The sequence below is a fragment of the Artemia sp. Qi Xiang Cuo genome, chromosome 18, assembly GCF_049724085.1.
Source record: "Artemia sp. Qi Xiang Cuo chromosome 18, ASM4972408v1, whole genome shotgun sequence".
Taxonomy (NCBI): Eukaryota; Metazoa; Arthropoda; class Branchiopoda; order Anostraca; family Artemiidae; genus Artemia; species Artemia sp. Qi Xiang Cuo.
The window spans coordinates 37,653,252-37,725,340 of record NC_142811.1 but is presented as its reverse complement, the minus strand read 5'-3'; the positions used below and the strand labels follow the sequence as shown (position 1 = coordinate 37,725,340).

Sequence of the window (72,089 nt, the reverse complement as noted above, 5' to 3'; positions counted from 1 at the left end):
TGCTCACTTTTTGCGATGTGTAGGAACCAGTGGGGAAATTCCCTCTCGTTTGGAAAGGTGCCAAGGAAAGGCATGCAAATAGCATGTAGTTTCAAAACGTGTTTAATCACGTTTCTTGAATGAAGTATCTGTACTGTATACCCAAGAAGTGAAATCAATAAAGAGTTTGTTACTTACTTACAAATATTTTCATAATTTCTTGAATGAAATTTCCGTATTGTGTATCCAAGAGTTGACTTCAAGAAAGAAATTGTTACTTACTTAGAATTTTGTCATAATTTCTTGAACGAAATGTCTTTTTGTTTATTCAACAGGTGAATTCAAGAAAGAATTTGCTACATAGTTACAATTTTTTCATAATTTCTTGAATGAAATTTCCGTATTGTGTATCCAAGAGTTGACTTCAAGAAAGAAATTGTTGCTTACTGAGAATTTTTTAATAATTTCTTGAATTAAATTTCTACATCATGTAGCTAAGTGAAAATTGTTTGTGATAAAGAGAAAAAAAAGCTACTTACTTGCGATTTTTTCATAATTTCTTGAATGAAGTATCTGTACTGTATATTCAAGAGGTGAAATCAATAAAGAGCTTGTTACTTACTTACAAATATTTTTATAATTTCTTGAATGAAATTTTCGTAGTGTGTATCCAGGAGTTGACTTCAAAAAGAAATTGTTACTTACTGAGAATTTTTTCATAATTTCTTGAATTAAATTTCTACATCGGGTAGCTATGTGAAAATTGTTTGTGATAAAGAGAAAAAAAAGTTACTTACTTGCGATTTTTTCATAATTTCTTGAATGAAGTATCTGTACTGTATATCCAAGAGGTGAAATCAATAAAGAGTTTGTTACTTACTTACAAATATTTTCATAATTTCTTGAATGAAATTTCCGTATTTTGTATCCAAGAGTTGACTTCAAGAAAGAAATGGTTACTTGCTGAGAATTTTTTCATAATTTCTTGAATTTAATTTCTACATCGTATATCCAACTCGTGAAAACAATAAAGAGTTTGTTACTTACTTAGAATTTCGTCATAATTTCTTGAACTAAATGTCTTTTCGTTTATCCAACAGGCTAGATAAATAAGGAATCTGAAATTTACTAAACATTTTTCCATAATTTCTTGAATGTAATTTCCGCATTGTGAATCAATGAGTTGATCTCAAGAAAGAAAGAAATTTTTACATAATGATAATTTCTAAATAATTGCTTGAATTAAAGTTCTACATCATGTAGCTTAGTGAAAATTGTTTGTGATAAAGATAAAAAAAAGTTACTTACTTGAAATTTTCTCACAATTTCTTGAATGAAGTATCTGTACTGTATATTCAAGAGCTGAAATCAATAAAGAGCTTGTTACTTACTTACAAATATTTTCATAATTTCTTGAATGATATTTCAGTATTGTGTATCCAAGAGTTGACTTCAAGAAAGAAATTGTTACTTGCTGAGAATTTTTTCATAATTTCTTGAATTAAATTTCTAAATCGTGTTGCTATGTGAAAATTGTTTGTGATAAAGAGAAAAAAAGTTACTTACTTGCGATTTTTTCATAATTTCTTGAATGAAGTATCTGTACTGTATATCCAAGAGGTGAAATCAATAAAGAGTTTGTTACTTACTTACAAATATTTTCATAATTTCTTGAATGAAATTTCCGTATTGTGTATCCAAGAGTTGACTTCAAGAAAGAAATGGTTACTTGCTGAGAATTTTTTCATAATTTCTTGAATTTAATTTCTACATTGTATATCTAACTCATGAAAACAATAAATAGATTGTTACTTACTTAGAATTTTTTCATAATTTCTTGAACGAAATGTCTTTGCTTTTATTAAACAGGTTAAATCAAGAAAGTATTTGCTATGTAGATAAAATTTTTTCTTAGTTTATTGAATGAAACTTCCGCATTGTGTATTAAAGAGTTGACTTCAAGAAAGAAATTTTTATTTAATGAGAATTTTTAAATAATTTCTCGAATTAAATTTCTACATCATGTAGCTAAGTGAAAAATGTTTGTGATAAAGAGAAAAAAAAGTTACTTACTGGCGATTTTTTCATAATTTCTTGAATGAAGTATCTGTACTGTATATACAAGAGGTGAAATCAATAAAGAGTTTGTTACTTAATTACAAATATTTTCATAATTTATTGAATGAAATTTCCGTATTGTGTATACAAGAGTTGACTTCAAGATAGAAATTGTTACTTACTCATAATTTTTTCATAATTTCTTGAATCTAATTTCAACATCTTGTATCTAATTCGTGAAAACAATAAAGAGTTTGTTACTTACTTAGAATTTTGTCATAATTTCATGAACGAAATATGTTTGTTTATCCAGCAGGTGAATTCACGAAAGAAAATTCTACTTATTTACAATTTTTTCATAATTTATTTAATTAAATTTCTGTATTGTGTATCCAAGAGGTGACTTCAAGAAAGAATTTGTTACTTACTTACTTACAATTTTTTCATAGTTTCTTAAATTAAGTTTCTGCATTGTGTATCCAAGAGGTGACTTCAGGACAGAGTTTTTTACTAGATTAAAAAAGAACTATTATTAATAATAATGACGGTTTAATCTTAAATATATTTAATGATTAAATTTATGAACATATTTTTTTTTAGAAAAAGAAACACAACAACCAATTTTTACATAAAAAATAGTACTTAGAGTTCAATCTTAAACTTCAACATAGTATCGTCCCATGATATAGAATAGTTTTTACCATGTCTTATTGATTTATCACGATCAGGTATGTTCTTAGGTATCCACTGTGCGAAGAACCTAACCTCGTCTTCAGGATGGTGATAGCCCCCTTCAAATTTAGGACACTTAAACTCTTCTAGATTGAAAAGTGGAATCCTAGGGTCACACTTTTGAATTAAAACTTTATCTGTAGGTACATCGCCCTTTACGTAGAGCGCTTCAGCCCCGAAAAAGCTGCAAATTTCACTGACTTCCTCCTGAACATTTCTCAGTTCCCGACCAGCATTATTAAGTGGTGTAATCACTCTATCGTAGAATCCCAGACTGTTCATATGGCGTAATTTAGTACTCCACAAGCTTTTATCATACTCAAATATATTATAGTTCACTTTCCAATGATAACGGTCTATTTCTTCGATTTTCATAGACAATAACAAAAATGCACATTCAAATATAACACCACAAGATGATTTTTTAAAACTGATAAATTCTTTGTCATACAGTCCTATCATCTTGGAAGTTATTAATGTAGTTTTTAAGTAGAAAAATACTTCATCAATCTTTTATATCTTCGCTCAAGGTTGAATGGAGTTATGGCTAGGGGGATGAGTCCTAAAACCATCTGAATTCATTGTGGGGAGGAGTCATAAAACCCCTGGAAGTCATTGTGGGGAGGAGTCATTGAACTCTCGGTAACTGATAAATTCTGTGTCATACAGTCCTATCATCTTGGAAGTTATTAATGTAGTTGTTAAGTAGAAAAATACTTCATCAAACTTTTATATCTTCGCTCAAGGTTGAATGGAGTTCATTTGATTGGAAATTCAAAGGGTTAGTGCCCTTTTTAATAGTCGTAAGTAATTGGAGGGTATCTAACCCCCCTCTCACGCCTACCTTTTCCCCAAACACATCCAATCAAAATTTTTAGATAACCATTTTGTTCAACGTAGTTGAAAGCTCTGGGAATTAAGTGATTGATGATGACAACCTTTCCCCCCTCACAGCTCACAGGGTAATGGTCGTAAGTTATACCCTGGAGGCATATAATTTTTTTTTTTTTTTATAGAAAGCATTGTCGTAGAAACTTCAATAAGGGCTCATTTGATTGGTAATTAAAATGGTTAGTGTCCTTTATAATAGTCAAAAGTGATTGGAAGGCAACTAACACTCCTTCCACGCCCAACATTTATCCAAAAACATACAAACAAAGCTTTGAGATAGCTATTTTTTTCTAAGTAATTGAAGGGCCTGGAAATTATATCTAAGAGGATGAAACTCCCTCCTTATCCCTCACGGAAATTGCTGTAAATTATGCCCTTAGAGCATATAAGTTTTTATTGAAAGCTTTGTCGTAAGAACTTGAAAAAGGGCTCATTTGATTGGAAATTCAAACGGCTAGTGCCCTTTTTAGTAGTCAAAAGTGATTTGAGGGCAACTAACCCCCTCCTCACGCCCACCTTTTCCCCAAACATATCCAATCAAAATTTTTAGATAGCCATTTTTTCATCGTAGTTAAAACTTTTAGAAATTAGGTCTTTGAGGATGATAACCCCCTCAGAGCCCTCGGGACAAGGGTTGTAAGTCATACTCTGGGTTATATAAGGTTTTTATAGTTAGTGATGTTGTAGAAACTTCAAAAAGGGCTCATTTGATTTGAAATTCAGAAGGCTTGTGCCCTTTTTAATTGTCGAAAGTGATTGGAGGATAACTAAAACCCCTCTCAAACCCACCATTTCCTCAAACATCCAATCCAAATTTAGAGATAGCCATTTTGTTTAAATAATTTCTGAGGCCACACTGGCTCATCATTATAAAACAGAAAATCGCGAAGAAAGGAAGAAAACGAGGACAATTAAGAGCCAGTGAAAAAATTGAAAAATTATGTAAATATTTCAGTCAAACCCTCCGCTTGACCATCCTCAGTGCAGAATAAAACTGATAAAAATATAAAAAATAAACCTTAAAATAAAAACACCCAACTAAAATTGGACGACCCTTTCTTAGTAACGGTGAAAGGGTAACTGAATAAAAACCAAAAGATTAAATGGAATTTCAGAATTTCATTTTGCGTAAAGCACTCTTAAAGGCTAATCGCCTTCCAGGGTGACTATTATCGGAGACTCTATTCGATTGCACAATATAACTTTGTGGATGTATGTAAAAACGATCAGAATTAATAATTCTATCATAAATGGGACTTAGAAAAATTTCTCCAGTGTCCCTATTGAGAGCAACCTTTTGGTGAATGTGCTTTTTTATTTCAACTGCCTCCCTGAAAACCTGCGTGAGACCTTTAACGGGGGCAGCAATGGAGGCTTCTTCAAACAAAATGAAATGGTGCGGACTCTCGTACACATCTTGCGCCAAGGCGGAATAAAAAACCTCAGGCCATTAATGTAAATTAATGTACCGGGAGTAAAACACGATATATTTGAAATACCAAAATAAAGTTCCTTTCTAAAGATAATTCTAATTTCTTATAATTAAGCTAAATCTAGTCGCAAAAAATGAAAAGTCCTTAATCAGCAAAAAGAGAAATTGCATTTCTAGCTTCAGTCAGACAACTGCGCTAGTCGTTCGAACTTCACTAAGATAATTGTAGCAAAAAAAATGCAATGCATAACATTTATAAGGAAGTTTAAAAGGCAAAAAACTGTGTGAACTCCTGAATCATCTGAAATATCTTTAAGAGATTATTGGACGAGGATTCCCGTCCTTGGGGCACGTGAGCCAATGGCAGGCAGTCCCTAGAGCGCAGGACGAAAGAACTGCGTTTGGGAGTGGTGTAAATGTGTTTTTTAATTAGAGTATGTATTCAGACTTAAGACGATTAGTACCGCAAATAATCTCGGTCACCATTATTGTCATTGAAGTGACCCGTTGCTGTACAACTAAGCATGTAAGTTAAATAAATCTATTGTCTTTCTTATCTCTGTTTATTCCATTTTATATGTCTGTATTTAGCCTATATAGCTAATTAGTTCGCCATATCGTGTGCCAAGAAAAACTTCTATTGCTACAAATGACGCGAGTCGGAAATTGGAAGAAAATTGCAAACTAATTAGGCTATTAAAACTTTGTGCTTTAAATTTAATTATTGGAGAGATACAGACATATAAATAAAGTGATTAGGCCTATAGCCGCTAGGCTACGATAGGAAACCCATTATATCTCATAGGATATAATAGCCCCCCCAAAATAGGTTAATTAAAATAATAAATTTTTTTTAAGTTTATATAAACTCAAAAAAAAAAAAAAATATTGAAATATTGTATATTTTAACAGAAATGGCTTTGTCAAAGGAGGACGGTAAATGGACTTCGCTTTTAGCTGCTCTCGAATTAGAAAAAATTCGAGCAGGTTTGCTTTAACTTTGTATATTATAAATAAATTTTTATCCCCACAAATAGTTGGGTAAAATAGAAAAAATGGATAAAATGCAAAATGAAGAATTGTAAAATTAGAAAAAAAAAAAAAAAAAAAATAGTATTCATTTTTTAACAATTTTAATAAATTTTATAAATAGTAGTTTTTTTTTTTTTATAAAAAAATTAAATTAATTCTTGCCGTAAATTAAAAAATAATAAATTATTTTTACCGTGAATTGAAAGAATTAAATAAAAGATAATACGGAAAGAAAAACAAAATCTAGCTGGACCGATGAAACGTTGGTAGAAACAGAAGAATTTTAGGCATAATAGTGGGTCTGCCAATGGGGTCTGTTATATTCCACCCCTGTTTCTTTTCCTTTCAGATAAATGACCTATTTTCGTTTCTTTAATTACATTTGTGACCCTTTTGGAAGAATACAAGTAAGGTATTTTCTACAAACTGTGTAGTATTTTCCGTAACCCAGGCAGGGTAGGAATAGAGCTACAAGGCGCCGTCATTATTATATTGAGAGGGAGGGTTATTACCTCCAAGGAGAGAGTAGAAATTTTCTAGCCGTAACCCAAGGCGGGTACATTTGGCTTTAGAAAGTGGCTATTTGACCACTCGATCGCGTTACCATACCATGAGACAGGGTATACTGTAAATAGGGTAGTACCAAACCCGATATTTGCAGAACCGTTGGGGTAAGAGCGGGAATCTCACTAACATTAGGGCCGACAAGGGGTTCTCTCCTTCGAGTAAGTGGCATAGCAATCTTTTTGCGTCATTCGAGTAAGTGGCATAGCAATCTTTTTGCGTCATTCGAGTAAGTGGCATAGCAATCTTTTGCGTCATTTTTTGCCTTTAAAATTAGTGACACTGCACATACACCCCAATAAGTGGTGCCAGCGGTAGCTAGCACTACGAACATTGGCGGCAGCGGCATAAGCACACATGCTAGAAAGCTTAGCAAAAGTCGCCGAAGGAAGCAAAAAAAGAAGAGTTGTTACCCAGCTGTGACTGGAACTCTGCATAAGGCGAGAAATTCGGCGAAAGAAACCATTAATCACAGAAAATTGAGGCATAGGGATAGGTCTTAAAAGGGTCTCCTTTACCTACACAGATGACCTTCACGTGAATAATGGTGTTAGAAAAAATTAAAATTCTGAAGTAGCTCCTCAAAATGAGTGAACAAGAAAATTTGAATTTTGAACCATGGCTGCTTTAGAGCCATGTAGATGTAAAACAAGCCAGTGTACATGCTTGTTTACAAAGAATAATTAAAAATGCATGAATATATTTTTTTTGGGTCGAGTGTCATTTGTATTGCTGGGGTCGACTCCCCTAGCACACGTTAGGTCCCCTAGTGGATAAATATCCGCGTTATTTGCGCTTATTAATTTTATGGGTTATTTGTAATGATGGCAAATATCAGACTTAACTTATTGCTTTTTTTATAAACAGATACCATTCAACACAATTAAGAAAGGTCGTCAAAAGTCTGCCCATTGTTCTTAAAAAACTACTTATGTGAAAATGTCAATTTTTCTTTTCATGTTGTTCCACTTACTTAAGAGCTAGAGAGAATGAGCATTGTTAGGTTTCATTTCTGTAGCTACACATAAGACATACCTTATTATTTCAGTTTAATTTAATCTACGTTCAATTTTTTGTGACAACAAGCATCCTTGATTGCTATACTTTGCGCACCTTAGACTAAATTAGTATATGTTACTAAGGATTTGATTAAGTTTTAGATGTCTTATTTTTGTTAGTGTTATTTCTATGCCCTTTCAAAGGATAATAGAAAGGTTGGAACAGAAAATAACCAAAGGTAGGAAGCTCGTGGTCGACTGAGAACGACAAACGGTGTTGGACCATGTCTTGTGGGAAGCCTGGGTAGGAACTCAAGGCCCACGATTGTTTTTTGTAATTTTTTTTAAACGATCGTAGGAAGGGATATTTTTCAGTCCTTCAAGTACAAGAAATTAGTATTTTTATGCCAATCAGGGCCAGTCAAAACAATACTTAAAGGTTTAATAGAAACTTCAGTGAGCTAAGTTTTCGTTTTTTGTATCAGAATGCTTTTAAAGAGAAACTGAGATTTTAATTTATTATAGCTCCGAGGCTAAAGAAAAAAAAAAAGAAGAGAAAAGTGATTTAATTTAACTATTTTATATATATTACATATACAAAAACAGAGAGATCACTGTTCTATAGTTCTGTGACAAAAATGTCCTTTAATTTCATTGGTTTAACCATGACATATATTGTGCTCTAATTTTTGTGACATATTTTCGCAAGTCAGTCACGTTATATCTTACCTATACTGACTCAGGTCCCCTCGAATTTTCTATGAAAATTCGACTCAGGTCCAAACAAAAATTGATGTCATCAAAAAAAAAAAAAAAATTTTTTTACTTATCGTTTAATTTCTACCAATCAGAAGACTGCAAGGTGATGACGGTGATATCTTTACTCATGGTCTTATACATGGATTAAGACAAGGAAAAATCTCCACTCTAAACCGGGCATAAGAGTTTTATAATATGTATAATACCTGCTGAAATTGCCTTCCACTTTAATTTTTAAAAAAAAAAAATTTTAATCAAAAATAAATCAAATACGCCTAACTTGACTTAAAAATTCGATAATATGACACTATTCATAGCTAGAGCTTAATCTGAATCGTGTTTTGCTATATTTTTAGGTTTTTAGTGTTTAATCTTCCTTTTTACTTGCCGTTTTGTTCATTTTTCTTGCTTAAAATATCAGTCAAATTCTTATTTAACTATTCTAATAATCAATCCGTACTCAATTTTTACTTTAATTATTTATTAAAATATAATTTCTCAATAAGTTATTAATTAAAATTTAATTATCTCAATAAATTATTTAGAACCTGATAATTTATTTAAGTTAGACTAAGGTTTATGTTTAACTTGAAAAGACTGTGCTTCATTTATCGAAAAACGTTTATTTTTGTAAAAAAATTTTTTCATGTTTCACCTTTTTTTTAGTTTATGCGAAATTTATTTGAGCAACATGTATATTAAATTATCCAATTCTGATATAGTAAATACTAAAGAAATTTCCTCTTGAAACCTATATTTCTTCACCACCATTATACCCGTACAAATTTAAGCCAGTTTTCAGTATATTTTGATAGAGCGAATTTGTTTTTATTAGCTGAAGTAAACACGACTAATTCGGAGCGTCGGGTATTTTGAAAAGAAGTTTAGTTTTTAAACTATGAAATTCAGTAGGATACACCCCTATATCTGACAGCTTTATAAAATCAAAAAAAAACTACCACTACAGAAGCGTCTAATTAAATGAAATATCTTATATTTGTGCCATTTATAATTAGTTTAGGCCTACACATTGCTCATTCGTTTGCTTCTTACTCGTGTAATATATATACTAATATCAAACTATTGGTAACTATAACCAAACAACCTATTTGTACGTTTATATGTAGAATTTCACGGCGGATGTGAAATTATATCTCAAAAATAATATGTAAAATTTTAAAACCATTTGAACAGTTAAGATACATGGATTGAAACCCTGTGAATGTCCAATGGCGACTAAGTAAAACCCACAAGGAATTCCCTATCAATGTGAAGATGTTTCTCGCTTAACGGATTCTAATAAGACTTTAATATAATATTTATTTATTTAGTGCTGAAGGATTTGCTCAAACAATAGCCTTCTAAAAAGATATTGATGTCAGTTCTTCATTATGCTTATATTCTTTGCCAAGCATTAACTGGAATCTACGGAGGCAAGCTTGGAAATCCTGCATCTAATGACCGAAAAAGCGAATATTCAAATTCGAAAAGCGAATATGAGGCACCAATGTTGACTTGTAATTACGGAAAAATCCTGAGACTAAGAACCTCTGCATTTCAGCCGTTAAACCCGGAGCCACATGAGAACGTCTAAGCCAAGAAATAGGGAAGACATCAGAAAACTAGTGGGTATAGAGGTCTCCACTAGTCCTTGTTATGTCTTGTTCCCTCATTGTAGTATCGTTTGCGTAAAACCGTGCGGTTATGACGCTGCACATTCGTTTCTTATACAGCACGGGCTTGCGTGAACAATGCAGGCATGAAAAATATTGTAAAAGTAGACCTCAAACTTAATAATGTAGGGTAAATTATGTTTATTTAATATCGATATTTTCGTTATCAAAACAAATTTGAAGAAATTTCTGTTTTAGATTTTCATTGTGAGTACTAATATTAATGTTTTTATTTAATCCTGTCTCATAGCTTAGAAATTAATATACCCAATTAATACGTGACTTATTTGTACTATGAGTGTTTACTTTAAAGAACGTGTGATCCTGCCTCGCTATTTCTATTACAGGAAGGAAACGGCAAATTGGCTATTGAGCATCACAATGAGCTGCCAAGTATAGATACGACCCAGTAACATCTATTTTATCATATCTCAACCAACGAAGAGTACTCACCATAACTCCAGGCAACTTTCATCCCAGCTTCGTCCACGAAAACAACAGTTACCTTCGACCGTCGTTTCTTCGACCATGAAGCATATTACATATCAGGTAACACGATATTTGAAACTCAGTATCAAGTGCTTTAACGAAATATGTAATCACATAAACGCTGAGAACCCTATCGATAAGCACAAGATAAAAGATATTCAAAGATATTTGAAGTTGAGAAATACTCAAAGACATTTGAAGATATTTGAAAACGAAATTAGAGGCAATTTGAAGTTCAATTCTGAGAACCCCATCAATCAGCACAAGATAAACGATATTTGAAGTTAAAAGATACTTAAAGACATTTGAAGATATTTGAAGACGAAATTAAAGACAATTTGAAGTTTAATTCTGATAACTCCATCGATCAGCACATGATAAACGATATTTGAAGTTAAAAGATACTTAAAGACATTGGAAGATATTTGAAGAATAAATTAAAGACTATTTGAAGTTTAATCCTGAGAACCCTATCGATCATAACAAGACAGACAATATTCTAAGTTAAATGACACTAAAAGACATTCGAAGATAGTTGAAGAATAAATTAAAGACAAATTTAAATTTAGCTATGAGAACACCATCGCTCAGTAAAATATAAACTATATTTAACGATATTCGAAGTTAGATAAGCTTTGAAGATGTTCTAAGTTTAATCTAAAGACACTATATTAAGAGAGTCCCTCTAATATGACGACAACCTGTTTCAAAAGGCACAAATGAACAATTTTACGAGAGAATACATTCTCGAGGTGCCTAAAAATCCTAAAAATGATATGCTGAGAAGAAAAACACCAACACCTATAGTGGGAAGAATCATTTCCCAGTTGACCATTTGAACGATATTTAACGGTCATTTCCCAGTTGACTATTAGGGAAAACCTACCGTGTAAAGACAACTAGACTCGAACTGTTCCATGAAGAAACCATAACGTAAGTGCTTCGAAATTTTTGCCACGACAAAAGGAGTGAAGGACCATAATTTACAACAGAAGGGTGTAGTACACTAAGGACACGAAAGGTGATGAATAGATGTGAAGCTACAGGTGTTACTTCCTAATAGCTTTGACAATGCAAAAATCTCAATAGTGAAAGTGTTTTAATGTCATCAGTGAATATGTTGAACCAAATATTGTATGTTATAAATCATTTACGTATGTACCACAAGTATAATTAGGTTTAAGATTACTATGTTATTCATTTAACGTCTTTTAGATAGTATGTAGTAGGTCATATAGAAAGAAAAATAAAAAAAAAAAAACTAATTTAAGAGTAGAATATTACCAACCTTATTGGAAAAGTAAAAGTAATCAGTGTTAGATATAGAAAAAAAAAAATCTTTAGTATATTAGCTAACCTAGAACCAAAAACAATCTGAGTCCTGTAGATTAATTTTATATAGGGATGTATAATAAAACAAGAAAAATAATTGAAAAATTTTAGAAATCCTAATGGGCAGTAACTAATGACGGGGCGTCATTATTTCATGGGAAGGGTGATATGTACCGGGAGTAAAACACGATATATTTGAAATACCAAAATAAAGTTCCTTTCTAAAGATAATTCCGATTTCTTATAATTAAGCTAAATCTAGTCGCAAAAATGAAAATTCCTTAATCAGAAAAAGGAGAAATTGCATTTCTAGCTTCAGTCAGACAACGGCTCTAGTCGTTAGAATTTAACTAAGAAAATTGTAGCAAAAAAAATGCAATGCATAACATTTAAAAGGAAGTTTAAAAGGCAAAAGACTGTGTGAACTCCTGAATCATCTGAAATATCTTTAAGAGATTATTGGACGAGGATTCGCGTCCTGGGGCCACGTGAGCCAATGGCAGGCAGTCCCTGAAGCGCAGGACGAAAGAACTGCGTTTGGGAGTGGGGTAAAATGTGCTTTTTGATTAGGATATGTATTTAGACTTAAAACGAGTAGTACCGCAAATAATCTCGGTCACCATTTATTTGTCATTGAAGTGACCCGTTGCTGTACAACTAAACATGTAAGTTCAATAAATCTATTGTCTTTTTATAAGTGTTCGTTTCTCTTGTATGTCTGAGTCTAGACCGATAATGGGTAACTAGTTCGCCAGTCTCCAAGGTAAATGCTCCCAAAGGAATCTGATCTCCAGATGGCTCAAGAAAGAAGAAGACACAATTGTGTGTCTACATGTTCAATTTTCTCTCATTAATTGAGAGCGGCGCTAGCCTAGTTGACACAATCTCCAGTGCTATAAGTGGCGCTATAGGAGAAATCTCTATCGCCACGAGCAAACCTTTTCTATTACTACAAACAATTCTTTAATGGTACATTTGGCGTAACCTTATGGCCTTGTCGATTGATGACTTATGTGCAGATAACCTCTCCCCCAATTTCTGTTGGGTTTTACCGACATAAAAACAGCCACATGAACAAGGAATTCTATGAACACCACTACCCAGAATGGGGCTGGTGTTATCTTTGCCATTGTTGAAAAAGTTCTGTATAGTATTTGAATTCTTAAAGGCAACATTAAGTTTATGTTTTTTAAGTATTCTTTTCAATTTGTCAGTCAATTTTAGAATGTAGGGTAGAACAGTGAAAAGTGTCTTATCATCTACCGATGGGACGGTATCTGTTGGGGTTTGTGGATTTGATGCATTCTTTTCTGCCTATTTTCGTCTTTTGCCTATAATGGTCTCAAGTATTTTTATAGGGTATCCATTGCAAAATAAAATGTCCTTAATATAGTTCAATTCTGAGTCTATGTGAGGCTCTGAGACTATTCTTATTACTCGGTCAACCAAAGAAATACCAACTCCTCTTTTTATGCAGGGAGAGTGGTTGGAGGAAAAATGCAAATACCTATCGTTATGCGTAGGCTTTCAATAAATATAAAATTAAAGACCAGGAGACTTATTGAAAATTAAAACATCTAGAAAAGGAAGTTTGTGGTTATGTTCTAGTTCTAAAGTTAACTGAAGGTTAGAGTTCAAAGTGTTTAGGTGAGTTAAGAAGGAGTTAAGTGACTCCTCTCCATGCTCCCATACAGAAATAACATCATCCACAAACCGACCCCAGAACCGGTGTTTCATAGGAAAATTTTCCAGACCAGAGATTTCCATGAATTCCATATAAAAAGCTGCCAAAAATGGTGAAAGACTTGTACCCATGGGTAAACCCCTAATTTGGATGAAAAATTGATTATTATATCGGAAATATGAGGAGGAACTATTGCAAAGACGGACGATACACATAATAGTTTCTATATGAAGTGTTTTGTAGTCTATTTGATCAACATTATCTTCTAATTTCCTTTGAAGAGCTAGTTCACATTTTTTAATGTCGCAAGACGTATGCATAGAAATAGCATCGAAACTGGCCAAAATTGCATCTTTTTTTATTTCAATGTCTTTTAATTTTTCAACAAGGTGAACTGAATTTCTTTTGTATGAAGTTTGCATAAGGGGGGCAAAAAAGTGTTGACAACCATTTCCCCAGTCTGGCAGTCGGAAAGCTATAAGAAGCCACAATTGGGCGTAGAGGAACTCCATCTTTGTGGATTTTTGGGACCCCGTGAAATTTAGGAGCTGAACAACCTTTAGGGTAAAATGATTTATACATATGGAGTAATAAGTCTTTCAGTTTACTAAGTTCCTAGCTCCTTTCGTACTAAACGGGTGAACTTATCGGTGGGGTCTGAATCTATGGGCTTGTAAGTTTGGGTGTCGGATAAAATATCTGTAACTTTTGTATTATATGAAGTTTTATCAAGGATAACAATTTTACCGTAACTAGGAAAGGATCGTCCAATTTTTTTTTGGTGTTTTCGTTTTAAGGTTTGGTTTTTATACTTTATCAGTTTTATTCTGCACTAAGGACGGTCAAGCGGAGGTCTTGACCGAAATATTTGCATAATTTTTCATTTTTTTCACTGGCTGTCAAATGTCCTCGTTTTTTTCCTTTCTTCGCGATTTTTTGTTTGACAATTTCGCTAGTGGATTATCAGCGATAATGTCCGATACGCAAAATGGTTTTTGGTCTTTTGCTCAGGAACGGTAGCCGGTAGAGCAAAACAAAAAGCATAGTCAGATTCTACAAAAACTTTTACACTAGCTGGCATTCAGAACTCAATTTTGGCCGGAGATGCCTAATACGACAATCATCCCCCCCCCCCCCCCAGCCGGCGAGAAATGTGTCTTTAGGCTTTAGGAGGTAGTTGACCTGTCCCTGTGTAGAAAATCCACTCAGTGCTTAGAAATGAATCAAAATTTCAAAAAAAAATCATCTCTCGTGTAGGTACAATAAATGGTATTATAAACTGGGTTTATTGAAATGTACCACAAAAGACCACACTTTTCTTGTTACTGAAGCAACAGTTACTTCGAACGAATAGCCGCTTTTATATGAATATGATGAAAATGAAAAACAATGAGGTTCTAGCTTAGGCATATTCGTTTTTCATATTCATATTCATTTCATATTCATATTCGTGAAAACCACGCTTTGCATTGGATTACTCTATAGCGGTTTCTTGAATTAACCTGTCTAGCGGGTTTTTGGTGACTGATGTCCTTGTAAAGGCCCATACAACGCACCAGTACCCAAAAAACTGTATTAAAGGATTTTTTTGAAATTTCAAATTTTTTTGGAAGAAAAATTGGGATTTTATTACTGAGCTGGAAGCAGCCCTGCTTATACCATCATTTTCATTCATAGTTTCCTGAAGCCATTCTTTAAAATCAGGAGCAGAGCCATAGAGGCAAGAGGCAACAGCTAGCCCTTTGGCTGGCTGAAAACAAGACATTTTATTAGAAAGAATAGTAAGCACTTAGTTCTTTGTATCTTCAGTAAATGTATAGTTGTTGGCCTCTTCTGACAGAATTTAGGCTGATAAGTAAATAAAAGCTGCAGGCCTATGCTGTTTCTAAGGTTAACCTATATATTAATGGAGTAGATACCCCCACCCCATTAATGTGCAAATATATACCCAGAATTGTATCCTGAATCCAAAATCTATTGTTCTCCCTGGTTTAACTGAAGGCTTTTGGGTAAATATGGGGCAGTCAATATTTTGGATAAAATTCCACCTTTGGCTATCTTGGAAAGGGTTTAGGTTAGGAAAATGAAACTATTAGGGATGGGTCTACAGGCTAAAGTATCTCAGGGAGGTGTTTTGAAGTACCTAGCTTCACTCCTCCCTTTAGAGGATCCCAAAATTTGCCTACATAACAGATCCTATACCAATTGAAATTTTGACAAAACAACATTTTACCTTTTTTTCAGTTATCAGTTTCATTTTCTATGGTTTTAGTTCTGAAAATGCAATTCCTGATATTTGAGTAGATTTTTAAGCCATCCCCTATACATCAAAATAGGATAGGGTAAGAAACCAGTATCCAATTGAGCAAAATTATGTAAAACTAAAACCCTCACATCTTGTTACCAAAGAGGAATTGAGAGGGATTGGGTATATTAATGAATAGCAAAAAGTCTAAGCTATGCATCAATATGGTTATTATTCAGATTATTTAAGATCAGAGACATGAAATTATTAGTTTATTGACTTACCTGCAGGGACCTCTTTTTGGAAATACTAATTATCATATTTTGATGTATATATCCTTTTAATGTTTCAGTTTTATTCATATATTAACAGAAAGCTGATTTTCTTCTGATTCTAGAAATGTAACTTTTATTGCTTGATATTTATTCTATAAATCACAAATATTTAAATAGCCTATAATTTTTCTTTTCAATTGCTTTTTAAAACAGAGACCATATTTTCAATTTATGCTGACAAATCATTGGTGAAAATTTGACCAAGAAGGCGGGGTTCTTGTTACTGCCCTCACATTGCTTCATATTGTAGTAAAAAGGGGTGGTCCAAAAACCCATTGCTATTTTTCCGAAATGCCAAAGAAAAGTGGTCTTTCCCAAAAAGAGGTCTTTTACCCTATGCTTGTTGGTATTTCCAAAAAGAGGTCCTTGTAGGTAAGTTAATAAATTAATTAGGTAGTGTTTGATTTTCAAAGAGGGCAACCTCTGCAATAGTACCAAAATTATATTTTAAGTAATTTAAAAATGTGGATAAGCTATTATAACATAGCAAAAAATAGGAAATCAAACAGTACAACTCTTTTTATTTCTAAGCATTTTCTTCAGAAAAGCCCCGTTGGTAAATATTTTGGGGTTGGTCTCTTCTGAAGAGAACATGCTAATAAAATAAAGGGGGTACCAACTGGTTCCTCATTTTATGCTCTCTCTAAATAGTCTAGTTTGGTCACTTCTGACAATGCACTCCCCCCTTCCCTGATGTCCCCATATAATGCCATAAGAGTGTATAAAAAGCTATTCTGAAATATAACACTGAAATTCTAACTATAGGAAATACAGCATGTTTCTATTGGGCCTAGTCAGATCATTATGTTGTCTTCCATTGTTATCCACACTAAGAATCATTTAAAATACAAAAACATTTATATTCATAGTTCTGTTGTTCTCACTCAGGCAACACTCAGTTTCATCTAGTTTAGAGCAAATTAAAACCCATTTCAATGAAAAAGAGTGATTTTGTCATGAGATTCAACACAACAATACAAACTATTATTAAGGTTATATAGGCCTATAGGACCATCAGGAAGAGGGTACATGGTCAGAAAGCAACTTATGATATTTTGAAAGAACATAAAATAAGGGATCTAGTTGTGGTACTTTTATTTTATTAGCATTTTCCCTTCAGAAGAGGCTAAACACTATATATTTACTGCTGTTCTCATCTGGTTACACCAAAAAATGAAATAGCCTATAACACAGGCTAGACTATCATTTAACCTTGTACAGACACAGTGGATAACACTTGTGTGGAATTAGGGCTCCTCTAATGGAAATATTAAATATAACATAAGTAGTACCATTAGAAATATTATTTTATGTTGTTTCCAAATATGTTTGAAAACGTGTTTATTTTCAATCATATTTGTTTAGGAGATAGCAATGAATGAGTTAACGTTTTGACTGATATTTGACAAAGGTAGTAGGAATAGAGGTTTCTAATGCTACAAAATATAGTTAGATATAAAAAGGGTAAAATCAGTATTTCACTGTTAGGTTTTGTTGAAGTAGGATAGGCTGTTCCCAAATGGTAAATCTAATTTTTTTTTATTTTATTACATTAATTCATTTAGTAAAATATGAGTAGGTCTATACTAGGGATGTTTTAGAACTATTTTTTGAACTAGTTTTCAGAGTATTATGGTGTTTCCTTCTGAAGAGGGCAACCAATGCAATAGTACAACAATGGAAAAAGAATGTTTTAGAATTTTTAAACTAGCTTTCAGAATTTATATTTTTCCTTCTAAAGAGGGCAACCACTGCAATAGTACCAAAATTATATTTGAAATGATTTAGCAAAAAATAGGAAATCAAACAGTACAACTCTTTATATTTCAAAGGATTTCCTTCAGAAAAGCCCCTTTGGTAAATATTTTGTGGTTGGTCTCTTCTGAAGAAAACATGCTAATAAACTAAAGGGGGTACCACTTGGTTCCTCATTTTTATCCACACTAAGAATCATTTAAAATACAACATTTGTATTCATAGTTCTGTTGTTCTCAGTCAGGCAACACTCAGTTTCATCTAGTTTAGAGCAAATTAAAACCCATTTCAATAAAAGACTGATTTTGTCACAAGATTCAACACAACAATAAAAACTATTATTAAGGCTATATATGGGACCATCAGGAAGAGGGTACATGGTCAGAAAGCAACCACAATGTTTTGAAAGAACATAAAATAAGGGATCTCGTGGTGGTACTTTTTTTTTATCAGCATTTTCCCTTCAGAAGAGGCTAAACACTATATATATACTGCTGTTCTCCAAAAAAGGAAATAGACCAATACTTAGGCTAGGCTGTCATTTAACCTTGTGTAGACACAGTGAAGGACAGGACAATACTGTGGAGTTAGGGCTCCTCCAATGGAAATATTAAATATAACATAAGTAGTACCATTAGAAGTCTTATTTAATGTTGTTTCCAAATATGTTTGAAAACATATTTTTTTTCAATCATATTTGTTTAGGAGATAGCAGTGAATGAGTTAACATTTTGACTGATATTTGACAGTTTGTATAATACTCATTTTGCTAGTTAAAAATTAGATAAGATAGTAGCTGAGTGGGACATTAGAGTACAGTGAAAAAAAAGTACATGGGGCTGCCCACAGAAAGTTAAGTACCTTTCTTTGTTAAAATAATTTTGTAGTAGGAAATGAATAATGACAGAGTCAAGCCCAGACCTATCACATATACTAGCAAAAATTATTGAAATGAGATTACAAGTAAAAAAAAGATTAACCCAATAGCTCAACAGTTATCATCAATCAGCATAGATATGGGAATATTGTCTCAGCAAATGGACACATCAGTGAATGAATTTAAGCAGCAAAGCAATATAATTCAGTCAAAAGTGGCTAGCATATATAGAGAATTTGAGATAATCAAATCAATGTTACAGCAGCTTGAACCTGATGGTAAGCACTGTAATGTGATTTTATATAACTTTGATCCAATTAGAAGAGGTTGGTCAATTTTGATGATTTGATTTCTGCTTTTAACAGCATTATCCCAAACACACAAATGCACCAACGTGGTTTTAGAGATCCATATTGTATAAAGTCAACCTGTGGTATTCCCCATTTCTTAATAAAATTTGGTGCTGTATCTCCCACAGACTTTGTATTGAAATCAAACATTTATCTGCATCAGCACAAATTATCAATTAGCCCACAAAATAAGAAGTTTTGGCACAAAGCCAACTGAAAATTAAGATGGATAAAATGAAAATCAATGGTCAATCAGATGTGAAGCTATGCAGTTTGAAACTGATTGCTAGAAATTAGTGCTATTGTTGTTATAGCTTTAAAACAGGCAGAACTGAAGAGTTAGAGAAATATGAGAGTGGGAGAAAAGGAAGTAATGGGCAACAGCAAGGAGGTAATTTAGAAAGTGTAATGGCAAATAATGTAGCTAGAGAGAGAAGTGCTTCCTAAGTGTATGGAGAGCACTAATTCCCAGATGTCATTTAGTAGTGTGCATAGCATTTTTGACAGTAGAAATGATCCAGCCCCATCTGCCACAGGGCACAAAAACTCTATGCTGCCTGCTTCCAGTCAGGCCTGTAAAAGGTCAAATGCAGAAGTTATCATCCCTAATGACCCAACATATTGTAGTGGAAGGAACACTAGACCCTTTTTCCTCAACCATATAAACTCATTTAGTAATGAAAGGCAAGATATTATGCCAAGAAATCTGGGATTTAATCAATGAGAAAACAGTGGAAAGGGAAACTGGAACTAGGAATTAGCAGGCCACAGCAAAAAAAGATATAAATATTGTGCATTGGAACATTCAAGAGTTTGCAGACGATCAAATCCATGTATTATTGAGTTCAAGTAGTTGCAAGTGGGACTTGATATCAATGGTTGAGACTGGGTTGGAAAGTCCTATATCTGCAGAAGAATATATACAGGAAAAAAAATCAAGAAATGGAAGAACATATGGAGGTATGCAGATTATAAAATCTGTGGTTTATTCAGTTAAAGTAGTTGCAAGTGGGACTTGATGTCACTGGTGGAGACTTGGTTGGAAAGTCCTATATTTATAGAAGAATATGTATATTTTGGTGCCCACAGGAAAAAATCCAGAAATGGGAGAATGTATGGAGGTGTTGCTCTTCTATGACCAAAGAAATTTTTTCAGAAAGTACGGTTTCAAACCTGAAAAGTGTGTCATGTAATCTAGTGTGGATTAGAGTTTGTTTTCAAAAGTAAATATTATTTTCTGTGCTGTATATTCCACTGGAGTCCAGTTCATTTTTGGAAGAGGATACTGGAATATTCTTGAGAGGGAGAAATATGTCTTTTCAAAACTGTATCCTGCCAATTGTTTTTCCCTCATAGGAGATTTCAGTGCTTATGTTGAATTGACACAGGAGATGCTCTGGTCTGTTTGTGATTGCATAGATGAACCAGTGGGAAGAAATTGGGATGGTATTGATATGGTTGTTCTGCAAAGGGAAAATAGGGATCACCTCCACAGAAATAATAATTGATGAAGAGAGTTTCTGGAATTTCATCATAATGATAAGTTAGTAATTTTGAATGGGAGAATAAGAATGGATAAGGGTAAAGGGAAAATTTAATTGTTATAGTGGGAAGTGTGATTGATTTTATTACGGTGGATCTGTCTCTTTGGCCTTCATTGCATTGATTTTGAGGTTCTGGCACTGGTGGGGTCTGATCATATGCCAATTAGGGCCAAGATAGAATTAAATTTAGAGAAATAATAGGGGGAGAAAAGAAAAAGAGAGTAGGATTATGAGTAAGAGTAGGGAGAAGAAAATAGGAAAAAAGAAGGGTATATAGAAATGAAGAATTGGCTCTATGTGTCTCCTAATGTGGAAAAGTCATTTCAGGAGAAAATAATGGAAGAAAATGAGCAAGAAAGTTTGGAGAGAAGCCTGAGATTAGCAAAAGATGGGGAAGTTGAAGGTTCTATAGGCCTATTGAGTCAAGTAGTATATTCAGTAGGGGAAAGGGTTGCAACTAGGAGAGAGAGGTCTGAGGAGTTTTTTTGCAGCAAGTGTCAAGCTAGGAGAAAAATATGTTGAATAGTTTAATTATATTATTAAAAAAAGTAGGCCTATAGAAAGAAGGAAGAGTTTGATAAGTATTATGTTAAATATAAGATGGAGAGGAGAGAGTATAAAAGGTTTATAAAGGGGAGGAAGAGGTCATTTGAATATGAGAGGAGTAGAAAAAATACAGAAGCATTTAGAGGTAGTTATAGTAGAGAATTTTGGAAGTTAATGAACAGTTTGTTAGGGTGTAGGAATAATGAAAGGAGGATTCCACCAGCTGAAAGTTGGCCAGATTATTTAGAGGAAACAGAGAGGCAAGTAAATAGTGGATAAGATGAAAAAGTAGATCTTAGGAACATAGTAGGATTAGAAATCCAATGGTTGAGTAGACCTTTTACTGAAGAAGATCAAGAGCTTTTTCAGCATATAACCCAAGATGAAGAAAAATTAGAAGAAGAAGAAGAAGATGAGGTATGGAAATCTCTAAAAAGGATGAGAGGTCAATAATTACCTGGAACCAATGGAATACCAGTAATAATTTGGAATTGGATACAGGTTTGGGCCATACCAATGATAGTAATTATCTTTTCAAAGTTGATAGAGGTTCCCCATTGGCTGGAACAATGGGTTACATCATTAGTGTACTCATCTAAAAAAAAAAAAAAACAGAATAACATGAGAATTATAGGCTTATAACATTAGAGAACAGGGGCAGATCTAGAGCAAAATCTTGGGGAGGGGGGAGGATGTGACAAGGACGCCAGTGAGCAAAATCTTGGGGGAGGGCATTCTGAAAAAGGTGCCAATAATTGATGAAATGGACAATTTTATTCTAAAGAAAGAGTGAAAAAAAGGGAAAGAGGGCACCAGAAAATATCTTGGGGGAGGGGGCCTTCCCCCTGGATCTGCCAGTTTTAGGGAACACATTAATTAAGGTATTATTTAAGATTTTGTGTTGAAGGCTAGATAAATTGTTGGAAAGAGGAAAAAGACTGGTGGAATATCAGGCAAGCTTTAGAGAAAATTATAGTACAATAGACCAGGTATTTATTTTACATAGTTTAATTAGAAAATATACTAAAAAAAAAAGGGAGATGAGCTTTTTTTTTTGCATTTCTAGACCTTAGATGGGGTTTTAATGGAGTTGATAGGGTAATACTGAAAAAAAAAATTATTAGAAACAGGGCTGCTGAGAACATTTGTAATGATTATAGTTAAGATGTATTTGGCAATTACCTTACCTTAAATCGCACTAGCCAGCGATAAGGACGAATCCTGTAGACGCCGGTCAATGATGATGGTGGCTCAGCTCATCGGGCGCATCCCAAACTGTGCGCCATGGCTTGCTGCACCAATCTCTGTCAACAGCTGACTTGAAGGCTTCAGTATTAGGGGACATGACTGCATTCTGGCTAAGGGAATTCCATAATCCAACCACACGGTTGGAGAAAAATTTGTTTCACAGCCTGGTATTAGCGCATTTCCGGTAGAGCTTTAGGGGGTGCCCTCTTGTTCTTCACGAACTATCTAACTGGAATAAGTCAGGGATGATATCGTGGTTGCAGATCAATTTGAATGTCATCAATACATCTCCTCGCTTACGTCGGTATGTGAGAGATGGTATTTTGAGCCTCTGGAGTCTGGTAGAACATGGCAAATTTTTAAAACCCCTTATGCATTTCGTTGCTCTCCGCTGCACCAATTCCAGAATCGATTGGTCAAGCTTGTTAACTGGCGTGGCAATGGACATCCCAAATTCTAATTTTGGTCGGATCAGGCCCTTTAGGAGCTTAGTAATCACTGCTGGAGATCTACTGCAGAATGTTCTCTTTATTATACTGAGAGTTTGGTTGGCTTTGGCTCCTGCAGACTGCATGTGTAAGTTGAATTTGAGCTTGTTATCAACCAAGACTCCCAGATCTTTTTTGCAGTGACTGGTTGTAAGTGGCTGTTTAAAACCACAATTGGATTCCATAAAATACTGGCTGAGAGGGTTGTCTGCTCCAAAGTGTATGACCTTGCATTTCTGGATATTAAATTCTAGTTACCAGGTTTTTGCCCACGTTGAGAGTGCGTCAAGATCTGCTTGGATGTCTTTGGTACTTTGGGGGTCATAAATCGGACAGATTATTTTGGAATCATCAGCATATAAGCATATCTTATTTTTTATGATTGAAGATGCATCATTAATATAGATGTTGAATAGAGTTGGGCCCAAAACCATGCCTTGGGGTACTCCGCTTTCTACATCTGCTGATTCTGAGAAGAAAATTGATCCACCATCCCCAAATACTCTTACCACCTGCTTCCTGTTGGTAAGAAATTGCATCGTCCAATTTATGACTTCATCGTGGAGGCCTATTGCGTGAAGTTTAGAATTTAGCCTCCTATGACATACTTTATCAAATGCTTTCGCTAAGTCTAATAATATCATATCAACTGGGGATCCCGTGTCCATAAGTTCTGTGACATGCTCGTAAGCATCAATGAGGTTAGTATCAACTGATTGACTGGGGCGGAAGCCATGCTGGCTAGGAGATAGTAGCTTGTTCGCATTTAGGTGTTCAATAATGGCTGAATTAACTATGCCTTCAAGAAGTTTTCCCACTCCCGAGGTGAGACTAATTGGTCGATAGTTACTGGCTTCATCTCTGCTGCTTCCTTTATGAACAGGTGTAATGTAAGCTTCCTTCCAGGCTTGTGGAATAGATTTAGTATTTAGGGACTTTTGGAATAGTAGGGTGAGAGGATGTGATAGTACTGCATACGTCTCCTTTAAGAGCCGAGGGGGCACTCCGTCAGGTCCTGTTGATTTATTTGGGTTAATCTTCTTTAGTCGAGTCTCTACACCTACTTTAGTAATATTACTGGGCGGCATACTTTTTTGAATTTCGTACTGCGGGGGGTCTGGAAGTGGGGCATTATCTGCAACTGTGAATACTGAAATAAACTGCTTATTTAATGCATTAGCTATCTTCCTTGGGTCACAGATTTTAGATCCATCTTGTACAAGTTGAGTGACAGAATGCCTTCCAGGCTTACCCGATGACACATACCTCCAAAATTTCTTAGGGTTAGTTTTTGTTGCAGCTGCCACTGATTCCTCATACTTCTCGGTGATATTTCTGGAGAGACTTCTAAGCTTGTTTCGCGCCTGCTTATATTTTGTGTAATAGTCAGCCTGGTTTTTGATTCTTTGTGTACAGCTTCCAGTATTTCTTTTTTCTGTTCCTAGCCATTTTTATTTCTTTTGTAATATACGGGAGGGTTATTGGTTTCCTTTTCCATTTTGTAGAAGAGTGATTTTCAATAGCCTTCAGTAATATTCTTTTCGTAGTTGTCCATGACTCTTCCACATCTGTATTCTCAATGAAAGACCAATCACATTGAGTCAGTTCCTGACAAATTAGACTGTAATCAGCGTACACATGTTTTGTAAATTCTAGTCTTTGGAGATACAGTCTAAAACTGCAACTTATGACAATGTGGTCACTAGCTCCAAATGGTGGTAGGGGCTTGATGCTTATTATAGACTCTTGGTCTTTTGCTAGTAGTAGATCAAGTAGTGAAGGGTTCTGGCTATTTCTATATCTTGTCGGGAAGTTAACTGCCTGGTACAAAGAATGATTAAATAGGCACTCCAGGAATGGTCTTATTAAACTATTTTCAGAAAAACCAAACCCATTGACCCATTGAATATTTGGGAGATTGAAATCACCAACAATAATTATGTTTCCTCGTAGCTTCATTTTAATATCAATTGAAGTACTCATAGCAAGTAAAGAGAATTCAAGGCTAGGGGAACTGGGGCTTCTATACATGCAACCAATGTAAAATGGCCCACAAGGCAGGAGGACAGATATCCACACTTGTTCAATATATGGTTCATAATCTGAATTAATATCTATGCTTCCTACCTTCAGAGAGCTTCGGATGTACACGGCTATTCCTCTTCCTCCTTCTCTAGATAAGTTGGTGACCAAGGAATAGTCGGGTATCTGGATCTGGGTATCTCCAAGAGGAGTGTTAGTCCATTTAGGTTTAATCTCGCAGAAAGCGTAAACGTCTGCTTTTTCTGTCGAAACAGCATATTTTATCTCATGGAGCTTTGACGTTAAACAATCTACGTTACTCAAAGCAACTTTCAGACCATTGTTCATCCAATGCGTGCAACTTTTATTTAGGCTATTATCCAGATCATTACATTCCCCAGACTCTATTCTGCTGTGGTTTGAAACGTCACTCATGAAAACAGTCTGCTCGGAAAGAATACAGCTTACTGATCTCGCACTGTAAAAAGATTCACTTGATTCATCAATAGTACTTATTTCAACATTAGAAGACACAGGGCTATTTACGCTACTATCTATATTTCTTTGAGAATCATCTAGATCGTGTCCATTGCAGCTGGTGCTGTGGAGGTGGGCACGTTTTTTGGAACAATTCTGTTGCCTCGAATGACTAGGTTTTCTTCACCATTAGCTTGTCGCGCATGAAGTACTTCATACAGCTTTGTCCTCTTTATACGGTCGGCTTTTGAAACATCATTTCTAAACTGAATTTGGCTTGTTCCTTTTCTCTCATATGACTTTTGCAGGATCACTTTCTTAATTTTTAATTCATCAACCGAAAAAATAATGTGGCTCGCCTTACGCGAATCATTTTCATTCCTAGGGTTATTGGGACTGACGAGGCGCCGAACATTTTTTACAGCTATCCGCTGTAGTCCGTATTCGTTACATAAGAAGTCACGAATGAATGTCTCATCATTGGGTTGCGGCAATACTCCGAATGCTAGGATATTTAATTTGCGTCTTTGTTTATCTCTATCTTCAGCGATCAATTTTTTCACGTGGCTCTCGAGTTGCTGGTTCATTTCATCTTTAAGAGATTCTACTTGAGATTGGATTAGCTTTTGTAACAGATCAGGATTACTAGCAGCCCCCGGGGCTTCTTCAAGTGAAGTAATACGAGTCTCCACATCCTTGAACTTGGCATCAATGTCTTTCTTGAACTCTTGTTTTAATTCATTAAATGACTGTTTAACTGCATTCTTGATTTTAATATCTAGGTCCTGTACAGCAGTTATTGCAGGTTCAAGTGGTTCAAGCGTTTTGTTAACTATGGCTTGTATTTCAGCTGTACTAGCGCCACTATGGGTGTTACCTTTACAAACAGGACACTTCCATTCGCAGCCTAATATCCTTGTCATTTTTGTCAGAAGATTATACTCGGGTTTGCTAATTTCAAGGCAATCGATGCAAAGCCATTGTTTACAAATGTCGCAGTTCATTGCACTGGATTCTTCATCCAGACTCTCATCACAAGCAGCGCAAATGTTTTTCCCTTTTCTTGGCCTTTCTCGATGCCTTTTTGATGGCAATCTGCAACTTTCAGGCACTGATATCATGGCGACACCAAGTAAAACGCAACTCAGGTAACAGGTCCTATAACATAACTTGGAAAACAGAGTGCAACCAGTAACACGAGAATGCAGCACCGCCGGGTAGTGTTTCTGTAAAGTCCAAACTTTAGGATAAATTATTGACAAAAATCGAAATAAACGACACAATTTGCTGCAAATGATTTGCTCTTGGACAAATAACTCTCGGCAGATACCACTAGAGCACTTGCCACAGTTACTTTCAACTCTTCTGCTAGCTTTTCCTCTCCTGGCGCTCAAATGAAAGTATTATATCTCGTCGATGCTCAGAACGCTAAATTTATTGCCTTGACAATTTTCAAGGTAGACGGAATATGAGAAGTGTAAAACTCAAATCAACTATTCCCAGCAGTTTAAGGATTAAAATCCCGCTGGTACTAACTCGGCCTCTTGTTTGTTTGATATTGCTCCCTTCTGCACAAATTATCCACTAAAAACGCGAAAACGGACGAGCCAACGTAATCAAGGGTGGTTTTAGTATTTAGCGTTTGGCAACTGCGCCTTATTGCTGGCTGCAAATTCAGAAGAAGGAGAAGAACACTGAATTCAGCCTGGACTTATTTACAAACAAACAAACAGCTGTTTATTAGCAGACAAAGGACAAGTCCCTTGGGAATAGAAAATTAAAATTTTCTAACATCAAAAATCAGGTAAATAAAGTGAAACACCAGGGAAAACCTCTTAAAAATGAAACTTAATATCAAATATAAGCAGGTATGGTAATATATGGGTAGAAATAAATGTTCTTTCTCACAGATTTGGTCAATAATCCTTTATTCACTTTCACACCTCCCAGTTGCTGTTGTATATTCTGGGTTGTTGTATGGTTGTTGTATTCTGGCTCATGCAATGAGGGTAGTTGTGAGGGTTGGTAGACATATATTGAGGGTAGTACAAAGGAGGATAGGAGTAAAACAAGGATGCACTCTCCAAGGCTATTCTCTCTATATGTTGATGATATAGAGTAATATCTAAATCAGAAAAAGACCCCAAGTGTCAAGTTGCTGACAGCTAATATGATTTTATTACTTTTTGCAGATGAGATAGCATTACTGGCAGATAGTAAGGAAAATCTTCAAAACTCCTAAACTTAGCTTCAGAGTATTTTAAGGAAAAGTGGTTAGCTTTGAACATAGATAAGTCAGTAGTTATGATGTTTAGGACTAGCTGGGAAGTAGAGGGGCTAAGGTTTAGCTATAGAGGGTAGGAAATAAAAATAATTGAATAACTTAATTATTTAGGAATTAAGTTAATGGCTAATGGAAAATGGGTAGAGGCATATAGAGGAAGTAGTAATTAAAGGGAAAAGGCTAATGGGAATATTCCTCAGAAGTAAGGGCTAAAAGGCTAATGGGAATGTTCCTCAGAAGTAGTATTAAAGAATTAGGATTAAATGATATTAAACTGCAGAAGAGAATTTTTTAGGGAAGGTTGATTTCAGTAGTACATTATCAGTCAGAATTGTGGGGTTGTGAGAAAGGAATAGGGCTAGAAAGGATTCAGCTTAGGTACTTTAAAAGACTGTTAGGTCTAAATGCTAGGTTTAATAGTCTAGTATTAAGAAGAGATTTAGGCCTTATGAATGAGAGACTAGTAAAAAGGCTAAGTTTTGGGAAAGGATAACATCATTGCCAGAGGATAGATTAGTTTAGGTAGCATGCAGAGAAATGATAATAGGAAAGATTCAAGGCCAAATCAAGTAAGGAAAATACTGAATAGTTGTGGGATGTCAGGAATATGGCATCAGGGGGTAGGCATAAGAGGAGAAGTAGGATCCGTGGTAAGAGAGGTAAAGATTGCACTGCAAGAGCAGCAGATCCAGTTATGGCAGGCTGATGGACCATGACAGTGTCTCTAGTTGTGTATGTGGAGGTCAAGGAGGCATGGAGGGAAGAATATTATTTTAAAGTGGGACTTCAGGGGGAGAATATAAGGTGGAATATTTCAATAAGGGGTAATTTTATGCATTTTGGGGAAAGAAGAAAGTATTTGGGGCGGTTTAGGTTGTAGAAGGGTCCATATTTTTGCCCAATGTGCATAGAAAATGATGACTTACAGCACTTTATGTGCAATTGTGAGGAGTTGAAGGATTTGAGGGTAAAAACTTTTGGGATTGGGGTAAATTGGAAAGATTTTACAGTCAGGATTTTAAAAAGTAAGTGTAAAGTGGATATCAAGAATGTGGGGAGGTATGCGCATGTAGCCATGCAGCACAGAGATTTTTGGAGGGGGAGGCACGAAAAGAATGTTGAAAGTTGGTTTATATGGTGTGCTTGAAACTTTCTTTTTTGTAGCCATGTTCCATGTAGCTTTAAAGTATTTAAAATATACTGATCATGTCTGCAACATTTTGTGTAATTGTGTTAGTTTTATGGTATTATGCTCCTTGTTATGTTTGTTTTCTTGTTGCAATTGTTATGCTTTTTCATTGTTATTATTATATACCCTGTTATGTGCATTAGTATCATTTGGTATTACTTGTGTTATTTGTAATTTTTTGCCATGGCCCAAAGTGGCTTTTGTTGCAATAAATATCTATCTATCTATCATTACCTCAAATTGCACTTGCCAGCAATAAGGACAAGTCCTGTGAATGCCAGTCACTGACAAAAGATAACTAAACTCATTAGGTGCATCCCATATTGTGAGCCAAGGTTTCTTGCTCCAGTCTTTGTCAACTGCAGACTTGAAGGCTTCATCACTGGGTAACATAATAGGATTTTGACTAAGGGAGTTTCATAGGCTGACTATATGGCTGGAGAAGAATTTGTTTTGCAGCCTTGTGTTAGCATGTTTTCAATAAAGCTTCAAGGGGTGGCCTCTAGTACTTGGTGAACTGCCTGTCTGAAACATGTTGGGGGTCAGGACTCTGGTCATGTACTAACTTGTATGTCATTATTGCATCTCCTTGCCTATGTCTATATGTGAGAGATGGTAGTTTGAGCTTATGTAATTGGGTAGGATATGTAAGATGTGGAAATCTCTTTATGCATTTAGTTGCATATCACTGTACTGATTGTAGAATTGATACACCACCCTTATTAACTGGAGTAGCAGCACCTCCCAAATTTCAATTTGGTCTGAACAGGCCCTTTAAGAGCTTGATGATAACGGCTATAGATCTGCTGTGGAATGTTATTTTTATTAAACCAAAGTTTGGTTGGCACTGGCTACTACAGACTGTGCTGGAAAGTTAAACTTGAGCTTATCCTCAACCAAGACTCCCAGATCTTTTTCACAATGACTACATATAACTAAATATGAGTGGCTGTTTTGAACCATTGCTGGATTCAGTAAAATACTGGCACAGAGGGTTATTTGCTCCAAACTGAATGACTGCATTTCTGGTATTCATGTATTCATGTAGAAATACATTTCTGCATTGTGGTTGCTTTTCTGATCATGCTCAAAACCTCTTCCCTCACCCTCATTAATGGTTCCTCACATATATAAACACACATCCTGTATACATGTATATTTGTGTAGGGAGCCAGTATTTCCCCCTGCAGATAAATCCACCCTCCCATAGAAATTTTCCCTCATGCAAAATTGAGCATCCCCAAAGAAAGTACAGAACAGGTACCTCAAGAAGTTGATCAGATGTCCTAAGGAGTAACAAAAGGCCCAGATATAAAAAATTAGTTTTAGGACAGGACCTGATTGATCTCCCATCACTTTTTAGTTATAAAAAAGGATCAGAACTCCCTATTTCCAATTAAATGAGGATATTCCAAAATTTCTATAACTACAAGGGGGGGGCTGGGGATGAGACCTACTGCCCCTATATATCGAGGAGATGTTGATCTAAGGAATCCCAGTAGCAGTTCAACATTCCTACCACCATGAAACATGTCTCCTCTTAAATTCACCAAATTATTGCACCTAAAAAGAAAATGTCCCAATACATCTGTTAAAATTCCTTGGTAGTGGGCAAATTTGTAGTCTATTCAGAAAATTAATATCCCTCCAATTTGTTACAAGTGGTGGACAATTAGCTTGCACCTGAATCCAAATTATAATACATTTAATTGGTAGATTTAACTTGAAACAATATTCTTCACCAAAACTTTCTTTAACACTTCTATAGAAAAATAATTTAGTCAAAGCACTTGTGCCAGCACCCTAATGTTAAATCTTTTGGTCTTCTAGCCTGGTCTTTAAATTCATTTAGCCCTAATGATATATTTATTTGCTGTTTTTCATCTGGTGATGAAATCCAGCAAACCTAGTTCATCAAATCCAGTTTTGTCTGAGTGACTATAATCGAATTATGGATAAAAATACTATGTGAAAGATTCGAAAATATGGATAGCAACTGAAGGAAACATTTTAATTTGATTAATAGAAACGTGCTGCATATTATAAAGTAAGATGTTTTTGTTTTCATGCTTCCCTTTTTTGTTTTTACATATTCCTAGAGCTATATCTGGGACCATCATATGAGATGGTCCCAGATGGTGATTTGTCAGAAATCTGTCTATGGTATTTGGACAGAACATAAGATAAGTAATCTAATGTTACTACTTATATTTTATTGGTAAAAAGAATTGGTAAATATTTACTAAATCATATTATTGAGTTACGACTAAAGTGAATATACCACTTGATGCCTTTTTTTTATGCTCTTTACGAATATAATAATCATTTTTGTTGGAAATGAATTTTAGCCCCCACCCCAATATATACCAATTCAGGTTATATATTTGCACATTAGGAGGGTGGGGAGGGGGGAAACTTTAAACTAAACTCTCATTTACATCAGAAACAAAATTACTTAATTTAAAATTTTCTTAAAATGTTAATTAAAATTAAAATTTTCCTAAAATTTTAATTGAAATTAAAATTTTTGTAAAAATCAAACTGCATCTGAAAAGAAAAAGATGTCGTCAATGTAATACACAATACCCTAATCATTTTGTCTATCATATGAATTCTCAGACCGTCTTTACGAACAAGAACACATACCTTTGGTTCCCACTGGTGTAATTTTTTTTTTTTTTTTTTTTTTTTTTTTTAATGCAAAACGGCTCAAGGATAGCACAAATGCAGGAAAATCGTAAAAATATTCCCACAGATACAGTCCACTACAGCCGTTGAAGCGCAAAAATACTTGATATGCTTAAAAGCATGTGCATAGGAATAGGCTAAATCAAATTCTTAGAAGCCAAGAAAAATATTCAAAGGGTTAACACATAATAGCTTAGGCTAACTATGCCTTATGAAAAATATAAATCTTTTCTCCTTGGCTCATTTCCTTGTCAAAATCCCCCTAGGACTCGCCTATTAAAATTTTCTATTGAAAGAATAGCATCTTTACGTTGTTTGTCAAATATTGACGGAGAACGGTGGATAAAGAGATTTAGTTTATCAGTTACTTGCAATTCAGGGGTCTACAATGATTTCAAATTAAAATAACGGATGCGATTTTCAACGGCTCAGTAGAAATATTTTAATTCAGCCAATGAACCGTTGTGATGCAAAAAATTGCAGAAAAAAAAACAGAACAAAATTGGACTGATCACGCAAAAACGGCCGTTTTTGAGTGAAATCGCATAAGTGGGAACCCAAGGATAATCTAAAGCTGGGGCTTCACCTATCGGAATTTCTAGATTTGGGGCTTTCTGGATAGTGAAGCCGGTCCAAAAAACGTGCCCAAGATGTTTTTTAAACTTCCACTTCCCAGCACTTCAGAGCTTCTACAATCGTTTTGTTTTCATGTTTATTAAAGTCAATTTTTAATTTCTTATTCGGTTTCTTCAACCATTAAAATTTTTTTTTTGGGCACAAAAGCTCCCAGAATCCAGAAATCTGGAACTCAAATTCCCCTTTTTCTAGATTAATTAAAAAAAAACTTTTCCCACAAAATAGGTTTTTCCAAAAAAGTAAATAACTCAATTAAACCAATACTGAACAAAAATAGAATCAAATAATCTACCAATCATACAACTACCACAAATCAGTATCAATAAATAAATGAAACCCAAAACTAACAGAAATTAAACTAAACAACAGTGTCAAACTAAAAAAAGCAGAAATTAATATGAGTAGGGTTCTAACTCCCTATACTGTCTAAAAGCCAGAATAAAATTTGTACTTTTTTCTTCTTCTATTACAGCAGGTGGACTTTACAGTGGATACTATTTAGCCCTTTTCCTTTTGCTTCACTCTGTGGGCTGGACAGAGCTACGGGCTTGGTTGCCTCTTATTTATTAGATATTCTCAGATATCTTTCAGCAGATCTTTTGACTCAAGGAGTTCAAATATAAGATGATAGATATTGATTTCTGTGCTCTGTGTGTAGGTATAGTCAGCTAGGCTCTTGGCTGATAGTGAGATTTTGTGGTGTTTGAAGTACTTTAACAGTTTACAATGCAAGGTATGCTGTGCAGACGTCAGCGTATTACATTCAAATAGGCAATGGCCAACTGTTTCATTATTCATATTACAATACCTGCAAAGAGGGGACAAGGGAACTGAACCACTTGAGTTGGGAAACTGATAAGAGAATGCAAGAAAATTTAGTCCATTTGTTCCAAAACGAATTCTATGATAAATTTTAGAGAAATCCTTATTGGGAAAGGGGGAAAGATTAGGATTATTCTTATTGCACATAATATCTGATAGTCTCCATCGGTAAATATCTCTAATGAGGATCGGTATCCCACTTGGCTGGTCAATATTTATAGCATTTTTTGCTATTTCATCAACCTGATGATTACCACTTATACCAGAGTGGCTAGGAATATACTGAAGATAAGTTCTTATACCACTTGAAGCAAGATTATCTATAATAGTAAGACAATGATACGTGTCAATGTCCAACTTATACTGAGGAGCTGAAGACAGCAACTTAAGGCTTGACGAAGAGTCGGAATAAACTATAATTTTATTTGAACTAGGAATCAAATGTTGGTTTTTCATAAGGTGTTCTAATGCCATGATTATGGCATTTAACTCTGCGGACATAATATATACATTATTATACAATCTCTCACCCATTACAATATTCAGGCGAGGAAGGAAGGCACCACTTGCTACCTTCTCATTTAGTTTGGACCCATCAACAAAAATTTGGAAATGGTTTTTATATGTAATTGTATTAAGTTCAGCAAATTTTTTCTGGAGAAAAGCAATGGGCTTTAAATTTTTAGTCCACTTTGAGAAATCTGTATTTATTATGGAAATTGACCAATTCCATGGAGGTGATTGGGGAAAAGTGGGTGCAGTAGACTTTGTGGGTACAGGGAACTACTTCTGAATATTGGCATGATTTCTTAACCAATTATGTAGGGTGTATGAGCTATTTGATTCAATTTTTGTGAGATTTTTTATCAAGAGAAAGCTATGTCTCTCCCTTATTGTTGTTAATCCACCCTCCATAAGCAGAAACTTGGTGCTTGTGGGTTTCCTAAGACCAAATATGAGACGTATTAAATCATTTTGTATTTTTTCAATTTTTTGCATCTGGGTCTTTGCACATGCACCATAAACGATGAGCCTATAGTCAATTATTTGAAAAAAAACTACGTTTTCTAAAGAGTTAAAGAGGCTGAGTTACAAGGTCGAACCTTAAAACGTACAGGGATTAGGAGGCACAGTTGGGGCTGCCGCCCCCCAAACCCCTGCTTTCGCAGCCTTTAAATAAAAAAAAAAGTTTTTTAAACTGAAAGTAAGGAGCGACATTAAAACTTAAAACGAACAGAAATTATTCCGTATATGAAAGGGGTGAGCCCTCCTCAACGCCTCGCTCTTTACGCTAAAGTTTGACTTTCTTACAACTCTTTTTTTTTAAACAATAAAAAATTTTAGCGTAAAAAGCGAGGCACTGAGGAGGGGACAGCCCCTTTCATATACGGAATAATTTCTGTTCGTTTTAAGTTTTAATGGCGCTCCTTACTTTCAGTTAAAAAAAAACTTTTTTTCAGTTAATCAATTAACGTAAGAAGAGGAATGCATCCCTTTACAATTCCCACTATAACTATTACAGCGATATTTCCCCTTTATTGAAAAACACACAAATTTATACAAAATTACTAGATTTAAGCCCCAAACTCTAAAAAAAAACTTTGTATTGTATTCAAAACAACTTGAGTTTTAACAAGTCATGTACACTGTAGAATTGCATAGCAAGTCAATGAGAGCAGTCCCCATTTGGCATGGAATTTTGAAATGTTTATTTGGCTCAGCTACAAGTAGGCAATAAACTTCTACATATATTGAACCACTCTTTGAAAAGGTTACATGGAGAGACAGGGGGTAGCTTCCCGCGTTGGAAGACCAGGAGCAGAAAAACTAAAATTTTGAAAGAAAAATTGACACTTTTTTGCAAAAAAAAAAAAAGTTGTGTAGAGTATTTTCTCATTTTCTTAGATTCTTTTTTTGCAGACACCCTTGAATATTTCACTTACTTAATTAACCTACTTTTGGCTTTTATTAACTTTGTGTCAATTTTTATATTGTATAAAGGTGAATTTTTATATTGTGTTAAGAAAACTTATATTGTGTTCCTTTTATTTGAATTAAGGGAATTGAAATTTTATTATATGGCTTTAAAGCCCTTTTAAATCGTTCTAAAGTCCTCTTTTGAAGAAGAGCACTGATGATTCACAGGTTCAAAAAATTTGCAGGCAAACTACCTCACACTTTGACCAAAAATCTTGCTTATATAGGCCTGTTCCTACGGCCGATAGCACCCAGAATAAAATTAACCCTGGTTTCCGTATGAAGCGTCAACTGAGTAATGAAAACGCTTTCTAAAAGTTAAGTCTTTGCAGCAACCCCTTCCCTCCACCTGGTTTTGGCATTTGGTGTAGCCTACCCTGGATGATGGTTGTTTTCGAGTCACCAGAGTGTCTGAGATTTACCGCTGTTTTGCTCGTCGTGATGCAACTAAAATTTAAAAATACTGCAAGTTTCCTTGTTAAACATTGAACCAATGGCTCGACTTACAATCTCTCCAAGAGTTTTAACTATCATCACAATCTCATTACAGGTAATAAAGTGCGAACAAAAATTCATTTTTAATAGCAATTTAAAAAGTTTTTGTTTTGTTTTGAAGGGTTTGTGTTAAGAAAACTATTGTGTTAAGAACTTATCTTCAGTATATTCCTAGCCACTCTGGTATAAGTGGTAATCATCAGGTTGATGAAATAGCAAAAAATGCTATAAATATTGACCAGCCAAGTGGGATACCGATCCTCATTAGAGATATTTACCGATGGAGACTATCAGATATTATGTGCAATAAGAATAATCCTAATCTTTCCCCCTTTCCCAATAAGGATTTCTCTAAAATTTATCATAGAATTCATTCTGGAACAAATGGACTACATTTTCTTGCATTCTACTATCAATTTCCCAACTCAAGTTGTTCAGTTCCATTTTCTCCTCTTTACAGGTATTGTAATATGAATAATGAAACAGTTGGCCATTGCCTATTTGAATGTAATACGCTGACGTCTGCACAGCATACCTTGCATTGTAAACTGTTAAAGTACTTCAAACACCACAAAATCTCACTATCAGCCAAGAGCCTAGCTGACTATACCTACACACAGAGCACAGAAATCAATATCTATCATCTTATATTTGAACTCCTTGAGTCAAAAGATCTGCTGAAAGATATCTGAGGATATCTAATAAATAAGAGGCAACCAAGCCCGTAGCTCTGTCCAGCCCACAGAGTGAAGCAAAATGAAAAGGGCTAAATAGTATCCACTGTAAAGTCCACCTGCTGTAATAGAAGAAGAAAAAAGTACAAATTTTATTCTGGCTTTTAGACAGTATAGGGAGTTAGAACCCTACTCATATTAATTTCTGCTTTTTTTAGTTTGACACTGTTGTTTAGTTTAATTTCTGTTAGTTTTGGGTTTCATTTATTTATTGATACTGATTTGTGGTAGTTGTATGATTGGTAGATTATTTGATTCTATTTTTGTTCAGTATTGGTTTAATTGAGTTATTTACTTTTTTGGAAAAACCTATTTTGTGGGAAAAGTTTTTTTTTAATTAATCTAGAAAAAGGGGCATTTGAGCTTGCAGAATTCTGGATTCTGGGAGCTTTTGTGCAAGAAAAAATTATTTTATTGGTGGAAGAAACAGAATAAGAAATAAAAAATTGACTTTAATAAACATGAAAACAAAACGATTGTAGAAGCTCTGAAGTGCTGGGAAGTGGAAGTTTAAAAAACATCTTGGGCACGTTTTTTGGACCGGCTTCACTATCCAGAAAGCCCCAAATCTAGAAATTCCGATAGGTGAAGCCCCAGCTTTAGATTATCCTTGGGTTCCCACTTATGCGATTTCACTCAAAAACGGCCGTTTTTGCGTGATCAGTCCAATTTTGTTCTGTTTTTTTTTATGCAAGTTTCTGCATCACAACGGTTCAATGGCTGAATTTAAATATTTATACTGAGCCGTTGAAAATTGCATCCGTTATTTTAATTTGAAAGCACTGTAGACCCCTAAATTGTAAGTAACTGATAAACTAAACATGTTTTTCAACAGTTCTCCGTTAATATTTGACAAACAACATGAAGATGCTGTCATTTCAATACAATATTTTAATAGGTGAGTCATGGGGGGATTTTGACAAGGAAATGAGCCAAGGGAAACAGACTTATATTTTTCATTAGGCATAGTTATCCTAAGCTATTATGTGTTAACCCTTTGAATATTTTTCTTGGCTTCTAAGAATTTGATTTAGCCTATTCCTATGCACATGCTTTTTAAATATATCAAGTATTTTTGCGCTTCAACGGCTGTAGCGGACTGTATCTGTGGGAATATTTTTACGATTTTCCCGCATCTGCTATCCTTCAGCCGTTTTGCATTTAAAAAAAAAAAAAAAAAAAAAAAAAAAAAAAAAAAAAAAAAAATTACACCAGTGGGAACCAAAGGTATGTGTTCTTGTTCGTAAAGACGGTCTGAGAATTCATATGATGGACAAAATGATTAGGGTATTGTGTATTACATTGACGACATCTTTTTCTTTTCAGATGCAGTTTGATTTTTACAAAAATTTTAATTTCAATTAAAATTTTAGGAAAATTTTAATTTTAATTAACATTTTAAGAAAATTTTAAATTAAGTAATTTTGTTTCTGATGTAAATGAGAGTTTAGTTTAAAGTTTCCCCCCCCCCCCCCACCCTCCTAATGTGCAAATATATAACCTGAATTGGTATATATTGGGGTGGGGGCTAAAATTCATTTCCAACAAAAATGATTATTATATTCGTAAAGAGCATAAAAAAAAGGCATCAAGTAGTATATTCACTTTAGTCGTAACTCAATAATATGATTTGGAAAATATTTACCAATGATTTTAATGCAACTAATCATTTGAACAAAACCTATTAAAGGTGTATATTAGGAACCCCAACAGCATAAGGTGCAGAGGTACTGCTCAATTAAACCAGGACGTGCAGTAAGAAATTGATTGTTTATATCCTGATGCTTCTGAACAACCCTCTGTGCCTTTAAAGCCTAATAGACTTAACATTATATAGTAAGAAATAAGATGTTTATATTAGGAGTCTCTTTCCCTGCCTTTTTCTGCAACTTTACTGAGAACTTAGCTAGTTTTCCAAATAAGTACAGTTTTTGTATTATTTTCATTTAATTTCTCAGCCTCCTACTGTTTACATGGCCTCCCAGCCTCACTTTCTGATTCTTCAAAATGTAATTTCAATTGATAGCTACCTTCTACTGATACCAAAAGCTATGAAAAAATAGTGTGCCAGGTGATCTGTTACCTTATATTGGACATTTCAAAAATTTAGGTACCTCCATAAGATCATGCCTTTCTTGTCAATAAGGAATATTTCCATTTGCAAGATGATTTGTTAAATGTGATCGATAGTTAGTGGATACTCATAAGCAGCCACCTGCCTATTGGACTATACCGTATACATTGAAATTTCAGTCTCTTTTGTCCTTAGATGTTTTTTTTTTCATAGATTTGTCTTCAACACCAAAGAGATAAAGGCCTGTTTTGTCGTATATACCTAATTTTATAATGAGACAGCCTTGCTTGTTCCGCCTGGCTGCTTGATTTTGACAGTCTGAGATATACAATATTGGCATAGCATAGTTTAATTGTCATTGGAAATAAATTCACCTTAATTTAAATGGGTGGCAAATAATCATAAGTCACCAAAAGTGGAGAAAACTTATATTTGTATCAGCAATAATTTATTTACATATCATGATCTGTATGATTACCATTATGCTGGAAATAAATTTCGAAATGTTTGTTCCATGCTTGATGAACATAAATGAGCAAACCAATGATCTGCTCAATAAAAAAATTTAATGGAATTGCTACTTCTCTGTTATAATTGATGAGTCCACTGATGTATCTTCTAAAAAGCTTCTAGCAATTAGAGTAATATTTTGCAATGATGACCTTTCAGTTGAAGCTGATATACCCAATGTTGTTGACTGTCAATTTGTCAGCCAAGGCATTATTTGACAAGCTGAAGTAGTCCATAATAGAAAGTTACAAGCTTTCCCAGCAAATTTTATTGGGGTTCTCTCTGATACTTCAAACTCTATCATGGGAGCTAACAAAAGTGTTTTGTTCATGATAAAACTTTGATTGAATTGCTGCTTCTTGGTTATAGTTGTTGAGTCCACTGATATATCTTCTAAATAGCTTCTAGCAGTTGAGTAATATTTTGCAATGATGACCTCTCAGTTGAAGCTGATATACTTTATGTTGTTGAGTGTTCCAACTCTTCAGCCAGGGCAATATTGAAATCCTTCTGCCAAGTGACCCATCTTGTTTCTTCATAAGTATGCAAGAAATTGCCAAACTCCATGGAAGACATCTGTTGCCCCATATATTTTCTCTTCGCATATAGTTAAAAAAAGACAACTTGCTTCTCTTGGGATTGAATATGTTCTACCAAGTTCACATGAATAGGATTCTGCAGGCTAGGTAGACTTGATGGCTTTCAGTCAAAATTGGTGTAGACAGAATTTTTGAACAATGGGATGCTCTAAGTGCCTACTACAGGCTTCTACTAATTGAGGATCCAACAAATCTCACTGAGCTTGTATGCACAAATCTGAACCAAGTCATGAAGTATAGGTTTGAATTTGTTGCCTTTGCATTGGGATTGCTTACTTAATTCAATATAGCTTCTGTTGACAGGTATCTTTTACTCTTTTTCAAACATTTTTATTCATATAAACAATTTAATATAAAAGTCAAAATAAACATAATGCTTGAAAAAGACAGGTTGGATATCATTCATGTTAATTCATTGTACAAATTCAAATAAAATTGAAGGTGCTAGAAAATTGGTAATAGTAAAGGAAAAAATGATGGCTAAGAAAAGTAAATAAAATATCTTCCTACAGTCCAGAATCTGAAATCTATAAATCAAAATCGGTTTTAACTAGTCAATAAATAAATACAAAGCATTATTTCAAATGTCAAAAGAAGATATTTTGGTACAAGTAAAATGTCTTGTGTTGCAAAATGAGTTATCTTGAACAAATTCTATTAAAGTCACCATAACAACGCTTTACTAGTGGTTTAGAAAAAAGTCAGAAAATGGGGAAAGCCTTAGGGATTTTGGCATTCACAATGAGGATTTCTTGGGATTTTCTACCATTTCTTAATAGTTTAAAAAAATAGATGTGGAAACGCTGAATAGAGCTGAAGTAACAATATTTAAAAAAAATAACCCAAATTTCTCAGGCTATTATTCTCAAACCAAATACTCTTTCTTGATCTTAGGTTATTCTACTAAATAAATGCTATTTATAAATGTGTAGTTGACAAAATTATTTAGCCTATTTAGAGTGAAAGTGAATGCATTAGTTGATGCCTTTTGTTATGTCCTTTCATAGTTCAAATTTTTTTTTGAAAAGTTCAAAGGTTTAATGAAAGTCCTCAACAACCTGCTTCACGCGGATTTTCTTCTCTATCATGCCATGCAAGCTGTCAGCTGCCATGTGTGTGTGTCCCTTCGCCAGGAACTTATGAAGATCTTCTCTGAACCCCATGATTCGTTTAAATGCGCACAAACATGGAAAAGATTATCCAGTTCTTGTTCTGTGACGAGCAGTTATAGCCCTAGAAGGAAAATTGTTTTGTGTCCAGTAACTCATCCACAAGACAAAAAACAGCAAAGGCGACAGCATCTCCGGGTCTACCATATGTTTCTTCATGCCATACTACACAGTATGCCACTTCTGGTGACGAGCCATTGCGAGCACTAGAAAGCGGTGGAACAAAAGTTTCATTGAAACACACTATCCTGCTTTTGAAATGCGATTCTTTAACTGCTGGCTGTAGGGGAAGAATTTGGACTTTTTGCATATAAACTGTAAACACTGCCTTCTCCTCACCGTGTGGGTGCTCAGCATCTTTGTCAAGTTCTCGCCTAGCTTTTTCTGCCTGGTTTTTTCGCTCCTGTTGCTTCTCCCTTTCTTTGTCTGACACACCTATTTTCCCCAATTGTCTATCTCAAAATTTTTTGCGGATGGTTTTTGGGTGTGGAGGTGGTGGGGGGGCTAGTTGCCCTCCAATCTTTTTTTACTATTGAAAAGTGAACAAGAACTTTCAATTTCCAATCATATGAGCCCTCTCTAAAGTTTATACGAGCATCCCTTCCATAAGAAATAATGGGTAGGACTCGGAGAATCCTTAAATTACAACTCTTGCCTCAAGGGCTGTGAGGGAGTAATTTGTCATCCTCAAAGACCTAATTTCCAGAACTTGAAATTACGTTTGATAAAATGGTTGTCTCAAAATTTTGATTGAATGTGTTTGGGGAAAAGGTGGGCGTGAGAGGGGGGCTAGTTGCCCTCAAATCACTTTCGACTATTAAAAAGAACACTAGTCCTTTGAATTTCCAATCAAATGAGCCTTTTTTTAAGTTTCTACAACACCGCCTTCTATAAAAACCTTGATGTCCCCAGGGTATAGCTTAAAACCCTTACCTTGAGGCTTCTGGGGGAGTTTCCTCCTCAAAAAAAAATTTTCTATCTGAAATCAACTACGCTGAACAGTTATTTTTCGGGGGGGGGGGTTACTGTATCTGTGCTGTGAGGATAAAAAAAAATCTCACTTATTTCACATTATCGTGTAAATACCGAGCTAAACCTAACAAAAAAAAGCACATAAGAAAAAGGACACTTTAATTTATTCAAATTTCCGAACAATTAAATAACTCAGTTCAAGTGCGCACAGTATATAATATAGGTAAAATAAATTATGTTCATATATGTTTATATGCAAATCAAAATTTTACAAACACAAAAAAAAACATTTTCATAAAAAAAAACAATCATATATTTGCAAGGCAATGAATCAGCAAAACAATGTATATTATTAAAATCACAATTTTCTTTATAAAAATTTTAACGTCAGAAACGACCCGTCAGCATGACAGCGATGATCATGCCTATGATTTACCGGTTTCAAACCCTTCCTCCCAAATTTTGCCCGACTCGTAAAAACATAACAAAAACTTTGAAAGTTTTTTTGGGTCCCCCCACCCTCCACCCCCGACCGAAAATCCTGGATACACCCTGAGTGATGTTGTAAGGTAATTTACCAGCTACCGAATAGTAACACCTAATTTGGGATTAAATAAGTATAATTTTGTCGATATTTTACTACAATTCAAAAAGCATGAACCAGTGTACAGTGCAAACGCTGAAAATCTTAAAATGTTCCATGTAACAACGTCGCTGTTACATAGAAATAAAAAAAAATCGTGTTCAGGTCATAGGTGGCCCATTAATCATATGGATGGTAAGTAACGTAACATGTCAGTAACAGGTACTCTGCCTTATAGCAAAAAATGTTGCACGTGCCTCATTTTGATTAGTGTACGAGCGTTCCAGGAGAAAATCATAATTGGTAATTAATTAATAATAATTAATTGCGATAAGTAAACGTAATAAATTGATTATTTGTTATTTCTTGTATTCAAATGCACCAGACACAAAAAAAAGTACTGTATTTTTTGTATTATAAGCACAGGAAAAATAAATTCTTAGCTTTTTTGGTTATTAACCCGCATATAGGGGTTAAAATAATAATTTTAGGATAAAAATCCTTGCATATAACTACCTATATTAACTACAAATGTACACGCTCTTGCCCTATGCGTAGGAACGACAAAATATTATTTATGGAACTTCAACTTCAGTTTTGTACTTAAGGAACGTATGCGTTGGAACGTGGTTGACTCTGCTTGACTCTCATTTAGCTTGATTCTCTATACCTTCAGAGCTGAAAAAAACAACAAAATAATCAGATCCCAAAAAAACTGAAAACTTTCTCATATCACACATCATCAATATAAACGAAAGCCCAATATTTTATTGAGTTGAAATATTTCTGTGTTCTCTAAGAAATACACCTGACAAGATAGATGGCAGTATAGAATGCTGTTTGTGTAACACTGTATTGTATGTTGTTGCTCTTATTGAGCTTTGTGAGTAATAATCAAGAAAATTTTTACAGATGGAAATGGAAAAGGGCAGCAAACCCTAAAACAGAAAGAAATTATTCTATATATGAGGGTGCTGCTGTCTTCTTGAGTTTTTACGCCCCATGCTTTCCGGAAAGATTTAACTAGTGGTTAATTGAATATAAATTGTTCCATGAGGGGCTGTCTTATTCCATTGTAAGCCCCCCACTATTTAGACAAAACTTCGAATTTTTACCCCCAATACGCCCCTGTAGAACCGACTGATGGAGATACTAGTGACTCAGATGAATTTTACTTACAGTTATAGGAGCAAATAGACAAGGTCCCAGGTAGAAATATGATGTTATTGCTGGGAGATTTTAACGCCCAGGTTGGTAGAAATAAGGATAGATGGTATCCCAGCTTAGGTAAACTTGGTGTAGGAAAAGAAAACAGTTATGGATACAGACTTTTGCAGAATTGAAATGGATACAGAATTTTGTAGGTATAACAGTCTAGTTATAACCAATACGGTGTTTGGTCATAAAATGGCTCATAAGCTAACATGGTATTCACGTGATGGTAAGACAGCAAACCTTATTGATTATGTTATAGTAAACCGAAGACTGGCAGGATCAATACAAGATACTAGGGTATATAGGAGTGCTGTTATTGATGTTAAAAAGTAAAGATCACCATCTAATAGTGTCAAGGGTTAATTTAAAGCTGAAATATCGGAAGGGTAATTACCTCCCGGGAAGTTATGATGTTAGTGGACTCCAGGATGAGAATTTGAGAGAAACTTTCCAGGAACAGTTGAATACTAAACTTGAGAGTTAAAAATTTGATAATGTGGAAGATAGTTGGAATAATTTTAGAAACATAATTTGTGAAGTTGCTGAATGTGTATTAGGGAAGAAAGCTAGAACTACAGCTAAGAATATTAGTGAAAAAGCTTCATGATTAAAAGAAAGGAGAAAGGACTTGTACAAGAATTATCTGAGTGATAGATCATATGAAAACAAAAAAAATATAAAGAAAGTGGAGGAAGCATTGAAATATGAACTAAGGAGGTGTGAAGTGGAGGCCATGGACAAAATTGCCGAGGATTTAGAAGATGCAGCTAGACGGCATAATAGTAAAATATTGTACTGGCACGTTAATAAATTGAGAGGTAGTAGTCAATCCGGACTTGTCCCAGTTAAAGATAGGAATGGGTTGGCAATTAGCGATAAGGAAAAAGCTAAAGAGAAATGGTCCAAACATTTTGATAGTTTGCTTAACTGAGAGAGTTTCAGGGAAAGATGTAGAGTAAAATGAAGAAGTTTGTGATACCTTGGTTGTGAAGTAAGTTTTATTTTGTGATTAGGATTTAGCGACAGTACTGAAAGGATTAAAAAATAATAAGGCTCCAGGTGCTGATAGGGTAGTAAATGATTTTCTTAAATATGTTGGCTATGAGGTTAGGAATATGCTATTGAAGATTATGAATATGATTTTTGAAGAAGGGAAAGTCCCTAGCCATTTTAGAAAAACCCTAATTAAACCTCTGTACAAGAAAGGTAATAACAGTGATTGTGGTAGTTATAGAGGCATTAGCCTGGTTTCTGTAGATTGTAAATTACTTAGTAATATAATACTTTTTAGACTGAGAGATGCCGTAGACAAAGTTTTAAGAGAAGAGCAGTGCGGTTTTAGAAAAGGTAGAGGATGTGTTGACCAAATTTTCACTCTTAGGTTGCTAATTGAGAAGTGCCTGAGTTTTCAAACACCTTTGGTCCTCAGTTTTATAGATAATGAGCAAGCGTTCGATTCTGTTGATAGAGGAGCTTTAGTAAAGGTTTTATCCTTGTATGGTATACCAGACAAATACATTATAGTGATTAGTGCTATGTACGAAAATAACACTGCTGCGGTTCAGGTAGGAAATGAGGTTAGCAGCTGGTGTTGTATTAAATCGGGAATTAAGCAGGGTTGTATTCTATCCTCCTTTATATGGATTCTTTGGATGGACTTTGTTTTAAGGAGCACAGGAAAAGCAATGGGAGACCACGGAATCAAATGGGGAGGAAAAAGTCTCCTGGACTTGGATTATGCTGATGATTTAAGCATCCTAGATGAAAGTGTGAGCAAAATGAATGAAGTTTTAGAGGTTTTGCGAGTTCGGGGTGCTGATATTGGTTTGAAAATTAATGTTAGGAAGACTAAGTTACTAAGGCTAGGAATAAGTGAACATGAAAAAGTGACGTTGGGTACTGAAAAAATTAATCAGGTGGATAGCTTCACTTCTCTTAGTCGTACTAATAGTAAAAATGGTGGGAGCAGTGAAGATGTTAAAAGTAGAATAGCCAAAGCTCAGGGTGTTTTTTCACAGTTAATAAAAGTTTGGAAGAATGTGAAGATAAGTCTGCAAACCAAAATTAGAATATTAGAAGCTACAGGGATGACAGTGGGCAAATATGGCTCTGAAGCATGGACGCTCCAAAAAGCGGATGAATATTTACTAGATATTTTTCAGAGAAATTGCTTAAGGATTGTTCTGGGTACCCGGCTGACTGACCTTATTTCAAACAATAGGCTATACGAAAAATGTGGTTCAATACCGCTTTCTAGGTCTATAATGAAAGAAAGGTTGAGGTGGTTAGGGCATATTGTGCGGATGAAGGATGACAGATTGCCGAAGATTGTTCTTTTCGACCAACCATCTAGGACTAACCGGAAAGCAGTTCGTCCTCGTCTGGGGTGAGAGGACGTCATAAAGAAAGATCTAAAGGAAATGGGAACTTCGTGGGTGGGTGTAAAAAGGGAGGCTTTGAATAGATCGGGATGGAAGAGGAGCGTGCGCAGTTTTCTTGGCCTCAGGCGGCTTGGTGCTGCGATGAGTTGTTAGTAGTAGTAGTAGTAGTAGTAGTATTCAAATGTTTGAAAGGTAATTGGTACATACAACACTTGCAACTGCCAGTTCACTACACTCGTTGTACTCATAAACGTTTTCAGTAAAGTACTGTAAAACTTAATATATTTGACATCAAAATACACAGGAGATTATTTTTATATATTTGTTATAACCAAAATTCCGTTTTTAGGGTTTTGGTTACAATGAACACAGGTTGTATTTGTGTTTATAGAAACCATTACCACAAACTGTTTGACGGAGTAAATATGATTTTCATCTATGAAATAAAATCCTGTCTGGTCAGGTTTATCAGCTCCACATCATTATAGAATAGCAGTCAAACATACAGGCCAAAAATAATCCTCACAAATTTTAGATTCGGCTTTTGACCTAAATTATAAATGGACTATTTCAACGACCGATATGAGACATGAAGCTCGCTATTCAATTAGAGTGATTACTGACTCATATTTGCCCCAAGTGGTGGAGGAAATTTTAAAACAAAACCTTTTCGTGATATTTGAATTTAATAACTAAAAAGAAAACAAACATTAACCCCCACCCTTTTAATTTTGAAAATTCATTATTTTGTTTAATAATTAAAAAAAAGGCCCCTGACAATATAAATCATCAAGGTTTTCTTTTGGGCTCCATGGCCCTGGATATGAGGTAGCCTACTTAAAAGAATAATCTAAAAGGGATTAAACAACCTAGGATGAGAAAATATCCCTTCCGTATCGGTGGGCTTTCCAAATTTGAGAATTTTATTTGAGTTTTGTCCACCGTGGAAAACAAGGCTATCTAAATTTGAGAATTTTATTTGAGTTTTGTTTTTTAACAAAACTCAACTTAATTTTTGCTTAATTCTAAGCTTAATTTTTGTTAAGCTTAGACACAAATGTTCAGCTACAACACAAATAAAAACGAAACAAAATACAACGCACGTCCCGCTTGTAGGATGCTCCCCCTCCTTAGGAGAATCCTTTGGCGGTGGCTTCAACTACATTCCAAGTTTTATATTATCCCTTCAAGCTGCCATAGAAAAAAAAATGTAATAAAAAAGTGAAAATAAAATAAATACAATTTGAACCATTCTTCCCTTACAAAAACCTCAACAAACAATAAAACATATACTTAAACAACACAAAACCTATTTAGGAAGAAGGGTTCAAAAATTCTAACAAATTACCCATAAACTTTAAATTTTAAAATAAAATTCATACTTTACTTGATTTAAATATCTTCTTTGCTCCTAACCTCTTCAGTACACCACTTTTCTATGCTTTAGTCTATCTGTGATTAATTATATCTATGTTTAAGATGCTTTGTGCCAAATTTAAGATATTATGTCCAAGATTTTGTGATATTTTGGAACATTAGTCTCAAGCTAAAATATTTAATTGCGATTAGGGTACAATATTAGGTATCATTGCAGGTATATCATATTTTTATAACCCCTCCGCCCCATTTTGTTAAAGTTTTCGTCACCTGATATACTTATAATTTTGATAATACAAATATATGTAACATAAATTACGTTTGCAGGAACGCATTCGTGAACTGGAGGCGCTTTTGGACAAAGAGAGGAAGGAATATTCAAGTGCTTTGGTGGCTGCTCAAGCTGAGATGCAGCGTCTCCGAGATGAGATGGCCGAGAAAACCAATGAATGTGATTATTTTGTGGATGCAAAGATATATCTTGATAAGGAAAATGAAGTTTACAGAAATTTACTTATCAAAAACGTATCAAAAGTAAGCAGTTTGTCCTTTAAAATGTACTTTTGTAGGAATCTACCCTACCCCCACCCCCACGTACTCACACACACCCCCCTCAGGATAGCTGATACGCACTTAGGGAAGCCTCAAATATATTTATCGATACTTTTAAATCCATTAGCTTCTCAGGATTTTAAATTGACTACTAATTCGTCTTTTTCGGGGTAAAGTCGTAGTTTGGTGGCCTAAACCACCTAAACTGTTACCCAACCACCTCTGCTATTTCAGCGTCTTGCCCCTCCATTGAAAAATTTTCTGCCGGTGCCCTTGCATTATATGTGGTTGGAATCTATTTGGTCACAACTATAAAATTGGGGAATTCACCTTAGCTTCCACACTTTGTGATTTTAGGTTGATAGAATAAGCAATGCTTCCTGCCTGGTCCTTCATTTTAATAACAAGCCACAATTCAGATCGGTTTCTTTTCAATTCAACAGCATTGACCGATATGTCTTCTCCGCACATGCTCGTAAGAATTTTTTTTCGTTCTTCTGGCGTGTTAGGGGGGGGGGGGTCTTCAGAATCACGGAGTAGGGTGGGGACGAATGTCTATCTGAGGCGGGAGTAGGTTGGCATCCGTCACTTATTGAATTGCCGGGTGACCATGGGAGTGGAACTTAGTTTTAACGCTCGAAAAAAAACGAAAACCGTTGTCTTATTTCAGTCACCGGCCGGTACTTCTTTCGGATCAAATATGACCCCCTAATGGATATTACTAAGCAAGTAGCTTAGCAATATCCATTAAATTATCCTCATCTTGCACGCATTTCATACCCCAATAAACAAGGAAAGTGTCGGTTCCTGTTCCACCTAATCCCCACAGTTTAAGAGAGAATTTCCCAGCAGGTGCAACGGCACTTGTGACAAGGAACTGCCTCTCTTTTGCTTGCCAATAAGGGTTCTGTTAAAACGTCTTGGCACAGTATAAATATAAATATCCAGGAACTAGGTATATTCAATGATTCTAGTTATCTAGTCTTTATATGACAATCTTTGTACTTAATAAATCACTGAATCCCAAGGGAATTTACACTCAAATATGAAAATTTTCAATTATCCACTAAATGAAAATAATCTGAATATGAATGAATTTTCAATAAATGTCCATAGGATTATCACAAAAATTTGATCTCACTGTATCAATCGGTTATATCCAAAAATAAGGTGTTTCCACAACAAACTCTCAAATAAGGCTTCAAAATAGTAGGCCCAATCTTTTTTCCAGAGCCAACCAAAGAGGTGGAAGCCTCTAAGCAGTTCTGATCAGCTGTCGACTATAAATCTTTCTTCTGTCCTCCAGGGCAGTGTTTCCAATTCTTGACTGACCGTGCTTTAATAATGGACTTGGATATTCATTGGTGGTTTTTGTACCTTAGACAATGGTCCAGCCGCATGAACAGTTGTTTCTTTACAGTTTCCAGGACTGGTATGGCTTTTTACAGCTCTCATGGATCTCCTTGTTTGATACTTGTTCTCAGTGGTGGTCGCGTAGAATGCGACAGTGTCCACCCTGAATATTTTCATTTCAAAAATACCCTGTGATTGATAATACTGTAATACATTTATTTGAAATACATATTTGAATACTTCTCATGCACTTGAGATACCGTATTTAGTTAAATTAATACTAGTGTATTTAACATAACTACCTAAATACTTCTTTGTCCATTAAAAAAAATCTGATTCTTCTGAAAAAAAAGTATTAAAATGTATTTGGTTGCTGAACTAGTGACAATCAGCCAAAATTCGATTTTTTCCGATTCTCCGCGAGAGATTAATCTACTTTAAGCACTCCAACAATCAGACATTATGGCTGTTCCTGGATGAATCCAATCACATCTAATGTCAAGCAATGTATATGCTGTCTCGTCAGGAATGGGAGCAATAAAAAAAATTCCAGTGTCCCTTTCAATCATGGTTGCAGCTGCAGCTGCAACCTAGTAAAGAGCAAACCACAGCCCATAGTAATCAAAAGTTGAAAAATGTGTTTTAAAAAAAACTGTCTAGTGAGAAAAAATTGCCATTTGACACAGAATCAGGAATGGTAACTATTGTTTCAGTTAATCTTAGAAGTAATAGTTCGTTACAAAAAGAAAGTTTATTGCAAAAGGAAAGTAATTACAGTTCCCCACCATGAATACCAATGAAAAAGAATTTTTTCTTGGGATATCAATGATGTATCTCCCTTGTTTTTTTTTCTTCTTTTTTTCCAGGGATAATTGTTTAGAATAACACATAAGAAAGATGATTAATTGCTCATTAGAAAGTTTTTTGTTACAACTACATTATGTTTATAGGTTCCACCATGTGCAAGTGCCATGTGGCACATTATGTGCCATTTTTCAAGGGGGGGGGGGCTAGCAGGCTACAAAAACATCGTATACAGATGTTTTATAGCTCATATAAAAGCTACTTCTCATATCTATGTTTTTTCTATAAATTCCACCACCTACAAATGCCAAATGACACTATTGATACCATGTCTTAAGTGGAAAAACTAGGGGCTAGAGGGCTGCCAGAACTTCTTAGAGAAATGTTTAATGGTTGATTTGAAATCTATTGCTCATATCTACGTCATTTTAATCAGTTTTGCTATCCGTAAGTGCCAAATAGCACAAAAAATGGCACCTTTTGTACAACTTCGTAAGTTGAAAAGCTTTGTAGTATAAAACAGTACCACTGTAATAATTATGGTCCAAAACCTTTAATTGGAGATTTACAAGGGACCCTCATCATATACTCCCTCTTAGTAAGTCTCATTAGTCTGTTGGAAGAATTCACTATGAACTCTTTAAAATTTAGGAATGGTAACTATTATTTTGGTTTGTCTTAGAAGTAAAAGTTTATTGCAAAAAGAGCTTGTTCTTCTGCTTTTCGTAATAATCTTTCACGTTCGAGGGAAGCAGTCAACCATTTGGGCATTTTGATGCTCAAACTTCATAGAAGACTGTATATTAATTTTGTTCTTTCTGTTTTAGGGTTAGTTTTATGTTTCAGCACTGTTCTTTGTTTATTTTGTATTTTTTGATCACTTCTTTACATGTATTTAATCTACAATCAATTAACGCACTTTTTCTTTTCTAGGTCAAAAAAAGAGCTGAGCAGTAAATTTCGAAAAACTTCCGTGTAAGCCTGTATCTGCTGCCGTCTTTCTGTGTAATGGCATTTTGTTTTACATAGAAAGTCGTTGCAACAGACATGGCTTCTTGTAATTGTAAAGTTAAAATCAAAATCAGGGGTTCTCAACTTTAAGTTTGTTTTATCCTCGGTAAAATTCTTGTTTGTGCTTTTTTTTCTCATTTTAAAATATATAGAACCCTTTACTTTTTTGAATAAATTTTCTTTTTTTTCTCCCCTCCCTAAACGAATTTACTGGTCACTTAAGCTCTTCTGCTCCTTGTACGGCCTCTGCTCCTGAGCCAAGGAACGGCTTCCTTAGTCAACAAGCAAGAAACAAAAATTAAATACAATTTATTTTCCATTTTTTAAATAAAAATTGTTGACTATAAATGACAATATTTTATTTCTGAAAATTGCCATTTTCTGGTGTAAATGCTCCTCCCAGTGGAGGTTTTTTATGTTTTGCGGTTAGATTTAGGCATTTCATGGTAGGCATCCCACTTAGAACAGACACAACATTGCACTGGAACAGTCAGGGTTTCAGCTTCGATGAGTATGCTGTGGATTTCCAGATTGGTAGAAGTCTGAATTGCCACGTTGGCTAGGGCTGCTCTTGTGTGTAATACTTTTTCAGAATTACCACTTGAAGTTACTGTGTCCCATAAGTACTTGAAGTCTGTTACCGATTCGATGTCTTTATCTCATAGTCGGATTCTCATCGGTAAATTGCTAATTGACATAATTTTTAGTCTTTGGAACGCTGGTGCGTAATCCGAATGCTTCAGCTTAATTCACGAGTTTGTTCAGAAAGTCCTGAAGCTTTTGCTTTTCCGCTTTTGTGGGCCCAACATCATCGGCAAAATCTACATCCTGGAGAAGCTTTCTTGCAATTCAGATTTCATGCCCATTTATCTGTAAAGATGTAGTCTAAATCTAGGACGAAAATAAAAGGTGAAAGAACAAAGCCTTGCTTGATGCCAGTCATCACTTCGAAGCGCATGTTGTCACAGAGGTTTTAACACGGCATTTTGTCTCTTCGCATGTAGTAACTATTAAACGGACTAGCTTCCCGGGATTGGTGATATTATCTCTTAGGAAAATATGCAAGTTTGATGGAATATAATTTTAAAGAATATGAATACGTTTGGCAAAGCTTCTGTAAGGAGAGTAATTAAAAAAAAAACATTTAGCTTTTGATAAATTTTACAGAAATAATTGATTTTATGCTATAACGTTGCCCAAGATAAAAGGATTGATTGTTGTATGATGTTTTTAATGTCTGCCTTTGGTTCTGTAAATTAACCTTAAGATTCCCTAATTGTAAAAAAAAAAAAATCAATGCTGCATTCTCATCAACTGCTAAATTCGCCATCTGAATGCAGTTTAACCTGTGAAAGTTTTCAGTGTCTATGAAATCATGCTGCATGGACCATGAATTTTCGCACATATTCAAATTGAATCTGTAAAAGGCAATTTTTTTTCTTTCTCAAATTGTGTAACACTGAAACTTAGAACTAAAGTCAGAGAATTCGCATGATACGCATCCGAATTCAGTCAGACTTGGTGAATATCAAGTCATTACCATAGTCAGCAATAGCTCTTTAAACTTTTAAAAGGACTTCTTCAAAATCATGGGAATATCACTGTCATGGAAGAAATCAAATTCTCTAAGCAAAACTTTATTTATAAATAATATATAATAGATAAATTATATAATATAATAATATATAAATTTATTTATAATAGGTCATATGCAATAGGAGTTGTGACAGATCTTAATTAAGATAAATCTTAATTGATGGGCTATGGGATAGGATTATTTCAATGAGAATGTTTAAGAATTCTTCTTTTAAAAATATAAACGGCGATTCTGACTATATTTGACAAATCATCTCTATGAGGCAAAAATTTTGATAGATGGCGATAAAGTCGGAAATGAACGAGCAAAAGGTTTGACTATTATCAGCATGGACAAGAAAAAAATCCTTAGTGGGCTAACAAAATGGTCCAAAAGAGGGATTACTACTTGTACCTGTGGAGCTGTAAACGAAACGAAAGCTTTCAATTGCAAGAAATGTGGTGAAGCCTTGAAAGCAAAAGCCAGCTCTATCAAGAAATCTTGGTTGAGCAAAATAGGCCATGCAGTTTGTTTAGTAGGCCTAGTTAGGATGAAAGTGAATACATCACTTAGGTAAAACACTCCATAGTTACCAACAGTTTGAAAATATGGTCAAAGAAAACATTTGGGAAGAAAAAATTGGATATTTGGAGCACATTCTAAAATAATAGGAAAATGTTATTTTGGTAAATAGCCTATTTACCAAATCATATTATTGAGTTACAACTAAAGTGAATATACCAGTAAAGTTCTACCATATCATATTATTGGGTAAAATTCTAGTTTAGCTACTTTATCCTATTTTGGAAAAGAGTTGGGTTAGGAAAAGAAAACTTTTAGGGATGAGTCTACAGACTAAATATATCCCAGGAAGGTATTTTGAAGTACCTACCTTGGAATTTGCCTAGAAAACTAACTGGAGACAAGGAAACATGTTAAGAAAACAATTCTTACTTTAAAATAGTCAACCTTGCTGTACTTTATCCTCCCCTTCCCCTTATATGCAAATATATAGATCAATTTGTATCTTAATACATTCTGCCGCCTGTAACTTTTCTTCCAGTTATTGTTTTGTCACAGTTGATTCAATTTACAGGAACAGGGGTTAAAAAAACTGAAAGACATTGGAAAATTGATCAGATATCTATAATTTGGTCTATATAGTTGTACATTGGGGGGAGGGGGTAAGGTATAGTAAGGCTGCATGCAAAATGTGTTAACTATGATTATTCTGCATATTATGAAATAAGAATAGTTTCCCAAACATGTTTCCTCCTCTCCAGTTAGCTTTCTTGCCAAAAACCTCCACTTCTCCCTTTAGAGGCAAGTGACCTTTGATGCCCTTTAAAAATCTGTGTTTTATGTAAGTATAACCTTACAAAACATTTCTTCTGCTCAAATTAAGTACAAAAACTTTTTTCAGCTTCACAACTTTGCTCAATTCCAATTTATAAGGTTTCAAAGATCTGCAAATACTCTTTAGAAATTTAGAAAAAAAAACAACATTGATATGGCTAAAAAACTTTACTCAAATAACAATAATTGCATTTTTAGAACTAAAGCCAGAGAAAAAAAAACTGATCTTAGAAAATTAAGTTAAAATGTTGTTTTGTTAAAATTTCAATAGCTAATTGACCTGTCAAGTAGGCAAATTTCTAAGACTTAGAAGTCAGATGAGGGTTAATATAGAAGCTTGGGAATACCTTCCCAGAGTATGTTTTTGGCCCAGAATCCATCATTGAAAGTTGTATTTTCCTACCCTTACCCCTTTCCAAGATATCAAAAAGTAGTTAAGCTAGAATTTTATTGCCTTTTGTTATGCTTTTTCAAAATTCAATAATCACTTCTGGGGCAAATTCCTTTTTGAGCACTTAAAGGACTAAAAATGGCCCATAGTCACCAGAAGCTTATAAGCTTGTTTTATAAAATGAAACTGGCTAATGAGAAAAAATTGCCATTTGTAGTTGATTCAGGAATATTTTTTTAGTCTTGATTATAAAATGTTATTAACAAAAAAAATTTGAGTTTTTATTTCAAAGATAGCCTGAAACCCCTCAAAATGACATCACAGCAAAATTGAAATTATTTTTTTGGAGTTTCTAGCTCTTTTTAATAATTTGTATAAATTTGTTTTCAAAATAACAGTTTTCTATTGTGTCTAATAAAACATTCACAAATCAGCTACAAATGGCAATTTTGTCTCACTAGCCAGTTTTCCTTTAGAAACATGCTGATATAGTTTTGGTGACTAATGCGCTGGTTTGAAGATGCAAAACGAATTTGCCCCAGAAGCAGTTATTTAATTATGAAACTGCATAAAAAAGACATCAAGTGATATATTGACAATCATTGTAGCTAAATTATTTTGTAAACTGAAAATTAACAATTTTTTCTTTTAAAATTTTTCAGGAAATATATAATTATAAAAAAATACCTATAAATTTACCGAGAAGGGCTGGGGCTCCCATAAGGGGGGGGGGGGCAGGGGGGCACACCCCCCTGGCTGACGGTCGTTGCCTTATTTTCATATATTTGTTCTGATATTTCTATTATATAGCATTAAAAGTGCTAATTAGACAAGGTTTGCCCCCCCCCCCTTGAATTCAGCTTATGGGCACCCATGGCTCAGTGGATTCTTACTATCTTGAGAAGTAAAAGAGTTATGCAAATATAACTTGCAAAAGTGAATCCATGACCAAAAATATAACCTTTACAGGCAATGCCAAGCTACTATTTCTACCTTTTTCTTTATTTTTTAGGATTAAAAGATTCTATGCATGACAGGTCTTTTAATTAGCTTGGTAAATTTACAGGTTTCAACATAATTTAGCTATGATGAAAGTGAATACATCACTCAATGCTTTTATTATGGTTTTTCCTAATTCAATACATGCTTCTGGTGTAGAATATTTAATACAAACTTTGGGGATATTTTTCTGTCTGATTTTTGCAGCTTAGCCCTAAGTCCTGCTGATTTTTGTTTTTTTTTTTATTGCATGATGAGTCACCTAATGATGAAAATTACTTATAGAGTAAGAAGTAATTATAAATCATCAAATGTTTGTTTATAATCTGTGTCTGTATCAAGGCATTAGGGGGGCAAGTGTACATGATATTGGCTGTTATGATTAACATATTGTAAAAACATTGAATGTAATGTTTCTTTTTATTGTTTTAGTTTTGCACTAGTCAATAGTATAGGCCAAATAGTAACTACACATGGCTACTATTTTAATTGATAAAGTTGAAGTTTAAGTGTATGTTGTTTTTTGCTGACTGGTTAATGTAACTGTCTTTACCTTTCTGAATAAAACACAATAGTACAAATATTCGTGTTTTATTTTATTGTTAAAATTTCTAGTTATTGAAATTATTTCTAAATATTTCTATTTTTTATCTTTCATTCTGCTAATTAAGCTTTTTTTAATCAGCTTCAAGGATATAGAAATAAAAAAAAATAGTTGAAAATAAGGTCTTTTAAATAGTACAAAATAAAAGTCACCAATATGATTACTCTATATAAGTGTTTTTCTCTCCTTATGCACTGATCAGTATCATGATTATCTGACACTGTAGTATTTTAGTGTTTTTTACGTGGAGAACATCCACACTCTCTTGCAGCTCTTAATTTTCATTGCCATACCCCTTTTCTCAGGGGTGTCAATTCGGGGGGGGGGCGTTTTCCATCCGATACTTTTAAAAATACCTTCTTAATTCTATTTCATTGCTATTTTATATTTAATAATGGTTAACTTTTTGTTTTTGCCACCCCGTTTGTCACCGTCCCCAACATTTTTGGGAATTGGTTTCACTTCCTTTTCTTATTGTTTTGGTTGATGTTAAGTAAATAAGATATGCTTCAAAATATAGATGTTTTTACCAGAGATTATAGCAATGTTTTTGCCAAATATTATAGTCTTTAGATTATAGCAATATAAAACTACATTGATTTCAATGTAGGGTCTTAAAAAGTATGCATGTATTCTGACAGAAAAATTCATATTATAATTGTAAAATAATTTTTGAAAATTTATTTCAGTCCAACAATGGGAGATTCTAACATGTCATTGCAGATTTTCCCTACTATCTTTGATAGCTCTTCATCTGTTGACAGTGATTCTTCAGAGGAAGAAGACTTGCAGTTGCAGTTCAAGTTCTTGGGAACTTGAAAATGTTTTCAGATGTATTGAACCTGAATGCCATCCTGTACACATTGGGTACATGCAAACAGTGGCTACTTATTCAGACAGGGACTTCTGGCGCCACTTTCGTGTAACCAGATCAACATTTCAAATTCTTATGACCTTTTGTTGGTAATTATAATTTACTGAGAATTAGTAGCTATTTTGTTATTCATTTATTTCGGTTGTAGTTATTTCTTTCAATTCACCAGAGAAAAGAGTTAAAAATAAAGATTTGTGACTCTCCCAAAGTTTTCTGTTTTTGTTGAAAATGAAAACCTTAGGTCAACTGCTAATTACATAAACCATTAATTAATTTAGTTTCTTTCTCATGAAAACGTTATTTTAGTCTGGATTAAACTCTTTATAGGGAATTCACCAGCTGAAATTTTTTAAGAAAGAGGTACCCAAGTTTAGTGCAATATATAACCTTTCCATGGTGTTGAATGTCATTACTTCCAAACCTTTAAAGATATTAAATTAGATGAAGGTCTCCTCAATGGATTGTCAAGAATGTCTGAAATATATAAGGCCAATACTGGTCCATTCAATTAATTTTTTGGTTGACTACTTATTAAGACATACTGCTCCTTGTTTTTGCTAAGTTTCTGATTAGATGCTTTACATTTGTCATTCAAAACTAGCTTTTAGAACCTTTTAAGTCTAAACTAAATTTGTTTACATCATATTTTTTTTTTTAATGAAATGAATTTGAAAATAAAGTGAGAAATTTCTGTGAAGTAAGTATAAAACTGTATGATATGAAGAAACAGTTCACATGTTCCCTATGGCTTGAATGCTCCCATTGTAGCTGGTTGAACTATATTCAATATTGTTAAAATTTGAAAACACTAAATGATAAGACAGGACTGCATAAGGGGAAATAGCAAAATTTGATTGATTTAAATTTATTTAGCAAACTTCAGCAACATTCAAATAGGGTTTAGTTTGCAATTATATGTCTACTAAAGCAATTGCTAAGAAGAAAAGTTTCAATCTTTCCATTTAGCTGAAATATTGAAGCTACAAAAATAGCTTTCCAAATAAACTATGATTCACATAAGGCCCTACAAGAAAATATTTGTTGTATATAACAAAATAGATAACATATATACCAATCCCCTTGGAAAAAACAGCATTGGAAATTTTGTTCTTGGAATTTTTTTTCTAAAGATTTTATTCTTTTCAGTTCTGCAGATGATAAAGTGTACCATGGGGTACAAGAGCCCCTCAATCTGAATGAGTCCCTTCTCATTACCCTGACTTATTTGGCAAATCAGGGAGCAATCTGTATTATTGCTGAAAAGTTTGGTCAGTCTCAATTTGCTGTCTGGACAGCACTTGATTCAGTTTGTGAAGGTATATTTCAAAACTATAAACAAGTAATTAAGTGGCCTGAAGTTGATTCTCTCTCAAATAGCGCATCTAAATTTAAACAACGAGCTGGCTTCCCTGGAGTGTTTGGATATATTGATGGATGCCATATACCAATTAATGCTCCAGTTAAGTGTCAAAAGGACTAATTAAATTACAAGCAATTTCATTCTACAATATTATCAGCTGTAGTGCTTCCAGATAGATGTTTTTCTTATATTTGTGCTGGTTTTCATGGAAGCAACCATGATAGTTATATATGTCAAAGATCTAATTGGTATAGGCAAACCATATTAGATCCTCAAAGTAGATTTTCTCCTTTGGGAGATTATCACATTCTAGGTGACAATGCTTTTCCTATTCAACCTTGGTTACTAGTACCTTATAAAAATAATGAACAGAATCTCAACAGAACCAAAAAAAGTATAATAAAAAACTTTCTCAAACGAGAATTGTAGTTGAACATGCTTTTGGGAACATTGTGAACCGGTTCTGACGTTGCTCAAATATTTATGCTTCTGTAACAAAGGCAGTGAAAAGATTGTTACAGCGTCTTGTTTAATTCACACTCTATCGATAGAAAATAGGAATTTTGTTTATGATAGAGACCTTACATTTGAAATTCACACGAGAGTGAATAGGACTCTACACCACCCCTCCAGAAGTTCATCACAGAATGGTTTTGAAAAGAGAAACCTAATTTCCTCTCAATTGTAGTTACATGTGAATTACTTTTTAATTTATCTTTTTTTTAGTTATAGTTACATCAGTTTGTGTTTTATTTACAGTCTGATGAATTTGCATAAGATATTGAAAGGATAGACACTGGTTTTGAGCAGCAATAGTCTCTTATTCAATATCCAACATATTTTTCATTTCTATGTACATATTCAACTATTATTTTTAGACATTGCTGATCTTAGACCACAGTATTAAAAAAAACACAATATTTTGTCTTTAGAATGGAAATTAAAATAAAAAGTTAACCATAATTTTTTAGCCAACTCATAAGTAAAACAGTCATAGTGTTAGGTTTAAACGCTAAATCATGATATTTTGACCATATTTGAGAAGAAAATAAAATTTATGTACAATCTTCAAGGGTAAAGCATGTAAAGATAAAGATGAGTTTATTAAAGCGAAATGAAAATGTATAGATTGATAAAGTGAAACCAAATGTATGTTTTTTGGTCTTTCATTTCTCTTTATATGCTTCTAAGAATTTTATTTTTATTTCCAAGTTTCCTTGGTGTTTGCTTTCCAAATGTCTTTCTCTTCTTTTTTCTTTGTTGTGGGGACAGCTAGGCCTTTGGACCTAAGATAAAACGAAACCTTCTAGATTATAGACATTAAAAGACAAATAAAAAAAAAGAAACTAGGTATCCCTTTAACCTTGGTACAGATCCGATGTAAATTAATTTTTTCTTTCAGCAAAAAAGATACAATTTTTACAGATGGAAATGAATTTTCTCTTACTCAAAAGGGGGTTAGAAAGTTCAATGCCACCCTGTACCAATGCCCTGGAAGTGTTAAATCGTAAACTAATTTGACAATTGCAATTAGAAATGCGAGTATTTTGTGTCTTGATTAATGCATTCATTAAATTCTTTGTGTACTCCCAAAATTATTTGCTTCGTGGGATTTTTAGAAAAAAGAGTGAAATTTGTGATTAACTGCTGATATTTTTGAACGTATTGTATTTGATGCAAGCTTATTCGATTATTTCAGCTCTCATTTCTAGCATTTAACAGACCTATCTTAGATCCTCATGTGCCTTCAGAGGCACACTAGGGAATTGTACAAAAATTGACACCAGTCATCCCATAAACATGCTGCCACTATTTTGCACCGTTTTTCATAAATGACATCCTAGCAAATGCAGTGGACTGTTCTTTTTGCTTAGGTTTTAAAAAAAATTAAATCTTTGTTGAGTAATTGATGTTTTTCAGCATTTAGAAAGTATTAGGGTACTTTAGCTTGATTCAAGGGACAGAGCCTGTCATGTGTTGTTTTTTTCTGTTGGTTTTATATGACTTTTTAATAAAAATATATTCAGTGATTTATTTTTTTCTTCTTGTTAGTAATTACATAGGAAGGGCCAATTGAAAGTGATCAAATGTATCAATTTCATATGATAGCAGCAAAATAAGACGTGTGCACAGCGTTTCAAACTATAAGTTCGAAACTATAACTTCAAGCAGTAGTTCCAAGTGATAAAATATACCGTATTAAAAACTGAAAGACTTAAATTATTGTTATTAGTCTTTAATATGATTTGTATCCCCAATCAATCTTTTCAGTTTGTGTAAATACACACGTTTAGGTACTAAGGCGAGGTTCCATAGTAGACGCTCCTGAGCCATTAGTAATAAATTAGAATCCAACTTAGTGGGAATTACTAAGGATTGGGATGTGCTGATTCCTAAGGAATTGATATTTTACTACTTGTCATGAAAAAGCTTCCAATACTTATAGTTTTACACTACGTAGTCTTTAATGGATTAACTGAGATTTTCAAGCACCGTTTCCATTTCATATTTAATGCAAAAAATGGAGAGCAAATAAACCAATGGCAAATAGTCTTTTGATCAAAATTATTTTCTTGCAATGGTTTTCAGAAGCAACTACGATAGCTATGTTTTTCAAAAGTTTGATTGGTATAGACAGTCCACATTAGATCGTCAAAGAAGACTGTCTTCCTCTGGAGATTATCATATTCTAAGTGACAATGATTTTCCTGTTCAACCTTGGCTACTAGCGCCTTTTAAGAAGACTGAACAGAATATCAACAGAACAAAAAAACTATAATATAAAACTTTCTCAAACGAGAATTGTAGTTGAACATGCTTTTGGGGACACTGTTAACAGGTTGAGATGTTGCTCAAATATTTATGCTCCCGTGTTAAAGGCAGTGAACATTATTACAGTGTCTTTTTTTTACTCACAATCTAATTAATCTATAAAAAGGCAACAGTGATTTTATTTGTGATAGTGACTCTACGCTTACAATTCACACCAGCATGAATAGGACTCTACACAACCCTTTTAGAATCTCACAAAAAAATGGCTTTGAAAAGGAAAACCTCATTTGTAGTTAGATGTAACTAATTTGTAACTTATCTCTTTTAAGTTTCAGTTAAATCAGCTTGTGCTTTATTGACAGTTTGATACATTTCTGTTCGATAATGAAAGGATAGACACTGGTTTTAGGGAATGATAATCTTCCTTATTCAATATCCCATATATTTTTATTCTCTCTGCACATATAAAACTATTATTTTCACACTTTACATATGTATGTCACTTTAACCTCAGCATTGAAAAAAACTTTCTGGTAAAATGTACTCTGCTTTTTTTAGAAGGGAAATTGAAGTAAACATTTAATCATGATTTTGTGGCCAACTTATAAGTAAAACTATGATAATGTTAAGTATGTTTACTTAGTCCTGAGATTTTGACCATATTTGAGAAAAAAAAAACTTTAGGTGGTTCAATTTCGGAAGATTAGGCTTGTAAAGATAAAAATGAGTTTATTGAAATAAAAATACTTTCATTAATAAAGTCAAACCAAATGTATTTTTTCTTTTATTTCTCTTTGTTTGCATCTAAGAAATTTCTTTTCATTTCCAAGTTTTCTTAATGTCTTCTTTATGAATCTCTTTCTCTTCTCATATTCTATAAAAGCTCGCATTTGCTCCTTGTTTTCTTCAAGCAACTGAATTTTTTTTGACTGTTTGTAGCTCTAGATGGCTTAACTTGTTGTGGAGACTGGTATGCCGTAGGACCTAAGAACAAAAGAAACATTCTAGAGTATAAACCATAAAAGAAACAAAAAAATCTCCACCTCAGCCAAATTTGCTTCTTTTTCTTTCCCGTAAGGCTTCTAATTGTTTTAAATTTATCTTTCATAAGAGTTCTACATACATTTTTCTACAAATTGATAACCTACCCTTGCATGTGTTTTGATTTATACTCGCGTTTAGTATATTTTATACCCTTGTATAACCAAATGTTATATACCCTTGTATATAACAAAGAAAAAGTCAAAGCTTAGATGTAAAAACTTTTAACTTCGAAACCTATAAAATTATCAACAGTTTTTGTGGTACCAAACTGTGAGTAAGGAGCGACCCAGCACGATAGTAACCAAAACTTTAAAGAACGGAATTTTGATACCAATAGATATATCATGATAGTCGGATTTTTATGTTGATTTCAAATATACAAGTTTCATCAACTTTAGTCTTACCCATCAAAAGTTACGAGCCTGGGAAAATTTGCCTTATATTCGAAAAAAGGGGGGATGCCCCCCTAAAGGTCATAGAATCTTCATGGAAATCACACCAGCAGAATCAGCTTATCAGAAAACCTTTTAGTAGAGGTTTCAAGCTCCTATCTGCAAAAATGTTAAATTTTGTATTTTTTGCCAGAGATCACGGATGCGTGTTTATTGGTTTTTCCCCAGGGGTGATTGTGTCGACCCAGTGGTCCAAAAATATTGCGAAAGTGGTCATTTGAACGGAAATAAAAATTTCTAGTGCCCTTTTTATGTGACAAATGCACTTAAAATTGAAGGGCAACTGGGCCCCCTTCCACTCTCATTTTTTCTCTAAGTCACCAGATCAAAATTTCGAGACGGCCATTTTTTCAGCATAGTCGAAAAATCTAGTAACCATGTCCTTGAGGATGACTCAATCCCACAACTCCCTAGGGCTGAAAGCTATGAACTTTGCCCATTGTTTACATATAGTGTTGGTTATTGGGAAGTATACAGACGTTTTCAAGGTTTTTTTTCATGTGTGTGTGTGTGTGTGGGGGGGGGGGGGCGGGGGTTACATGGGAAGATCTGTCAATGGAGAAATTTTTCACTGGGGAAGATAATTTTTACATGCACCGGATTTCCCAGCATTACTTAAAAAAGGTCAGAAATTAAATTAAATTATTACGTATATGAGAGGGGGTCGCCCCCTCGTCAATACCTCGCTTTTTACACTAAAGTATTTTTAGTACTTTCAAATTTATTCTAATTAAATAGCCTTTGTGATTCAGGGGTCATTCTTAAAAAAATCGAAGTAACTATGTCCTTGAGGATGACTCCCAATCCCACAAGTCCCTGGGGCTGAAAGTTATGAACTTTGCCCATTGTTTACATATAGTGTTGGTTATTGGGAAGTATACAGGCGTTTTCAAGTTTTTTTCGTGTGTGTGTGGGGGGGGGGGGTCGGGGGTTACGTGGGAAGATCTTTCAATGGAGAAATTTTTCATTGGGGAAGATAATTTTTCCATGCACCGGATTTCCCAGCAATACCTAAAAAAGGTCAGAAATTAAATTAAATTATTATGTATATAAGAGGGGGCCGCCCCCTCGTCAATACCTCGCTTTTTACACTAAAGTATTTTTAGTACTTTCAAATTTATTCTAATTAGATAGCCTTTGTGATTCAGGGGTCATTCTTAAAAAAATCGAACTTTAGCGTAAAGAGCAAGATCTTGACGTGGGGGCCAACCCCTCTCATGTACGTAATAATTTCATATACGTAATAACCCAAGATTTTTTAAGCATCTCATAAGTAAAACTTGGTTGACAAAGTTAAGCATATAAAGTAAAACCTGAAATTTTGATCATAACTTGAAAATCTATGTAGTACTAACAGAAATAATCATAATTTCAAAATATACATAATAGTCTATTAGATTATCGTTTTGAGTAATAATAAACCACGTTTTTTATTTGTATTAGTTTTCAAGGAAATTTGCCAGTTCCCAAGGATTCTGAAATACAAAAAAAAGACAGAAAAAGGTATATAACAAACCAATTAATTCATTCTCTAAACCTTCTTGTCTAGACGTATTTGCTTCCCCAGGACTCTCGGCTTCACAATGTGAAACGTCTAATGTAGTGTATTTTTTCCGTTTTTTGGTAAATCCACTTGATGAAAATTCTTTGGGGTCAGACCCACAAACATCTGCCACAAATGTTGGAAGAACACAATGGGCATGCCCAACTATTTCCCTTATCTCTTCAATAAAAGGGGGTGCATCCTCCAGCACTTCTATTCCAGCCCCTGTGGTAGCTTCCAAGTTTTTAACATATGATTTATATGCGGACCAAAGGTTCCTCCATTTCTGGTCAACTTTTAGGGTAGGCGTATCCCCTAGATTCCACCCTTCATTTTCCATGTCTCTTGCAATGCTTCCCCACACATCCTTTTTTACGGTTTTGCTGTCATTTAATTTTTCCCAATTTTCTTTTACTAAGTTAAGCAGAATTCTCACTGGCTTTCCATCTTTTTCTTTGTACTGTTTTTTTTTCTGCCACACTAAATTTCACCGCTCTCCATGCTTGACACTGCAACTGGTTGCATTCCTTTTGGTCCAGGGGCTGTTGAGGCTCTGTAATGCTCTGGAACAATTTCGTTCAAGACCAAGTATCTGACTCGATCCCCTAGAATACATAGAGAGGCTCTACAATATGTCTCTTAGTTTTAATACGTGGTATTTTTTCATTGAAATCAACTAAACACAAAAGAAAGCAAGCTGAGGGAAACACTTCATATTGCTGGTTCTTAAGTTAATTTGGTAATAGTGTGTGTGTGTGTGAGGGGGGGGGGGGGGTAGGAAGAACCAGAGGCCAAATTTGTTCTTGGGCTAAAACAGTTGACAATCCTTGTAATCTAGCATCTACATCTAAAAATTTGGCATGCGAACCAGTTAACTTTTCTTACACTCTAGCCATGCACTTATTGATAAAATGTTGTTCCAACTGTAAATAAACAATATGGCTTCTTTCCCGAATTTAATTTCATCCTTGTATTCAGAGCTGGAACCCTAGAATATGCTCAAATACATTAGAAATTGATAAAATATCTAACACAAACACATTTTCCATGAACCTGAACCTGGCCAATGAGTTTTACTTGCAGTAATGTCTACATGGCAGCAATGAAAACAGATTTTTTTTATACTCAAGATCTTATCACAAACAAGAGTTAACACTTAGTAGCATGCGTCAACTTCTATAATAGCACAAGTAAGCGGAGACTTATTTATTTTATTCCTATAGAGGATCCCGCAAAGGTCTAGTTTCCAAAACATGCTACAAATCGTACTAAGGCTTTGAAAAATCGGTTATGATTGGAAATAAAATCCTGATATTGAATAGTAATATATACGCATTTATAATATTGAGGTAACGTTTAATATGCATAGTTTTCAGGAAATCCTAAGCTAAGGACTGAAATTCAAAGATATTGAGGAAAATATAAAAAAAACGCCACCAAGGCATGTATTATCCGGTGATTCGGGTGTCGATACCCCAATTCTCAAATTTGTGATAAGTACGAATTCTACTGCTCCGGAAGCGCTTATTAACCTAATATCCATTTGTTTTCATCCGTCTGCTCAGTGTTACCATGTCAACCCCCTCCCCCCTTCAGATGCTGCATCCATCAATATTTGTTTTATATGCGTACCGAAGGTTCCATTTTTCTTGTGGAAATTTGTCGAAGTGATAATTTTTCAAAAAATAAAATTCGCTGTGAAAAACTTGCCGATTTCAATAATTTATTCGTAATATATTAAGATCAAGCTTCTCTTTGAAACATGTGGGTCCCAAAAATATGAAATACTCACAAAGATTTGAGCTGGTTGTGCATTCTCATGCTCCATATTCGCTGGCCTCACAGTAATGAAACTAGGCAGTTTAATAACAGGAAAGAATTAAGGTATACAAGTAAGATTTATTTTAGAGAATCAGGAAAAAGAGTTGAAGGAAGAGATATAGAGGAAAATGATAAAGTTTGTGATACCTTGGATGTGAAGGAAGATTTGTTTTGTGAGGAGGAATTAGCGACAGTACTTAAAGGACTAAAAAATAGTAAGACTCTGGGTGCTGATAGAGTGGTAAATAAGTTTCTTAAATATGGTGGCTCTGAGGTTAGAAATAAGTTACTGAAGATTATGAATATGATTTTTGAAAAAGGAGAAGTACCTAAAGATTTTAGAAAAACCTAAATTAAACCACTTTATAAGAAAGGTGATAAAAGTGATTGTGGTAATTATCGAGGGATTAGTCTTTTCTTTGTAGGTAGTAAATTATTTAGTAATATGATACTTTTTGACAAACAGATGCCGTAGACAAAGTTTCATTAGAAGAACAGTGCGGTTTTAGAAAAGGTAGAGGATGTGTCGACCTAATTTTCACCCTTAGGTTAATAATTAAGAAGTGCTTGAGTGTTCAAACACCTTTGGTCCTCAGTTTTATAGATTATGAGCAAGCGTTCGGTTCTGTTGATAGAAGGGCTTTAGTGAAGGTTTTATCCTTGTATGGTATACCAGACAAATAAAGTAAAGTGATTAATGCTATGTACGAGAATAACACTGCTACGGTTAAGGTAATAAATGAGGTGAGCAGCTGGTTTTGTATTGAATTAGGAGTTAAGCAGGGTTGTGTTCTATCCCCCTTTATATGGATTATTTTGATGGACTTTGTCTTAAGGAGCACAGGAAAGGCAATGAGAGACCACGGAATCAAATGGGGAGGAAAAAGTCTCCTTGAGTTAGATTATGCTTATGATTTAAGCGTCCTAGATGAAAGTGTGAGCAAAATGAATGAAGTTGCAGAGGTTTTGCGAGTTCAGGGTGCTAGAATAGGTTTGAAAATTAATGTTAAGAAGACTAAGTCACTAGGCTAGGAATAAGTAAAGATGAAAAGGTGTAGTTGGGTAATGAAAAGATTGATCAAGTGGACAGCTTCACTTACATTGGTAGTATTATTAGTAAAGATGGTTGGAGCAGTGAAGATGTCAAAAGTAGAATAGCCAAGGCTCAGGGAGTATTTTCACAGTTAAAAAAAAGTTATGAAAAACAGGAAGATAAGTCTGCAAACCGAGATCAAAATTTTAGAAGCTACAGTGATGACAGTGGTCAAAAATCGCTCTGAAGCATTGGCGCTCCGAAAAACGGATGAAGATTTGCTAGATGTTTTCCAGAGACATTGCTTAAGGATTGTTCTGGGTACACGGCTGGTTGACCGTATTTCAAACAATAGGCTATACGAAAAATGTGGCTCAATACCGCTCTCTAGGGCTATAATGAAAGAAAGTTTGAGGTGGCTGGGGCACGTTCTACGAATGAAGGATGACATATTGCAAAATATTTTCTTTTCGGCCAACCTTCTCGGGCTATACGGAAAGCAGGTCGTCCTCGTTTGGGGTGGGAGGACGTCATAAAGAAAGATTTAAAGGAAATGGGAGCTTCATGGGCAGGCGTAAAAAGGGAGGCTTTGAATAGATTGGGACGGAGGAGGAGCGTGCGTAGCTGCGTTGGCTTCAGGCGGTTTGATGATGTGGTGAGTTGTTAGTAGTAGTAGTTGGAAATCCAGAAATGATATTGTGATATAACAGCGTGCCCGTCTCTCTCTCTCTCTCTCTGTACGCTAGGAATCATGGGAGAGGAACTTTATTTTAAGGCGAGGCTTAATAAGGAGGAATGATAAAGTGGATAATATCAGCAAGGGAGCTTTTTTTGCCGCTCAGTGACAAGAGTAAATATCTGGGAAGGGTAAAGTCGAAGATATATCCTTACTTTTGTCTAGCGTCTGGATATTCCGTGGCCTCCAATGGTCTTAATTATAAAGATAAAATTTTTTGTGCTATATAGAAACAACTTCTAGTCCTTTTGCTGCTGGTTTGAATCTAGTTTTTACCTAAAACAAATATCCAAGGACTCTGTGCAGCCTAATTCTTATACATTTAAGACATTAAATGCGATTACAATCATGATATAAGAACAGAAAAATAAAGCAGAATTTCGATGCTTTAAATATAATGGTTGTTCCGGGCTTGCCACACAAAAGGTTAACTGAATATGCTATTTCAAAGTTTGAAGCTTTTTATGGTCTTTTCCGTATTTTCCTTCAAACAGATTTTTTTTTTATATTCCCAAATTTTTTTTTTAAGAAATTCTACAATTCTTAGTTCTATCACCCAGCAAATTTTCTTGGGGTGGGGGGGGGGCTGTAGGCTTTAGTATTACAAACCCAATGAATTTTTCACATTTAGAATCGCCAAAAAAAAGGCTGATTCTTTAAATATATATATATATGGTTTAGAGGGGGCTTTTGCCCCGGGTGTAGAAATTTTAGGGCGCAAAATTTCAAACTTATAATGTAACGGTTATAATTATTTTTTAATTTTCGAAACTTGTATGTCCTGGGCAAAAGTCCCCTCTGTAACATTATATACATTAAAAGAATCAGCCTTTTTTGGCAATTCTAAATATAAAAATCCTTTATTTATAAGGTAGAGGGCATAACTAATAAATTAAATAATACTAATTAAATTAAAATAATTTCAAAAAATTATTAACTAATAAATTAAAATAATTTTGTTCATGAATGAAAATTTTGTTAAACCGTGGACAGTGCACTTTTTTGCGGACAGAAGGGGGGGGGGGTAATCAAGATTTTTCTCCAGGCACAATAGAAGCCCGAGCTACCACTGCTTCCCGGGCTTCCCCAATTATCAAAGACGTATGGTTTTGTGAGTTTCCTTTTAACCAATTTGAAGATTCAGGTTTCGTTTTTATTGTCCTTGGTACTTTAAGTGTTTACGACCTTGTATTGTTTAAGTCCTTGCATTAAGCATTAGGTCTACTTAATAAAGTGTTTTGTTTTAGCTGTCACTCATGCGGGAAGCATCATTGATTCGTTATTATACAGGATCTCTTACTTAAGAGCTGACAGCCGCAAGAGCTTTGCGATTTACTTACGTAATGTTCACACTGCGTATTTTATCAAAGGGTTAGCGAAAAGACTGCTGTACAAACCAAATATTCCTATAGCAGTACACCTTGTTTAGAGAAAAATATATAAAACCGTGACAAAAATAAAACAGTCAAACTTAAATAATAGGCGTCCTCCTTCCAATCCTATGTCCTTATTAAAAAAAAGTATCAGTTCAGATATACCTTTATTTAAAAATTTATGTCATGCAATGTAAGTAACATTGACAAAAAGCAATTATTTCTTATGATAGGGCTAAGAGATAAGACAAGTATTTTTAGCAGTAAATAAATTGTCGACATTAGGGTAAAGTTCTTGGGATTTAAAAACTTACTCCAATTCCCAATCAACAAAAAAAGAGTGGATAATAATAATAAAAAAAATAATAGGATCGGCGCAAAAAAAAAAATTAGAAGAAGCGCAATACTAGAATCAGCGCAAGAAAAAAGAATCAGTAAGAAAAAGAAGCTGAAGAAATTGTGCTTGAAAATAAACAATTAAGCTGTTTTTTCATTATAATTGAAGTGTTCTCATGTGAAGTGTTCATCATGTCTTTCAATTTGATAAATTTACTCCTTTTAGATACTGGTTATAATTTAGCTGATATTAGTTATTTATCAGTTTATAATTTGGAATGAATCCCCAAAAGAAAAAATTAATAAAGTCCAAAAGAGCAGCCAAAAGCAATAAAAAAAACAGCAGTTCAGCCTTAGCCTACATGACATACATTCTATAAAGAAGCCGAAAAAAAACACCTTAAAATGCATTATTTTTAATTGTCATGAAAAACCAGTTTTTAATATAAGAAGGCTTTTTAAGAATCCAAAAGAGCAAAAAAAAACAATTAATATCAAAGTCGCCCATTGCAACTGTTTTAAAGGTGATAAAACAGATATAGGCAAAAGTAGAAGGGGAGGTGCTACTCGTGACAGTACACCAAATATGGGCATAGAATACTGTCAGTACACCAAATAAGGGCATAGCCTCCCTAGGGAGAAAGATTGCGTAATCGGTCAATGACCTCTTTTTCCAAGGTCGATTTATTTGATGTTTCTATGTGTAATAACTCCGGAACGAAGGAATTCTAACGGGAACAATGTTATTGATCTAGGACTCGAGGGGGAAGTGAATTTCTGAGAACTTGATTGCGTAATCGTTCGTGAATGTCATGGTGTCCAGAAATAGTATTTGATGTTGTTGTTCTCGCCAAATGCTATGGTTTTCCCGGAAACAGTTAGATCACATGTTTCCTTCTCAGCCAATCAGCGAGTCAGTTACATCCTCCTTCTCAGCCAATCAGAGGCCTGCTTACATATAATTTTCCCGTTACATAACAATTCGCCCTTGAGATTTCGTATATAACGGACATGCAATGTGATTAAATTATCAGAAAGTATTTTGACATAGTTGATATAACAATGGATAATATTGATGAATTAGAAGCCTTGGCAACTACAATTTACCATTTAAGTTCCGTTTTAGTACATTTTCAAATAAAATTTTTTTCCTTGGACATCCTCCATTATATTCAGCTAAAACTTAAATATATTACTTTACCCAAAACCCCCCCCCCCCCAAACCATACAAACATCATTATAATCAATGGAAAACGCAAAATATATTCTTTTTACCCTCAAAACCTAACCCCATCCCCCATTGTTTTACAACCAAAATTCTCGCAAAAAGAAATAATTATCCTTTCGAGAAATTATAGCCTTTCTCAATTGTGATATAAAGTGTCTACTGACTTCCGTCACTGTTGTTATTAGCTCGCTCTGGTTTTGACACAAGACTCCAATGTGAGGCCTATAATTAGCTGTCACCCTTTTTCCGGTTTTGTTTACAAACGCGGTCAATGGAACTATTCTTCTGTCAAATTAAAACAGTTTTAAGCAAAAAGAGATTGCTATCTCATAAGCGAGTTTCGTAACCTTGTATTTGTCAGAGAGCCGGTGAAATCTCGTTATTTTCAAATTAAGGTCTAACAATATATTTAGGACATTGGCGAAAGGGGGAGGGGGCCATGCCTCTATTCTATCGCCATCATTGTAAAATGAAAACAAACAGTGCAGGGCTAGAAAAGTCTTTGGGAGTTGCATGAAGCTAATATTATGTATAAATTGAATAGCATTTTAACCTATGTTTACAAAATATAGGCCTACAGGTCGATGGGTTAACGATCTAATTTAAAGCCTATAGACCGGAAAATTTAATATTTTTCTAAATGGTAAAAATAGAAACAATGATTCCTATCCTATGGCTATAGACTACTGATTGTCTAATAAAAACGTTTGATTTCTAAGCCTAATATATTTCGCGAAATTTTTACTTTTTGCTTTACTGAAAAGAGATAAAATGCTTTGTCTAAACAAAATTATATGGATGAGGGTACTAACTTTCTTTCTGTAAAAAAGGGGGAAATTATTTTGATACTAATTTGTTTCTCTTCTTTTTAAGGCAAATAGAGGGAGGGCAATACCTTCAATTCTACCGCCATCAGTGTAAAATGAAAACAAACAGTGCAGGGCTAGAAAAGTCTTTGTGAGTTGCATGAAGCAAATATTATATATAAATTGAATAGCATTTTAACCTATGCTTGAGTAATATAGGCCTACAGGTCGATGGGCTAATGATCTAATTTAAAGCCTATAGACCGGAAAATTTAATATTTTTCTAAATGGTAAAAATAGAAACAATGATTCCTATCCTATGGCTATAGACTACTGATTGTCTAATAAAAACGTTTGATTTCTAAGGCTAATATATTTCTCGCGAAATTTTTACTTTTGCTTTACTACTTTTCTAAACAAAATTATGGTTAATAATTTTCATTCTGTAAAAAAAAGGGGCAAATTATTTGATACTAATTTTTTCTCTTCTTTTTAAGGCCAATTATGAAGAATGCGTGCCCCCTCCTTCCAAGAAAGCCAGAGAGGGTAAGGCAGCCCCATCAGTGCCAGCCCCAATGCGGCCTGGCAGAAAGTTAAAGAGAGAGTGGGCGGATAACTACAATGCCGAAGCTACGCAAGATCGTGAAATAGCCGGCCCAGCCGCGCAAGAACATAGCGCTGCCGTCCCGCCCGCCCTCCAACACACGTTACCTGGTCCTTCGGGTGCCCAAGCCCAGACGGGTTATGCAAATGTAAGCATTTTTTCCTACCTTTCTATTTCTTCCAATTTTTAGTCCTTTTCAATCCCAATATAAACTTTTCTCTGCTCCCCCCTCCCTCGGAGATATCC

General features: G+C 34.4%; 1 protein-coding gene across 2 annotated transcripts; it reads left to right on the top strand.

Moving 5' to 3' along the window:
• The first annotated feature begins 15,295 nt into the window (after positions 1 to 15,295).
• On the top strand, positions 15,296 to 51,053 carry LOC148941466 (lamin-B2.L-like). 2 transcript variants are annotated; one of them, XM_089103842.1, is made up of 4 exons: positions 15,310 to 15,404; positions 35,439 to 35,656; positions 47,543 to 47,749; positions 50,858 to 51,053. In XM_089103842.1, the coding sequence occupies exons 2-4, from the start codon at positions 35,600 to 35,602 to the stop codon at positions 50,879 to 50,881; spliced, it is 288 nt and encodes a 95-aa protein (XP_088959968.1). In that variant the 5' UTR covers positions 15,310 to 15,404; positions 35,439 to 35,599; the 3' UTR covers positions 50,882 to 51,053. The 2 variants fall into 2 exon arrangements, 1 of the variants encoding a protein (XP_088959968.1); XR_016143238.1 differs by lacking the exons at positions 35,439 to 35,656; positions 50,858 to 51,053 and having other exon boundaries at positions 15,296 to 15,404; positions 47,543 to 47,679.
• Positions 51,054 to 72,089: the final 21,036 nt, after the last annotated feature.

What these genes read in the sequence shown, in the direction of transcription:
- LOC148941466 (XM_089103842.1), top strand. Translation starts at nt 35,600, where the DNA reads ATGGCTCGACTTACAATCTCTCCAAGAGTTTTAACTATCATCACAATC. An exon ending in TCATCACAATCTCATTACAG is followed by an intron (nt 35,657 to 47,542) that starts GTAATAAAGTGC and finishes TTACGTTTGCAG; the next exon opens with GAACGCATTCGTGAACTGGA. An exon ending in TTATCAAAAACGTATCAAAA is followed by an intron (nt 47,750 to 50,857) that starts GTAAGCAGTTTG and finishes TTTCTTTTCTAG; the next exon opens with GTCAAAAAAAGAGCTGAGCA.